Raw genomic sequence first — 72089 nt, 5'->3', positions numbered from 1 at the left:
GGGAATCCCTAACTCTACACAAAATCTCCGATCTATAAAATTCCCGGCTGCGCCTGAATCTACTAGCGCCTTATGCTGGGAACGAGGTGCAACCTGTGGGAAACAAACAGGTATGGTTAGGTGCACAACAGAGAGCTCTGGGTAAGTGGGGCGCCTACTCACCTGGAAGGACTCCCCAGTGCGTGGCCTGCCGTCTCGTCCCCTAGGAGACCCCCCCCAGCACCTAGCCGCAGTGTGTCCTTCACGGCCACAGTTGGTACAGGGGGTGGTCCCTTTCGGGCTCCTTCTCCTCTCCTCTCTAGCGCCAGCACCCCCGAGCTCCATAGGACTAGGCTCGGAGGTGCTGGAGGGTGGAATGGACGATCCCCACTCAGGACGTCCGCGGGTAGCCAGCAGGGTGTCTAGGCGAATGGCCATGTCCACCAACTGGTCAAACGTAAGGGTGGTGTCCCTGCAGGCCAACTCACGACGGACGTCCTCCCGTAGGCTGCAGCGGAAGTGGTCTATGAGGGCCCGCTCAGGTGGATGGTCGAATACAGCCCTGAAGCGATGGGAGAACTCCGCATAGGTGATCGTCGCGGGGTCTATTCTCCTCCATTCGGCGTTGGCCCACTCCAACGCCTTGCCGGTGAGACAGGAGACGAGGGCGGAAACGCTCTCGTGTTCCGAGGGCACCGGGTGTACGGTGGCGAGGTAGAGTTCAACTTGTAGGAGGAAACCTTGACACCCGGCAGCGGTACCATCATACGCCCTCGGGAGCGAGAGCCGAATCCCACTGGGTTCCGGAGCATGGACAAAGGGACTGACCGGTGCTGGTGGTAATGTGGGAGGAGGCGTGGGTGCCCAACTGGTCTCCAGGCGATGCAGGGTATTCATTACTCCCTGCAGAGCGTTGGTGATTTGGGCTATCCGCTCGTCCTGTCCGTGGACGCGCTCCTCCCAAGACTCGGTCGCTGCTGCTGCTCCTGCTGATTCCAATGGTGGTGTGTAGTTCTGTCAGAGCGGGCGTAGGTGTGGTGTAGGAATCAGATACAGGACACAGATGCTAGTCCAAAAATACTTTAGTAAAGTCCACAGAATGAACGGCTACAAACAAAGCCGGAGGCACGAGAAAAATAACGCACACAGCGTATAAATGCAAAACACGCACAACAAGTGCGGACTCTCTATCTAAAACAGAATAGAGCACAAACTGACTGGAAGCACCTGCTGACAAGGAACAACTACACACAACCACAAGACAGAAACAACGAGAACTTAAAGGACACATAATCAAGACAAAATGAGAAACAGGTGTACCAAAACAGACCAAACCAAACAAACACAGAAACAACGAACGGTGGCAGCTAGTACTCCGGGGACGACGACCGCCGAAGCCTGCCCGAACAAGGAGAAGGAGCAGCCTCGGCAGAAACCGTGACATTCTCCTCATATGTTACTGCCATATCCTCCCCACTCGTCAACACTGGATAATCCCATTCCCTTCTGACCCATCCCACAGGTGTTGCCCTTCCAATGGTGTCACAGAACCGACGCCAACATGAACTCTTTGCCTGACGGATAGTTCTCCTCACCAGGGCCTGGGCCTGCTTATACTGAATCAGATGTTTGAAGTTATGTGTCCGTTTCAGTACTCTAAATGCCCTGTTCCTACTCCTCACCATTTCCCCACATTCCTCCGTCCACCACGGGACTGCTTTCCTCCTCCTCCCTGAACTCTTAGGTATAGCCTCAGTAGCTGCCCCCACTAACGCTGTTCTCACCCAGTTATTCATACTATCCACATCCCCTCTCATATCCACCCGAGCCATCACCTGCTCACTCAGCTCCTGAAATTGATCCCATTTTGCCCTTCCAAACACCCACCTGCCTACTCCATCTACTGACACCTCATCCTCCCTCCAGCCTACTGTGCATACTATGGGGTAATGATCACTCCCTACTGTCGACTCTTCCCATACCTCCCACTCACATATTCCTGCCATCGCACTAGATACCAGAGTGAGGTCCCCTACATCTCTGTCCCTACGAACCACTACATCAAATCAAATCAAATTTTATTTGCCACATGCGCCAAATACAACAGGTGTAGACATTACAGTGAAATGCTTACTTACAAGCCCCTATCCAACAATGCCGTTTTTAAGAGAGAAAAAAAGTGTTCAGTAAAAAATAGATAAGTAAAAAATAAAATAAATAATTAAAGAGCAGCAGTAAAATAAAATAATAGTAAGGAGGCTATATACAGGGGGTACCGGTACAGAGTCAATGTGCGGGGGCACCGGTTAGTCGAGGTAATTGAGGTAATATGTACATGTGGGTAGAGTTAAAGTGAATATGCATAAATAATAAATGCAAATAGTCTGGGGAGCCATGATTAGCTGTTCATGGCTTGGGGGTAGAAGCTGTTAAGAAGCCTATATGATAAACTCCAAAGTCGGTTTGAGCAATGTTTCCTGCACACAAATAAATTCAGACTTAGCTAGCATATCCACAATGAACTGTTTGAACTCCTGCCCATTAGCCAACAGGCTTCGAGCATTCCATTGTAGTATTACCACCATAACTAAGATCCAGTAATACATGACTCCAGCCTCGGCTGATTGAGGTAATCTCAAACCTCTTCCCATGTCAACCCTGTCATACTGAGATGTCTCCCAGTCGCTTTTACTATTTGCTGAATCCTTGCTGTTCTAGACTCTACTTTATCAGTGCTATTGATAGCTCCTGCTATGAACGTCACCAGCTTTCTCTTATCTACGTATACCATATCGCTGCCCACCTGCCCCGTAATCCCCGGTCTAGATGCTCCTACACATCTCTCCCTTGAACCTGTATCTTCCTGGACCTGGACCACCCTCATTGCCTCAGCATATGACACCCTTCTCTCCACTCTCACTTGTTGCACCTCCGCTGCCTGCTTCATTGCATCACACCCACCATATGCCACATTATGAGCACCCCCACAGCTGCAGCACTTTGTTTGTACACCATCTCCACACTTCCAATACTCATGCTCCCCATCCACACCTGGCACAGCTCTTTTTCTCTTTACAGGCTGTTGCCACATGCCCAAACCTTTGCCAGTTATAACAACTTAAAGGCTTCGGTACATAAGCCCTCACATAATAACTCATACACTACCGGTCAAAAGTTTTAGAACCCCTACTCATTCAAAGGTTTTTCTTTATTTTTACTATTTTCTACATTGTAGAATAATAGTGAAGACATCAAAACTATGAAATAACACATATGGAATCATGTAGTAACCAAACAAGTGTTAAACAAATCAAAATATATTTTATATTTGAGATTCTTCAAATAGCCACCCTTTGCCTTGATGACAGCTTTGCACACTCTTGGCATTCTCTCAACCAGCTTCATGAGGTAGTCACCTGGAATGCATTTCTATTAACAGGTGTGCCTTCTTAAAAGTTAATTTGTGGAATTTCTTTCCTTCTTAATGCGTTTGAGCCAATCAGTTATGTTGTGACAAGGTAGGGGGGTATACCGAAGATAGACCTATTTGGTAAAAGACCAAGTCCATATTATGGCAAGAACAGCTCAAATAAGCAAAGAGAAACGACAGTCCATCATTACTTTAAGACATGAAGGTCAGTCAATCCGGAAAATATCAAGAACTTTGAAAGTTTCTTCAAGAGCAGTCGCAAAAACCATCAAGAGCTATGATGAAACTGGCTCTCATGAGGACCGCCACAGGAAAGGAAGACCCAGAGTTACATCTGCTGCAGAGGATAAGTTCATTAGAGTTACCAGCCTCAGAAATTGCAGCCTAAATAAATGCTTCACAGAGTTCAAGTAACAGACACATCTCAACATCAACTGTTCAGAGAAGACTGTGTGAATCAGGCCTTCACGGTCAAATTGCTGCAAAGAAACCGCTACTAAAGGACACCAATAAAAAGAAGAGACTTGCTTGGGCCAAGAAACACGAGCAATGGACATTAGACCGGTGGACATTTGTCCTTTGGTCTGGAGTCCAAATTTGAGATTTTTGGTTCCAACCGCCGTGTCTTTTTGAGACGCGGTGTGGGTGAACGGATGATCTCCGCATGTGTATTTCCCACCATAAAGCAAGGAGGAGGAGGTGTGATGGTGTGGGGGTGCTTTGCTGGTGACACTATCTGTGATTGATGTAGAATTCAAGGCACACTTAACCAGCATGGCTACCACAGCATTCTGCAGTGATACGCCATCCCATCTGATTTGGGCTTAGTGGGACTATCATTTGTTTTTCAACAGGACAATGACCCAACACACCTCCAGGCTTTGTAAGGGCTATTTTACCAAGAAGGAGAGTGATGGAGTGCTGCATCAGATGACCTGGCCTCCACAATCCCCCGACCTCAACCAAATTGAGATGGTTTGGGATGAGTCGGACGGCAGAGTGAAGGAAAAGCAGCCAACAAGTGTTCAGCATATGTGGGAACTCCTTCAAGACTGTTGGAAAAGCATTCCAGGTAAGGCTGGTTGAGAGAATGCCAAGAGTGTGCAAAGCTGTCATCAAGGCAAAGGGTGGCTATTTGAAGAATCTCAAATATAAAATATATTTTGATTTGTTTAACACTTTTTTGGTTACTACATGATTCCATATGTGTTATTTCATAGTTTTGATGTGTTCACTATTATTCTACAATGTAGAAAATAGCAAAAATAAAGAAAAACCCTTGAATGAGTAGGTGTTCTAAAACTTTTGACCGGTAGTGTACATAGACAATGTCACGGTTTCGGCCGAGGCTGCTCCTCCTCCTGGTTCGGGCAGGCATCGGCGTTCGCTGTCCCCGGAGTACTAGCTGCCACCGCTCTATGTTTCTGTGTTCCATTGCTTTTGTCTGTCTGTCACACCTGTGTTTGTTTTAGAGTTGATTACGTGTCTTATAAGTTCCATGTTGTAATCTAGGGTATTTGTGTGTTGTTGTCCGTTGCCACGTTGTTATGATACGTGTTTATTTTTCCGTGTCATTTTTCCTTGTTGAAGTGTTTTACGCGTGTGCTTAATGTTCCTCGCCTCTTCGTGTTTCGAGGTCGGGGCTTGTACACTTGCTTTGGACACTATTAAAAGTCTTGTTGGACTAACCTCTGCTTCCTGCGCTTGACTCCTCCACCACATCCACGACGGCTTTTGACAGAACAACACACCATCATGGAGTCAGCAGGATCAGCGGCGTCTCCCGAATCCCTGCTGGACCGGATCAATTTCCAGGACGCCATGATCCAGCAACTCGGGACCGCTATGGACAAGGTGTCCAACACCCTGCGCCGTTTGGTGAACTCTGAGGACCCTTACAACATCGCATCACCAACGGCCAGTCCTCCTCTCTCAGTACCGGAACCCAGTGGCATTCGGCTCTCACTCCCGAGGGCATATGACGGTTCTGCAGCCGGGTGTCAGGGATTCCTCCTGCAGGTAGAACTGTACCTTGCCACTATACACCCGGCGCCCTCGGGATACGAGAGCGTCTCCGCCCTCATCTCCTGTCTCTCCGGCAAGGCGTTGGAATGGGCCAACGCCGAATGGAGGGGAATAGACGCCGCTACCATCACCTACGCGGAGTTCTCTCGCCGCTTCAGGGCTGTTTTCGATCATCCCCCTGAGGGGAAAGCGGCGGGAGAGCGTCTATTCCACCTCCGACAGGGGAAGAGGAGCGCACAGGAGTTCTCACTGGAGTTCCGGACACTAGCGGCGGATGCGGGGTGGAATGAGAGGGCCCTCATCGACCAGTACCGATGTAGTCTACGCGAGGACGTTCGTAGGGAGCTGGCCTGCAGGGACACCAACCTGTCGTTTGACCAGTTGGTGGACGTTTCCATCCGTCTGGATACCCTGCTGGCTACCCGCGGACGTCCCGAGTGGGGGTCGTCCAGTCCACCCTCCAGCGCCCCCGAGCCGATTCCCATGGAGCTAGGGGGTGCTGGCGCTAGAGAGAGGAGGAGAGGGAACCCGAGGGGGGCCATCCACTGCACCACCTGCGGTCGTGGAGGACACACTGCGGCCAGGTGCTGGGGAGGGTCTCCTAGGAGAGGTGACAACAGGCCACGCACTGGGGAGTCATTTCAGGTGAGTAGACGCCCCACTCACCCAGAGCTCTCTGTTGGTCACATGAGTATTCCTGTGAGGTTTCCACAGGTGGCACCTCATTCCCAGCATAAGGCGCTAGTAGATTCAGGCGCAGCTGGGAACTTTATTGATCGGGCATTTTGTAGTAGGTTAAGGATTCCCCTTCGGCCGGTAGACAATCCATTTCCTGTCCACGCACTAGACAGCCGGCCGTTGAGGTCGGGCCTGATCAGGGAGGTCACAGCACCACTGACTATGACGACGCAGGGGGGTCATGAGGAGAGCATTCAGTTTTATCTGATTGACTCTCCTGCGTATCCCGTGGTGTTGGGCCTTCCCTGGTTAAGCACCCATGATCCTACTATAGCGTGGCAACAGAGGGCTCTTATGGAGTGGTCTGCTCAGTGTATAGGGAGATGTCTAGGTGTTTCCGTAGGGGCGACCTCGGTAGAGAGTCCGAACCAAGTGCCCGCACTGCGCATTCCCCCCGAGTATGAGGATTTAGCACTCGTGTTTAGCAAATCGAGGGCAGCACGGCTACCTCCTCATAGACAGGGGGACTGTGCGATAAATCTCCAAACAGGAGCGGCTCTTCCTCGGAGTCATGTGTATCCCCTGTCTCAAGAGGAGACAGCGGCTATGGAGACATACATAGCCGAGTCCTTGGCACAGGGATACATACGGTCCTCTACTTCCCCAGTCTCCTCGAGTTTCTTCTTTGTGAAGAAGAAGGACGGGGGATTGCGCCCGTGTATTGATTATCGTAGTCTCAATCAGATCACAGTTAAATACAGCTACCCACTGCCACTGATTGCGACGATGACGGAATCATTACGCGGAGCGCGATTCTTCACAAAGTTGGATCTCAGGAGCGCGTACAATCTGGTGCGCATTAGGGAGGGGGATGAATGGAAGACAGCATTTAGCACCACCTCGGGTCATTACGAGTATCTCGTCATGCCATACGGGTTAATGAATGCTCCGTCAGTCTTCCAATCCTTTGTTGACGAGATTTTCCGGGACATGCATGGGCAGGGTGTAGTAGTTTACATCGACGACATCCTGGTGTACTCTTCTACACGAGCCGAGCATGTAGCCCAGGTGCGCCGAGTATTGAGAAGACTGTTGGAGCATGACTTGTATGTCAAGGCAGAGAAATGCCTGTTCTTCCAGGAGTCCGTCTCCTTTTTGGGTTATCGGTTGTCCTCGGCTGGTGTGGAGATAGAGGTAGACCGGGTATCGGCCGTGCGTAATTGGCAAACTCCAACCACTGTAAAAGAGGTGCAGCAGTTCTTGGGTTTTGCTAATTACTACCGGAGGTTTATTCGGGGTTTTGGACAGGTTGCAGCTCCCATTACGTCCCTGCTAAAGGGGGGTCCGGTTCGTTTGCGGTGGTCGGCTGAGGCGGACAGGGCATTTATCAAGCTTAAGAACCTGTTCACCTCGGCTCCGGTGCTGGCGCATCCGGATCCCTCTTTACCATTCCAGGTTGAGGTAGACGCGTCCGAGACCGGTATTGGGGCAGTCCTGTCACAGCGGTCCGGCGCGCCACCTAAACTCCGCCCCTGTGCTTTCTACTCGAAGAAGCTCAGCTCGGCGGAGTGCAACTATGATGTTGGGGACAGGGAGTTGTTAGCCGTAGTCCAAGCCCTAAAGGTGTGGAGGCATTGGCTTGAGGGGGCTCAACACCCTTTTCTCATTCTGACTGATCACCGTAACCTGGAGTACATCCGGGCAGCTAGGAGATTGAACCCTCGTCAGGCTAGGTGGAATATGTTCCTAACCCGGTTTGTTTTTAAGATCACATACATCCCAGGGTCCCAGAATGTTAAGGCAGACGCACTGTCCCGGCGGTATGACACGGAGGAGAGGTCCAACGAGCCTACTTCCATATTGCCGGAATCTTGTTTGGTGGCTCCGGTAGTATGGGAGGTCGATACGGAAATCGAGCGGGCACTGAGTACCGACCCTACTCCCCCCGCGTGTCCTGTGGGGCGGACGTACGTTCCGCTCGAGGTCCGCGATCGTCTTATTTATTGGGCTCATACATCACCCTCCTCTGGACATCCAGGTATTGGCCGGACCGTGCACTGTCTTAGCATGAAATACTGGTGGCCAACGTTAGCTAGGGATGTGAGGGTTTATGTCTCCTCCTGCTCGGTGTGTGCCCAGTGTAAGGCGCCTAGACATTTGCCCAGGGGTAAGCTACATCCCCTGCCCGTTCCACAACGACCATGGTCCCACCTATCGGTGGATTTCGTAACTGACCTACCCCCCTCCCAGGGGAATACCACCATATTGGTCGTTGTGGATCGGTTTTCTAAGGCCTGTCGTCTCCTTCCCATGCCGGGTCTCCCTACTGCCCTACAAACCGCTGAGGCTCTCTTTACCCATGTGTTCCGGCACTATGGGGTCCCCGAGGATATTGTGTCTGACCGAGGTCCCCAGTTCACTTCCAGAGTTTGGGGAGCGTTCATGGAACGGTTGGGGGTCTCGGTAAGCCTTACCTCGGGGTACCACCCAGAGAGTAATGGGCAGGTGGAACGAGTCAACCAGGATGTGGGTAGGTTTTTGAGGTCCTATTGCCGGGACCGGCCGGAGGAGTGGTCGAGGTTCATCCCCTGGGCAGAGATGGCCCAGAACTCTCACCGCCACTCCTCCACCAACTTAACACCTTTCCAGTGTGTTTTAGGTTATCAGCCGGTCCTGGCTCCGTGGCACGAGAGCCAGATCGAGGCCCCTGCGGTGGACGAGTGGATTCGGCGCTCGGAAGAGACGTGGGACGCTGCCCATGTCCATCTGCAGCGTGCCATCCGTCACCAAAAGGCGAGCGCCGACCGTCACCGCAGTGAGGCACCGGTGTACGCACCGGGAGATCGAGTCTGGCTCTCGACTCGAAACCTGCCCCTCCGCCTGCCCTGCCGGAAGCTGGGTCGGCGGTTTGTGGGGCCCTTCAAAGTCCTGAGAAGATTGAACGAGGTGTGTTACAGATTACAACTGCCTATAGAGTATAAAAATATTAACCCCTCGTTCCATGTGTCTCTTCTCAGGCCGGTGGTAGCTGGCCCACTCCAAGAGGATGAGATAGGAGAGACCCCTCCGTCCCCTTTGGACATCGAGGGGGCCCCGGCGTACAGAGTCCGGACCATCTTGGACTCGAGACGCCGGATGAGTGGTCTCCAGTATCTCGTGGAGTGGGAGGGGTACGGTCCGGAGGAACGGTGCTGGGTGCCCAGGAGGGACATACTAGATCCATCCCTCCTGACTGAGTTTCACCATGGGCATCCCACGCGCCCGGGTCCGCGTCCTCCTGGCCGTCCCCGAGGCCGGGGTCGGCGCGCGGCTGGAGCCGCGCGTCAAGGGGGGGGTACTGTCACGGTTTCGGCCGAGGCTGCTCCTCCTCCTGGTTCGGGCAGGCTTCGGCGTTCGCCGTCCCCGGAGTACTAGCTGCCACCGCTCTATGTTTCTGTGTTCCATTGCTTTTGTCTGTCTGTCACACCTGTGTTTGTTTTAGAGTTGATTACGTGTCTTATAAGTTCCATGTTGTAATCTAGGGTATTTGTGTGTTGTTGTCCGTTGCCACGTTGTTATGATACGTGTTTATTTTTCCGTGTCATTTTTCCTTGTTGAAGTGTTTTACGCGTGTGCGTAATGTTCCTCGCCTTTTCGTGTTTCGAGGTCGGGGCTTGTACACTTGCTTTGGACACTATTAAAAGTCTTGTTGGACTAACCTCTGCTTCCTGCGCTTGACTCCTCCACCACATCCACGACGGCTTTTGACAGACAAAAACAATAAACAACTTAACATTTACATACATACATTTCCACAAACATTAATGACATCACACTTGCTCAGACCCACATATTAATTTTACATTTTAGTCATTTAGCAGACACTCTTATTCAGAGCGACTTAAATTTATATTCCCACCGTATCCACACCCAATGTTGTTTCTAATACTTGTAAGACTCTACCCCATATGACTTCAAATTGAGTTTTGTTCTTTCTGTCTGTAGCCAGATTTTTTTCAATATTTAAATTATAAAGCAATTGATTCTTCCATTCTCTTAACATTGTTGTATAATTTGACTTCCAGTATTAAAGTAGGCCTAATAGCTTCTTCAATATAAGTGACAAAAAAAGTATATTGTCCAACCCATTGGGTATCTCATCACACCCCCATATAACATGTCTTGAAATATGCAGATAGACGGGTTAAAAGTACATTTACATTGTAAAACCTCTGACAGCCAGCTTTCTAACTCTGCCCATAACTTTTGGACTTCATAGCACTCCCAGAAGGCATGAATTATTGAGTCATTGTCAGTTTTACACTTAAGACATGACTCTGCCATTGTGCTGTAGAATTTGTGAATTTTGTCTCTTGTATAATAAATTCTATACATTATTTAAAACTGGATTAAACATACAGTTGAAGTCGGAAGTTTACATACACTTAGGTTGGAGTCATTAAAACTCGTTTTTCAACCACCACAAATGTCTTGTTAACAAACTATAGTTTTGGCAAGTCGGTTAGGACATCTACTTTCTGCATGACACAAGTAATTTTTCCAACAATTGTTTACAGACAGATTATTTTACTTATAATTCAATGTATCACAATTCCAGTGGGTCAGAAGGTTACATACACTAAGTTGACTGTGCCTTTAAACAGCTTGGAAAATTCCAGAAAATGATGTCATGGCTTTAGAAGCTTCTGATAGGCTAATTAAAAAAGTATTTAACCTTTATTTAACTAGGCAAGTCAGTTAAGAACAAATTCGTATTTACAATGACGGCCTACGCCGGCCAAACCTGGACGACGCTGGGCCAACTGTGCGCCGCCCTATGGGACTCCCAATCACGGCCAGTTGTGATACGGCCTGGAATCGAACCAGGGGGTCTGTAGTGACGCCTCAAGCACTGAGATACAGTGCCTTAGACCGCTGCGCCACTCGGGAGTCAATTGGAGGTGTACCTGTGGATGTATTTCAAGGCCTACCTTCAAACTCAGTGCCTCTTTGCTTGACATCATGGGAAAATCAAAAGAAATCAGCCAAGACCTCAGAAAATAAATTATAGACCTCCACAAGTCTGGTTCATCCTTGGGAGCAATTTCCAAACACCTGAAGGTACCACGTTCATCTGTACAAACAATAGTACACAAGTATAAACACCACGCAGCCGTCATACCACTCAGGAAGGAGACGCGTTCTGTCTCCTAGAGATGAATGTACTTTGGTGCGAAAAGTGCAATTCAATCCCAGAACAACAGCAAAGGACCTTGTGAAGATGCTGGAGGAAACAGGTACAAAAGTATCTATATCCACAGTAAAACGAGTCCTATATTGACATAACCTGAAAGGCCACTCAGCAAGGAAGAAGCCACTGCTCCAAAACCGCCATAAAAAAGCCAGACTACGGTTTGCAACTGCACATGGGGACAAAGATTGTACTTTTTTGAGAAATGTCCTCTGGTCTGATTAAACAAAAATATAACTTTTTGGCCATGCTTGCAAGCCGAAGAACACCATCCCAGCCGTGAAGCAGGGGGGTGGCAGCATCATGCTGTGGGGGGTGCTTTGCTGCAGGAGGGACTGGTGCACTTTACAAAATAGATGGCATCATGAGGAAGGAATATTATGTGGATATATTGAAGCAACATCTCAGGAAGTTAAAGCTTGGTCGCAAATGGGTCTTCCAAATGGACAATGACCCCAAGCATACTTCAAAAGTTTTGGCAAAATGGCTTAAGGACAACAATGTCAAGGTATTGGAGTGGCCATCACAAAGCCCTGACCTCAATCCTATAGAAAATGTGTGGGCATAACTGAAAAAGCGTGTGCGAGCAAGGAGGCCTACAAACCTGACTCAGTTATACAAGCTCTGTCAGGAGGAATGGGCCAAAATTCACACAACTTATTGTGGGAAGCTTGTGGAAGGCTACCCGAAACGTTTGACCCAAGTTAAACAATTTAAAGGCAATGCTACCAAATACTAATTGAGTGTATGTAAACTTCTGACCCACTGGGAATGTGATGAAAGAAATAAAAGCTTAAATAAATCATTCTCTCTACTATTATTCTGACATTTAAAATAAAGTGGTGATCTAACTGACCTAAGACAGGGAATTTTGACTAGGATTAAATGTCAGGAATTGTGAAAAACTGAGTTTAAATGTATTTTGCTAAGGTGAATGTAAACTTATGACTTTAACTGTACATTTTCGTTAACTGTACTTTCATTCGTTATGTTCCAACACTACCTCCATCTTGTGCCAATATCAGTCTTGGTTCCAATAGTTTATATTTTTTTCTAAGAGATTGTCAGTTGGATAGGCTCTCTGTAAGTTAAAAAATATATATCTTACTTATCATATGAACGGAGCGGAGTGAAACTAACCTTCGATGGAATTGCATTATTTTCCAGAGAGCGCATAGAGGCCATGGCTATAATTTAACACATTTACCGATAGAAATGTGTTCATTTGCAGGTAGAGATGTGTTCAACATCCACTGAAGTAGCTAGCAAGTTTACTAGATAGCGACAGTAGCCTTGGTAACCAAACAAAGAGACTTGCTAGTTTAGCTGACCAAATGGTCAGTCCTAGCTTGCTATTATGAAAATCGAATTCAACAATGCCAATAATGTTTTCAATTTTGCTTTCAAAAGCAGCTCAACTATAGCAATTGAATTCTACCGTGCAAATATACTGTGCGTTATAGGGAAATAATGCACGCTCTAGAATGCCCTTCAAGCCAATCAGAAAGGACTATTCAACAATGCCATGGTATAATTAAGCAATAAGGCCCAAGGGGGTTTGGTATATGGCCAATATACCATGGCTAAGGGCTGTTCTTAGGCATGACGCAACACGGATACAGCCTGGATACAGCCCTTATCTGTGGTATATTGGCCATATACCACAAACCCCTGAGGTGCCTTATTGCTATTATAAACTGGTTACCAACGTAATTTGAGCAGTAAAAAGAAATGTTTTGTCATACCCGTGGTATATGGTCTGATATACTACGGCTGTCAGCCAATCAGCATTCAGGGCTTGAACCATCCAGGTTATAAATAGAGATAGATAGAGGACTCATCTGTGCAATTATAGCGTCTGTGACAGCATGGGCCGTGCTATTAAGGGCTTGCAGTTGCTTCACATATCACCTAGCAACCACACCAGGCGCAATGTTGGAAGACCAGAGTCAGAATGGTGGAAGTCCTCCAATCATCCACATGGTTGGCTGTGTTTTGCTATCACCAGAAACTTTGCCAAACCCATTATTTAATTTATCTAAGGACCCAGAAAACGGAGGCAGTGGGAGAACCTATTTAAGTAAATATATTTTGAAAATGATTGAAAAAACTAAAACAAGCATTATTAGCTAGCTAGCTACAGGAACTTAGGGTTCAGGCTAACTCAAATGAGCTTATAACGTAATGTTCACTAGCTAGCTTAACTCACTGATTAGCTAGCTAAGTAAATTAAATATCACCCGCTAGCTAACTTCATATTAGCTAACTATCTTGATGTATTTATTGTTTAAACTCTAAATGCATGTGTGGCTAGGTAGCTAGCTAGCTAGCTAACAGCCATGGAAGAGGGTGAAGGGATTAGCTAGCAGTTCCAGCTGTCAGAGAAGGGAGAGTAGGCTAGAGTAGGCTACTCTGGATAGGGCATTAATAGCCTAAATGATGACTATCCAATCTACTTATCATATTAGGAATAGTAGGCTTACATTAGTCTGCAAATACAATGATAGATGCCTGCAATCCTTTGTTATAAAGGTGCATTTCTATGGTGAAAAAATTGCTTCCCCAAAACTTAACTCACGCACCGCCTATGTAAGAGACGCATGCTATAGCTAGACTACAAGCTATCTAGCTAGTTAATGTTGGCTTAATCTTGTTGTTAACACCTGGTTAGTATAACAGCTAAACTAAACTTGAAATCGATCAGACTTACCAGTGGGTTCAGGTCTTTGACGGGCAAAAAGGTTATGTTTCTTTGCTTTTCTGACAGTTCTTGAGTCTTATCTCCCTGGTGTGTCATGATTTCCTGCCTTCTTAGAGCAGCCAAATACTGCACAGAAATTGACCATGGTTATGAATCAACTAGTTGTTGTTAACAGCACTGTTATCATGCAGCTTGGGGTAGTCACTCACTCAACTGTTGTTGTCAAAATAATTGATGTGGTGGTCTTCCAACATGGCCGCCAGGAGGCGTCAACTGGCAACCCTCTATTGAAGCTAAAACGCATATGGTACACTTCTCTATGATACACTTCCTGCTTTTACTTCCTGCTTTTACTTCCTGCTTTTACTTCCTACTTTTACTTCCTGCTTTGTTCCTATGGGTACACGCCATATAGAATGACAGAGGCCTCTAGTGGCCAAAAGGCTGTTTTAGCATGGACGTCACCATTGAGGGCTTCCACCATTTTCATGTAGTCAACTGGGTGGGACTTCCAACTTTATTGGCTGGGGTGCTGGCGCTACAGACGGCTATATCAGTCCACTAAAACAGGACTATTAAAGGCCCAGTGCACTACCCAGTGCACTACTTTTTTTCAAAAAAATTGTATTTTGTTTTTATTCAGATCTCTTTTTGCCCAGATTTTGTCAGGGGTGCTGCAGCACCCTCAGCACCCCTACTTCCCACGGCTATGTAACGTGGCCAGTGGCATTAGAGGATGAAGCCCTTCTTTTGATCCTAAAATGAAGACAATTGGCACAAAATGGTAGGAGTAGACCCTCCTGCAGCTGAGAGGCTTATGGTTGGCATATTATATAATTTAGATGATTTAGCCTACCGTTTTGGTTGGATCTTGAAATGATCCTATAAACATTATAGGCTAACTTTTAAACGAATAGCCTATCAATTTATATTCCTGTGTCTATTATCTTCCTTAGTTGTCTGTCAATGTTGTGCAATGTTATAGCTATAGTAAATGTTTATGAATCAATGATTTGCCTATAGGATTGCCTAATGGTTAAAATCCAACCGTTGGATCAAGAAATTATTGGAGGGTCGCAAACTAAACCATAATGGTGCAATGCATCGGACTTGACTGTTGATGATTGAATGTGTTAATGTTTTAAATAAATACCAATGTATTGTTTTAATGTATGTATTTATTTGTTAGGGAAAGATACAATGATTAAATGTTTTAATTGTAGGCTGTGACGGAAAATTGTATGATTGTGCTTTTCTAATAACCAATTTCTGTGTTCTATGTTTGCGCTTTTCTAATAACCAATTTCTGTGTTCATGCAAGTGTGATTGAAGGAATCCTCACGATCAGTATCTGCAATTTGGCAGTAGGCCCAGAACCTTGTTTTGAGAACAAAAGGATATAATAATAATAATAATAATTGGTCATTTAGCAGACGCTCTTATCCAGAGCGACTTACAGGAGCAATTAGGGTTAAGTGCCTTGCTCAAGGGCACATCGACAGATTTTTCACCTAGTCGGCTCGGGGATTAGAACCAGCGACCTTTCGGTTACTGGCACAACGCTCTTAACCACTAAGCTACCTGCCGCCCATATCTCAGTTTCAAGGTCTCAGCTTGGAGAGAAGAAGCCTCCTGAGCTATTGGTCTGTCACATGTGTGAACCAGTATTGGTCGGTCACATGCATGAACAAAACGTTAATGATGAATTAATTAATGATGAATAAGCTAAATCATGCCTATGTAACGTGTCTGTAAGCAGTATTTAAGAGATCTAACAGGACTGCCCCGAGAGAGCTCACTTCAGACCAGTACTATATGTAACAGTGTTGCTTCCGTCCCTCTCCTTGCCCCTTCCTGGGCTTGAACCAGGGACCCTCTGCACACATCGACAACAGTCACCCTCGAAGCACCGTTACCCGTCGCTCCACAAAAGCCGCGGCCCTTGCAGAGCAAGGGAAACAACTACTTCAATCACCGATCGAAATGCTACTAGCGCGCACCGCTAACTAGCTAGCCATTTCACACCGGTTACATATATGCATCTAAGTTTGACTGTGACCTCTCCAGCATGCTGTTAATAAACAATGATTCATTTAAAGATTGACTTCGAGTGTCCCAGTGTGTAGAATTTCCACGACAAGGCTGTCCCAAACAGATTAGGCTATTATTATCTAGCCTACTTAGCCTATCTATTATTAACTCTACTGCCTAAAACTCTTATAGGCCTAAACCATTATAATAAAATAAAATAAATTGTAACAGTTTTAGTTAAAATACCATATTTTATTTAAGGAGACTTTAACATCTCTACACTACCAGTGTTTGGGAGGGAGAAACGGGAGCGGTTAGATCAGGAAGCTTACTCGGCCTGTCTAACGCCTCCTGCCACCTCCTCCCCTGCGACGCCGGGACAACCTGGGTCGGCGGCGCCTGCGGACAGGGCGGCTGGTGGATGTTCTGAGTCTTCTGGGCATTACGATTGATAGACTATTAATTACTTTTAGACGGACAATGGGTACCTTTTATAGGTCTGGAGTGGGCGGGAATAACATCGTCATGGGATTAAATGATGCAATAATTATTAATGAAAAGTTTAATTTTGATAACTACTGTCTTCAGTGATGTCATAGTAGCATTGGCAGTATATAGCGATATATATTTTTTTATTGTTTTAAGTGGTGTTCTGTTTTTTTGGCCAACCCAATGAACCCTTATCACTCAGGGCTTTATTTAATGGTAATTGGGAATGTCAAGTCAATTAGCATGATGGATAAATAAAATACATAACACAACGGAATATAAAGTGGACAGCCTGATGTAAGAGGACCACGCACTTCTTTTGAGCCTAAAATGAAGAAAATTGCGCTAAATTGTAGGAGGAGATTCTCCCGCAGCTTAAAATGCTTAGAGTAGGCTATTATAATATAGATTTGTAGTGTCTGAAATCATGGTGACTTTTCTAGTTGATTTCAAATCCAAGTCTTTACTTGTAGGGTATTTTAGGTGGGAATCTCAATGACTATAAGAAAGGTCTGAATTCCTTCATTTTTGTTCTTCACTCCATCCTTCATTAGGCCTAATTAAGGCATGGCAGCTCTCAATGCCATCATAACTGTTTCAATTCCTTGATCCATCATTCATTAATCCCTAATTTACATAGCTACTGTGTTACAATGTTATTGTTTTGTATTTGTTGTACTTTGTTATGTGCTTTAGTATTTGCAATTCAGCTTTTAGCTGCCATGTATAGAAAATAAAAATAATAAGGAATGCACTGCAGCCACACACTGCTTCCTCCATGTCATCAAACAGAGAATGAATCAAATCAAACCGTTAAGCAAGAGAGCATTTCCCAAATATCCCAAAGGTTTTAGTGCAATTACAACTTGGATCTAGCTTGATCCAGTGATTTTAATGCTCTGAACAGTGAAAATCTTTCCAGCCCTCCTAAAGCCCTTAGCTCAGAGCAGAGAGCTAACTTTTAAATTGGCAATGTCATCCCTTCGCTCTTGGCTGTAGAATATGTTGATTTTCCAGTGTTTCTACTGTGTATACCTTCAGCTGGACTTCACAGAAATGAGAGAGAAGCAGACCATCAGGAGAGCGGAAATACCTCACTCTTTCTTTAAATATGCAATGCTTGTTTCATTATGTTTTTAAACCTGGACTGATGGCTGGGTATAGTCTGGGTTTGCCTGTCTGTTTTAGTCAGAGCCAGCTCAACCGTAGCTGTCTTGTCTGGCATTACAATGACAATAGTCCTGGCTAATGCTGAAGCAAATTGGAAGCCAGTTGTAGTGTCTGAAGGTCTATTGATTTTGCTGATGTTTGCAAATGGTGTAATAGATGAACTTTACTCTGCTTTGCTGAAGCATTTGGAAAAGCATTGCTACATAGGTTTCTTGGAATAGAGGACATTTGGAGATATGTGGGGAGGCCGGGGATTGGTCTGTCAAAAACCACCCATCTTATGTTACATAGGATAAATACCATGTTCTGAACAAAGGACGGAGAGAAACAACATATTAACAGATTGGGCCGTTGTTCTCCAGATATCTGCAGATGTCTGTAAATTGATACTGTGATCTTTGATACAATAAACCTTTATAATCAAAGTACAGTGTAAGCGGACTTCTTATCATCACAGCATAATTAGCAACATATTTTGAGACACCACACAGTCTATGCTGTGCTTTAGCTTTTATGACACATGGACATTATTTATGACACATGGACATTATTTATGACACATGGACATTACAAAAGGCCTGTTATGAATCAGGCTCCCACTGGGCACAGACATCATTTCAACTTTTAGTTTCGATGTACATTTGGTTGAGTTTTCAACTAACATGAATTAAACGTGAAATAAACTAAACATTTCACCATATCATTGGAAAAAAAGACGAAATTCCCTTATATTGATAATTTTTTGCAAATCCATTCAGTATTCCACGTTGATTCAACGTCATCACAATTTTTTTTAAATGACGCGGAAGCAATATTAATTCAACCAGTTTTTGCCCAGTGGGCTAGTTTTAATCCTTATTGATGAGTGGTCAATAGCTGTTGCAATCCTGAGAAGACAAGTCAATGGGCCTCTCAAGGTGTCTCTTGAAGGTAGATGAGCTGCTCTGAGCTGTGTGATAAAACATCCTGTCAAATGGATGATTTCAATCAGTCTATTCTCAATTTCTGTGTCTAGCACAAAACTGTTTACTTTAGATGTGTGCTGTTATGAATGCTATTTTATGGGTAATAACCTACATTTATTCTGTCTGGGCTTAGCCACTTACAACCCTGTTGATGTAGCACAGATAGAACAGGCTGAATAAAAGAGAACTTGTTAGATGTCCTCTGTAATCTCCATCTGAGATGTCTCTTTTTTAGAAGATTAAATAAAAAATGGTCACAAGTTCCCTTTACTGCAGTCCAAGACTGGAATATGAAATATAAATTCAGATTTTTGGTACACTGAGGTTCACTGTCATTTATCTCCCCATAAATGGTCCCCTTTGTGACAAAAGCTTTAAAATCCAGTCACATTTTCCCATTTCTCTCATCTGACCCAATTAAATGGGGTTACATAACTTTTCAATTGACACCTCTACAGTCCTTCATTCATGTCCTGGACATCGGTTGAAATTATACGACCTGAGGGGGTTGAATGCCCATCTCTAAAGACTGCTCCAGGATACTGTGGTGGGGTCCGTCTACAGCTGGATCAATCATTCAGTTTCAGTCTCAGGGGCCCTTGTCTGGCTCCACAGGGCTGTGTGACATCATTGCCCACCGCCCGCCCATCTCTAATGGAGGCATCGGCTGGTGAAGGGGCTCGTGAATAATTTAGGAGCTCTGGTGCACTTTATAACCTGGCCTGCAAGGCTGCCTGGGACATTCACCCTAAGTGCATTAGGATGATAGTAGTAGAGGGAAACAAGTCTTTATTGACTAATTTAATCAATAGCACCACTTCTGTTGACAAGGACTGGGGGTGCGCTGGACGGATGATCATATAGGATAAGATTAACTACAGAGCATTGGTGGCAGTGAAAGAAACACAGTTCTAGAATACTTTTCTAATTGGGGTGAATTAGTTTCCCATATTCTGTTGAATAGGCCTACCAATGAGCAGACGTTGTCTGCAAAACAAACAATAAGATAAGTTATTTGTGTTACATTTACATTACATTTTAGTCATTTAGCAGACGCTCTTAACCAGAGCGACTTACAGGAGCAATTAGGGTTAAGTGCCTTGCTCAAGGGCACATTAACGTCATTTAGCAGACGCTCTTAGCCAGAGCGACTCACAAATTGGTGCGTTCACCCTATAGCCAGTGGGATAACCACTTTACAATTTGGGGGGGGGGGGGGGGGGTTAGAAGGAATACTTTATCCTATCCCAGGTATTCCTTAAAGAGGTGGGGTTTCAAATGTCTCCGGAAGGTGGTGAGTGACTCCGCTGTCCTGGCGTCGTGAGGGAGCTTGTTCCACCATTGGGGTGCCAGAGCAGCGAACAGTTTTGACTGGGCTGAGCGGGAGCTATGCTTCCGCAGAGGAAGGGGAGCCAGCAGGCCAGAGGTGGATGAACGCAATGTCCTCGTTTGGGTGTAGGGACTGATCAGAGCCTGAAGGTACAGAGGTGCCGTTCCCCTCACTGCTCCATAGGCAAGCACCATGGTCTTGTAGCGGATGCGAGCTTCAACTGGAAGCCAGTGGAGTGTGCGGAGGAGGGGGGTGACGTGAGAGAACTTGGGAAGGTTGAACACCAGACGGGCTGCGGCATTCTGGATGAGTTGTAGGGGTTTAATGGCACAGGCAGGGAGCCCAGCCAACAGCGAGTTGCAGTAGTCCAGACGGGAGATGACAAGTGCCTGGACCAGGACCTGCGCCGCTTCCTGTGTAAGGCAGGGTCGCACTCTCCGAATGTTGTAGAGCATGAACCTGCAGGAGCGGGTCACCGCCTTGATGTTGGCGGAGAACGACAGGGTGTTGTCCAGGGTCACGCCTAGGCTCTTCGCACTCTGGGAGGAGGACACAGCGGAGTTGTCAACCGTGATGGCGAGATCATGGAACGGGCAGTCCTTCCCCGGGAGGAAGAGCAGCTCCGTCTTGCCAGGGTTCAGCTTGAGGTGGTGATCCGTCATCCATACTGATATGTCTGCCAGACATGCAGAGATGCGATTCGCCACCTGGTTATCAGAAGGGGGAAAGGAGAAGATTAGTTGTGTATCGTCAGCGTAGCAATGATAGGAGAGACCATGTGAGGATATGACAGAGCCAAGTGACTTGGTGTATAGGGAGAAAAGGAGAGGGCCCAGAACCGATCCCTGGGGGACACCAGTGGTGAGAGCACGTGGTGCGGAGACAGCTTCCCGCCACGCCACTTGGTAGGAGCGACCGGTCAGGTAGGACGCAATCCAGGAGTGAGCCGCGCCGGAGATGCCCATCTCGGAGAGGGTGGAGAGGAGGATCTGATGGTTCACAGTATCAAAGGCAGCAGACAGGTCTAGAAGGACAAGAGCAGAGGAGAGAGAGTTAGCTTTAGCAGTGCGGAGAGTCTCCGTGACACAGAGAAGAGCAGTCTCAGTTGAATGACCAGTCCTGAAACCTGATTGGTTTGGATCAAGAAGGTCATTCTGAGAGAGATAGCAAGAGAGTTGGCTAAAGACGGCACGCTCAATAGTTTTGGAAAGAAAAGAAAGAAGGGATACTGGTCTGTAGTTGTTGACATCAGTGGGGTCGAGTGTTGGTTTTTTGAGAAGGGGAGCAACTCTCGCTCTCTTGAAGACGGAAGGGACATGGCCAGCGGTCAAGGATGAGTTGATCAGCGAGGTGAGGTAGGGGAGAAGGTCACCGGAGATGGTCTGGAGAAGGGAGGAGGGGATGGGGTCAAGCGGGCAGGTTGTTGGGCGGCCTGCAGTCACAAGTCGCAGGATTTTATCTGGAGAGAGAGGGGAGAAAGAAGTCAAAGCATAGGGTAGGGCAGTGTGAGCAGGACCAGCAGTGTTATTAGACTTAACAAACGAGGATCGGATGTCGTCAACCTTCTTTTCAAAGTGGTTGACGAAGTCATCCACAGAGAGAGAGGAGGGGGGGGGGGGGGGGGGGGAGGATTCAGGAGGGAGGAAAATGTGGCAAAGAGCTTCCTAGGGTTAGAGGCAGATGCTTGGAATTTAGAGTGGTAGAAGGTGGCCTTAGCAGCAGAAACAGATGAAGAAAATGTAGAGAGGAGGGAGTGAAAAGATGCCAGGTCGGTAGGGAGTTTAGTTTTCTTCCATTTCCGCTCCGCTGCCCGGAGCTCTGTTCTGTGAGCTCGCAGTGAGTCATCAAGCCACGGAGCTGGAGGGGAGGACCGAGCCGGCCGGGAGGATAGGGGACACAGCGAGTCAAAGGATGCAGAAAGGGAGGAGAGGAGGGTTGAGGAGGCAGAATCAGGAGATTGGAGGGAGAAGGATTGAGCAGAGGGAAGAGATGATAGGATGGAAGAGCAGAGAGTAGTGGGAGAGAGAGAGCGAAGGTTGCGGCGGCGCATTACCATCTGTGTAGGGGCAGAGTGAGTAGTGTGGGAGGAGAGCGAGAGAGAAAAGGAAACAAAGTAGTGGTCGGAGACTTGGAGGGGAGTTGCAGTGAGATTAGTAGAGGAGCAGCATCTAGTGAAGATGAGGTCAAGCGTATTGCCTGCCTTGTGAGTAGGGGGGGACGGTGAGAGGGTGAGGTCAAAAGAGGAGAGGAGTGGAAAGAAGGAGGCAGAGAGAAATGAGTCAAACGTGGACATAGGGAGGTTGAAATCCCCCAAAACTGTGAGGGGTGAGCCATCCTCAGGAAAGGAACTTATCAAGGCGTCAAGCTCGTTGATGAACTCTCCAAGGGAACCTGGAGGGCGATAGATGACAAGGATATTAAGCTTAAATGGGCTAGTGACTGTGACAGCATGGAATTCAAATGAGGAGATAGACAGATGGGTTAGGGGAAAAATTGAGAATGTCCACTTGGGAGAGATGAGGATTCCTGTACCACCACCCCTCTGACCAGATGCTCTCGGGGTATGCAAGAACACATGGTCAGACGAGGAGAGAGCAGTAGGAGTAGCCGTGTTTTCAGTGGTGATCCATGTTTCCGTCAGCGCCAGGAAGTCGAGGGACTGGAGGTTGGCATAGGCTGGGATGAAGTCAGCTTTGTTGGCAGCAGAACGGCAGTTCCAGAGGCTGCCTGCGACCTGGAACTCCAGGTGAGGGGTGCGTGCAGGGACCACCAGGTTAGAGAGGCAGCAGCCGCGCGGTGTGGTGCGTTGTTTGTGTAGCCAGTGTTGATTCAGACTGAGTCATTTACCATTAATTTCCTGGTCTGAGTGAAGAGCCATCTGTGACAATATCCACACACAACATCCTCATGGCAAGGAGATTATTTATTCCAACAAGGTAACCCCTAGAGTTGATTTCCGCGGCCCAGTGGACATCTAATTAGCATAATAATAAAAAATCCCCATAAAAATCTGTCAGTTTAAGCTAGAGATATCTGGGTTTTTTCATTGGATGCGTCTCAATCAACCACACTTCTGCATCTGCGGTGAAAGGTGACAGAGCTAGAGTGGTGTTTGTCTCACAAAATCAAGTAAAAATCCTGCTCCTCCTTATATCTCTCAGATATAGGACAGACACTTCAGAACAAACCTCCTTTAGAATTTTTTGGGGAACTATCTGTTGTTCCATGTAGTGAATCTGTTATTCAATGCGTTTGTATGGGCTAATAGCAATTAAAGCCAAATTAAAGTTTTCATCATTTTATTTAAATATTTATTTTTTTATACTTCACAGGGTCTTAAAATTCTCAATAAAATAGCTAAATGATCCTTGGTATGAACTTGTTAAAACAATTCCATGTAGCTTAGTAGAACCCCCCCTCCCCTGGCTTAGACAGGGCTTAGACTGTAGAGGGTTAAGGCTTAGATTCAATCAGATCAAGCCTTAACTAGCGATAGCAGACACTTGCATAGCGGATGTTTTGGCAGTGTGGGAGGTGGTGTAGGAGGTGGAACTGCCTTCAAACCGGTGAGCAGCTGCTCTTGCAATCATTGTCACAAAGCCAAACCCGACCCACTGGCCCCACTCCTATTAGAAGTTCAGAGCGAGAAAGTGTAGGCTATATAGAAATAATTACGCTCAAATTGAAAAAAACTTTAAATGAAATAATGAGGATTTATATCATCCTAATCGAGGTGCAGATTACAAGTTTTAATGTCACATGCACAAGTACAGTGTTATGCCTTTCTTGCAAGCTCTAACCCCAATAATGCAGTAATCAATAACAATGTAATGCTAAAAATAACAATGTAGAACAAAAACACACAAGATATCAAAATAAGAAAAACACAATAAAGTAAGTAAGTATACTATGGCCAGGGTCAGTTCCAGTACCATATTTACAATGTGCAGGGATACTGGATCGATAGAGGTAGATATGCATAGGGGTAAGGTGACTAGGCATCAGGATATACACTATATACAAAAGTATGTGGACACCCCTTCAAATTATTGGATTTGGCTATTTCAGCAACACCCGTTGCTGACAGGTTTATAAAATCGAGCACACAGCCATGCAATCTCCATAGACAAACATTAGCATTTTTCAACGTGGCACCGTCATAGGATGCCACCTTTCCAACAAGTTAGTTCGTCAAATGTCTGCCCTGCTAGAACTGCCCCGCTCAACTGTAAGTGATGTTATTGTGAAGTGGAAACGTCTAGGAGCAACAACGGCTCAGCTGCGAAGTGGTAGGCCACACAAGCTCACAGAACGGGACCACCTAGTGCTGAAGCGCGTAGCGTGTAAAAATCGTCTGTCCTCGGTTGCAACACTCACTACAGAGTTCCAAACTGCCTATGGAAGCAACATAAGCACAATAACTGTTCTTTGGGAGCTTCATGAAATGGGTTTCCATGGCCGAGCAGCCGCACACAAGCCTAAGATCACCATGTGCAATGCCAAGCGTCGGCTGGAGTGGTGTAAAGCTCGCCGCCATTGGACTCTGGAGCAGTGGAAACGCGTTCTCTGGAGTGATGAATCATGCTTCACCATCTGGCAGTCCGACGGACAAATCTGGGTTTGGCGGATGCCAGGAGAACACTATCTGCCCGAATGCATAGTGCCAACTGTAAAGTTTGGTGGAGGAGGAATAATGATCTGGGGCTGTTTTCCATGGTTCGGGCTACGCCCCTTGACTCCAGTGAAGGGAAACCTTAACGCTAGAGCATACAATGACATTCCAGACGATTCTGTGCTTCCAACTTGTGGCAACAGTTTGGGGAAGGCCCTTTCCTGTTTCAGCATGACAATACCCCCGTGCACAAAGCGAGGTCCATACAGAAATGGTTTGTCGAAATCGGTGTGGAAGAACTGGCCTGCACAGAGCCCTGACCTCAACCCAATCAAACACCTTTGGAATGAATTGGAATGCTGACTGCAAGCCAGGCCTAATCGCCCAACATCAGTGTCCGACCTCACTATTGCTCTTGTGGCTGAATGATAGCAAGTCCCCGCAGCAAAGTTCCAACATCTAGTGGAAAGAGTTCCCAGAAGAGTGGAGGCTGTTATAGCAGCAAAGGAGGGACCAACTCCATATTAATGCCCATGATTTTGGAATGAGATGTTCGACGAGCAGGTGTCCACATACTTTTGGTAATGTAGTGTGTGATAAACAGAGTAGCAGCAGCGTATATGATGATTGTATGTGAGTGGGTGTGTGTGTGAAGAGTCAGTATAAATGTATATGCATATTATGTGTGTGTGAGCAAATGATAGTTAGTGTTTGTGTGCGTGTTGGAGGATCAGTGTGTGTAGTGTGTAGGGCCCTGTGAGTGTGCATAGCTATTTTGTTAGCTATTTAGTTAGCTATTTAGCAATCGTATGGCATGGGGATAGAAGCTGTTCAGGAGCCTGTTGGTGTCAGACTTGATGCACCTGTACCGCTTGCCATACAGAAGCAGAGAGAACAGTCTATGGTATGGGTGGTTGGAGTCTTTAACAATTTTCCAGGTCTTCTTTTCACACCGCCTGATATAGAGGTCCTGGATGGCAGGGAGCTTGGCCCCAGTGATGTACTGGGCTGTCAGCACCACCCTCTGTAGCGCCATGCGATTGAGGGCGGTGTTATTTCCATACCAAGCAGTGATGCAGCCAGTCAAGATGCTCTCAATGGTACAGCTGTAGAACCTTTGAGGATTTGATTACCCTTGCCAAACCTTTTCATTCTCCTGAGGGGGAAGAGGCGCTGTCTTCACGACTGTATGCGCGTGTGTGGACCATTTTAAGTTCTTAGTGATTTGGACACTGAGGAACTTGAAGCTCTTGACCTGCTCCACTGCAGCCCCGTCGATGTGGATGGGCGCTCCCCCCCCCCCTCCTCGTTTCCTGTAGTCCACGATCAGCTCCTTGGTCTTACTGACGTTGATGGAGAGGTTGTTGTCCCAGCCCAACACTGCCAGGTCACTGACCTCCTCCCTGTAGGCTGTCTCATCGTTGCCGGTGATCAGGCCTACCAGCATCGTGTCATCAGCAAACTTGATGATTGTGTTGGAGTCGTGCGTGGCCATGCAGTCATGGGTGAACAGGGAATACAGGAGGGAACTAAACACACACCCCTGTGGGGCCCCCGTGTTGAAGATCAGTGTGGTGTAGGTGATGTTGCCTATCCTCACCACCTGGGGTCGGGTCGGGTCGGCCGGTCAGAAAGTCCAGGATCCAGTTGCAAAGGGAGGAGTGAAAATAATTTAGACAAATACACTGAAACGGTGACTGAGTTTATCAGGAAGTGTATAGGTGATGTTGTGCCAACTGTGACTATTACAGTTTTTCTCCATTGGTTTGGCTCATTTCTTGAAACAGAAATTACATTCTCAAAACTACATGGACAAACCTCCAAACCACTTGGCAATTGTTCACAACAGAATTGAATTTCTCATTCATTTCATCAAATTGCAAATGTCTAAGTACATGTCTCAATGTCTCAGTACATCTTTGCAAATGATTAAGTACAGGTAGCCTACATTTAGCACAATTTCCAAGTGAATAGATCTTGTTGATCTAAACTGATTGTTGATTCTCAGTCTAATGGTTGTTCGCTCCAAAACGTGTCAGCGTCATTTCATTGTATAAGTCATCACATGCACAATAGTCTGTTCAATTGTCAAAATTAGTCAAGAACATAATACCATGAATACCATATATGAATCCCTTGGAACATTTGATAAATTTATTACAGCAATTGACAGTCAGGTGAAACTAGAACTTGACTAACGAAGGAGGAGTTTCACACATCTCAGATGACCAATCAAACAGTATGTTTAGTTACCTGACAGGTGCTGTCCATGACTGTGAATGCTGCCAAACATGTATGTAAAGAGCTTGACCATGCAGGACCAGTACAATTTCTGAACATGGAGGCACCTGGCCAAGTAAATGAACAAGGGCAACTGCCTGCTCGAGGAAGAGGAAGAAGAAGAGGAGGAGGAGGAGTAAGGATGCGTGGTGGTGGAATAGGGGGAAGAGGCCGAGGAGCACGAAGACACCATGCTGTCCCGGATGAAATTCGGGCCACAATTATAGACCATGTCATCAACCATGGCCTCACAATGGCGGAGGCAGGTCGCCGAGTGCAGCCTAATGTGCCTCGCTCAACAGTCTCCTCCATCATCCAAACCTTTCGCAGGGAAAACAGGTATGTAGTCAGTCAATGATGGAATTATATGTTGTATAGGACAGGACACTGTGCATAGAGCAAGAAATATATTTATTTACATATTTACCTATTCATTTAGTGTGTGTGTGTGATAGGCCTACAGTAATATCTTACCTCAATGGGATGTTATGATACTAAAAATGACAAGAAAAACATTGGAGAAAATAAACTATGGAATAGTTTATTTTCTACAGTATTGATGATACAGTTTACAGTAGTATTCCAGTCACTGTGCAGTGATGCATTAGAATTGTGGTAAAGTTACTGTAAGTAAAACAACAATACAATTACATAGGTAACTCATTCTGTAAGGAATACATAAGGTATACATTACGAATGGAGTGTTGTCCTTTGACTTCTATATCTAGGATTGGACGACAACCTTGCACAGGTGGCAGAGGAAAACTTCTCAATGAACAACAAGAACAAGAGATCTGTAACATGGTGATGGCAAATAATGCCATCACATTGAGACAGATCCGCGCTGCAATCCTACAAGACAATGCCATATTCCAAAATGTCAACTCTATAAGCATCTCCACAATAGACCGGATATTGAAGAAGCATCAGATGACAATGAAGCAAATTTACAGGGTACCATTTGAGAGGAACTCTGATAGAGTGAAAGAGCTGCAGTACCAGTATGTACATGTAAGTCAGTTACTGGTTGTCCATCATTATAACATTTTTACAATTAAGCAGTGGTTCCCAAACTTTTTTGGCTTCAGTACCCACTTTACCTGATTTGTGTATCCAGGTAATCCAGGTATGGAAGTATTTGATTTATCTGACTTCAACATTTCGCCTAAAAACTGCAGCTTACTGTATGATGCAATTATCATTATAATCCTTATTTTGAAGAATATAACATACAATAAGAAAAGGGGTCAAAGAGCTGCAATTAGTGCCTCCCATGTAAATCTATCTAATACTGTGGGTTTTACTGTAACATTTCAGTAAGTCTAGTCATTGATGATTTCCCCCCTCCCCTTTCTGTCAAATACCCCCTGTAGTACCTCTGCATAGGGGTACATGTACCCCAGGTTTGGAACCACTGGAGTAGTGGCCAGTAGTATATTGAACTTGTGGAGAACATAGAACATTCCTATGTAATTGTCTGTAACTGTAGTGTATGACTCTTTTGTATGACTGATTTGATGTTTTCTTTTTTTACGCTATTGTAGAGAATAATGGCATTGGAAGGAAACGAGACCCATCACATCCTCGTGTTTGTGGATGAAGCTGGCTTCAACCTGGCCAAGGGCCGAAGACGTGGCCGTAATATTATTGGCCACCGGGCCATGGTGGATGTCCCAGGCCAGCGAGGGGGCAATATAACTATGTGTGCTGCCATATCGGAGAATGGTGTGGCCACTCACATCCCCAGTCTTGGCCCATACAATACACAGAAGCTCCTCATCTTCTTGGACCGCCTTCATGTTGATTTGATCCCTGAAAATGAGAGCGGTCTCGTAGGGCCTCACCTACCACAATATGTCATTGTATGGGACAATGTGAATTTCCACCGTGGCCCGCTCATCAGGGCCTGGTTCACTACTCATCCAAGGATGGTCATGGTGTTCCTACCACCTTACTCTCCTTTCCTCAATCCTATTGAGGAGTATTTCTCCGCTTGGAGGTGGAGAGTGTATGAGCATCGGGCTCAAGATCAGAGGTCCCTGCTCCATGCAATGGACGCTGCGTGTGAGGATATTACAGGAGATCAGTGTAGGGGATGGTTGCGACATGCACGCCGTTTCTTCCCTCGTTGCATCGCAAGGGAGAATATACGCTGTGATGTGGACGAGAATCTGTGGCCAGACAGACAGCAGCGTGTGGATGGCCAGGAGGGTGAGGACAGCGACCAGTGAAGAACTGTTAGTTGTGAAACTCCAGCTTTATTTACAGCACTGTAGGCTGCATATAATTTTCATTGTTTTTTGTTTGTGTGTTTATATTACAGTATATTATGCTGTATACATTTTCTTTTTACTCTGATGTATGGAAGTTACTTTATGTGTGTGAATGATAATGGTTACAATTTCCTTGGCAGTATGAGTGCAATGTGTGATGTCAAACCTTGGAGGCTACTCTTACCCTAAAATCCTATTTATTTTTTTCAGTTTTATACACAATTGTATTCTGTTAGCTAGACAAAAAACAGTACAGTAACCATTGTCAATGAAGGACTGGGCTAAGACTGAAAGGTGGACATGAGGGATATTTCAATGGTCCTCTGCCATAGTGACAAAACATCTAAACATTTTGACTTGCAGTGCTTACACAATGCCAAAGGGACGAAGCATTTTGGGGGCACTGACTGTTTAAATGAGAAGGAAATTTAGTTTTGACACATGCGTGAACTGTTTTGGGAGAGGTATGAGCTTTTGCAGGTGAACCATGGTGTTGTGCCGAACCATCCACGTTATTTTGGCTAAAGCACCAAGAGTGTTGAGAACGTCCGGTCTGTTTCAAGAAATGAGCCAAAGCAATTGAGAAGGATCTTTGCCATTTTCGTGGCACTGACTCCTTATATGGGAAAGGAATTTAGTTTTGAAGCATGAGTGAACAGTTTTAGGAGAGATATGAGCTTTTGCAAGTGAGCTATAGTGTTGTGCTGAACTGTAAGACTGTTTTGCCAAATGATCTTAGAGTTTTGAGAATGTAATTTCTGTTTCAAGAAATGAGCCAAACCAATGGAGAAAAACTGTAAAACCTACCCTAACCAGAAATCGTGGATAGATGGCAGCATTCGCGCAAAACTGAAAGTGCGAACCACCGCATTTAAGCATGGCAAGGTGACTGGGAACATGGAAGAATACAAACAGTGTAGCTACTCACTCCGCAAGGCAATTAAACTGGCAAAACATCAGTATAGAGACAAAGTGGAGTCGCAATTCAACTGCTCAGACACGAGACGTATGTGGCAGGGTCTACAGACAATCACGGATTACAAAAGGAAAACCAGCCACGTTGCCGACACAGACGTCTCGCTTCCAGACAAACGAAACACCTTCTTCGCCCGCTTTGAGGATAACACAGTGCCACCAACTAGGCCCACTACCAAGGACTGTGGCCTCTCCTTCTCCGTGGCCGACATGAGTAAGACATTTAAGCATGTTAATCCCCGCAAGGCTGCTGGCCCAGACGGCATCCCTAGCTGCGTCCTCAGAGCATGCGCAGATACTGAACTAAATGACTATCGCCCCGTAGCACTCACCTCTGTCATCATGAAGTGCTTTGAGAGACTAGTCAAGGATCATATCACGTCTACCTTACCTGTCACCCTAGACCCACTTCAATTTGCTTAACGCCCCAATAGATCCACAGACGATGCAATCGCCATCACACTGCACACTGCCCTATCCCATCTGGACAAGAGGAATACCTATGTAAGAATGCTGTTCATTGACTATAGCTCAGCATTCAACACCATAGTGCCCTCCAAGCTCATCATTAAGCTCAAGGCCCTGGGTCTGAACCCCGCCCTGTGTAACTGGGTCCTGGACTTCCTGACGGGCCGCCCCCAGGGCAACTGCACCACCCGCAACCGCAGGGCTTTCCAGAGGGTGGTGCGGTCTGCCGAACGCATTACCGGGGGCAAACTACCCGCCCTCCAAGACACCTACAACACCCGATGTCACAGGAAGGCCAAAAAGATCATCAAGGACATCAACCACCCGAGCCACTGCCTGTTCACCCTGCTATCATCCAGAAGGCGAGGTCAGTACAGGGGCATCAAAGCTGGGACCGAGAGAATGAAAAACAGCTTCTATCTCAAGGCCATCAGACTGTTAAATAGCCATCACTAGCACATTAGAGGCTGCTGCTGCCTATTGAAATCACTGGTCACTTTAAGAAATGGAACACTAGTCACTTTAATAATGTTTACATATCTTGCACTACTCATCTCATATGTATATACTGTATTCTATTCTATAATATTCTACTGTATCTTAGTCCATGCCGCTCTGTCATTGCTTGTCCATATATGTATATATTCTTAAATTCCATTCCTTACTAGATTTGTGTGTATTGGGTATATGTTGTGAAATTGTTAGATATTACTTGTTAGATATTACTGCACTGTCGGAGCTAGAAGCACAAGCATTTCGCTGCACCCGCAATAACATCTGCTAAACACGTGTATGTGACAAATAAAATTTGATTTGATCAGTGCTAGCAAAGCAGTCCTGTAGCATAATCTCTGATTTTGTCAAGGGTACTTCCTGTTTGAGCTTGTGCTTGTAAACAGGAAGCAGGAGTATGGAGTCATGATCTGATTTGCCGAATAGCAGACGAGAGAGAGCCTTGGATGCTTGCTTGTGAGTAGAATAACAGTGGTCTAAGACTTTATTGCCCCTAGTGGCGAGGGATATGTGTTGATGGAGGTTGGGCATCACATTCCTTAATGACGCAGAATACAAATCGGTGGCAACCAGAAAAGCATCCTCTGGATGTACGTTTTTCTGCTTGGTTATAGCCTCGTACAGTTCATTAAGTGCCAGCCTGTTCTTGTCCTGAGGTGGAATGTATACAACAGTCACTATAACAGCTGAAAACTCCCTTGGGAGGTAAAAGGGTCGGCATTTGACCATCAAGTATTCCAAGACTCCACTGTCCTGTCGGCAAGGTGAATGGAGAATCTATCGAGTTGAATAGCCATGGGGGGTATCTTGTCCGAGAGCCATGTTTCAGAAAAGCAGAGAATATTGCAGTTTCGAGAGTCCCGTTGGTAGCAAATCCCCAATCAGAGGTCAAATCCCCAATCAGAGGTCATCCATCTTACATTGGCCAGTAGAATGGAAGGAAGAGGTGGCCGGTTCTCCCTTCAACTTAATCTCGCCAGGATCCACCTCTTGCCTCTGTAACGTCGGCCTTTCCTCTTGGATAGCCCGAAAGTTGGTTGGAATTACAGAAAGAGCCATGGGCAGATGAGTCGAAGTTGAAGACGGAATTGAGGTAAGTAACTGCTTGTTGTTGGTTGTAAGAAGTGATAGCGGATACATTTCGAGAAAATAAAGTAAAGATAAACAACAAAAGAATGGCAAAATAGCTAAGTTGGGTCAGAGCAAAACGGCAGCCATTCAGTACAGCGCCATCTTTTTAACATTAAAAAAATTTTTTTTTTTACATCTCACATTCCAGTGTTCGAACTTGTAAACAAGGCTGCATGGGATTTCTGTCAATGTGACTATTTGCAGCCAATGGCAATGTCCGCTTTAGGTATAATGTCAGGAGCCACTTATGGATTTGTAAGGTCTAACGCAGTTCCACCATCTACACCGCCAAAACAACCACCTTGCAGATGTCGGCTGAAGCAGATCTGATTGAATAGAGCCCTTACTAGACTACCTCTATAATATCCACTGCAAACTCAGAGTCATTGAGAGAATTGTTTATTAGTGGGACGTATTTGGATAGAAGCTCAAGGTCATTTCTAAGAGAATGATGTAGAATGTAGAAAATCTGAAGAGCTTAATCATATTGATAGTAATGGATTGTCTCTTGTAGGGAATTGCCTACTGTTTTTGTAAGGTGAAAGTAAAAGAAAAATGAGGCTCCCTCCCATTCCAATTTATGGATGTGCTTACTCAGCAGTGTGCGTCCACACATTGTTTTGGTGAGCACTGCGATAACACACTGCTCTTACAGTTAGGTCATCCCAGCTGATGCTAGTAAACTTTCACTGAAAAATAATTTTACATGGACATATTAATCAATTTAATTGTCCAACATGTTAGGTAAGGAAATGGGTAACGGATAGGCATGTGTTGTCTCATTCGGGTCAATTGAAACACAATCAAAGTCATGATTGAATTATGATGATGGATGGACAGCTGTTCTCTAAAGAATGCATTCTGGTTGGTAGAAAGGTTACCACACTCATAGGAACAGTGTCCAGGTGCAATGGCCTTCTCTGGGAATCTACTGCCATCACACTCACAACAACAAAGGAGACGTCCAAGTGACCCCAGAGGTAGATTTACAATGTGTCAGCAGATTCCCCCCTCCTCCCTACACGCCACTGGATTTATAACATGACTGGAGACATTTTGGCTTGGCTGACTGACTTACCAAGGTCAAATTACAGCATCTTGCAGCCTGCTCTAGCCACATGATGAAAGAGTAATCATACAGAATCTTAACGTCACTCTGTAATATCTACCCATAGACTTCCGGCTACATCTGGGGACTTTTACACTATGGTTTCAATGTTGGGTAGAATTGAAATCCTACGAAGTCAGAGCCAATAGCTCCTTCGCATTGTGGTGTACGTGTCAAAGTCAGTCTGGAATATAACCAGTCTGATATTAAAAAGTTGTGTATAGGGATTGGGGTGGAAATATGGTTTTGGGAATCAAGAGTGGATCTATCTTAAGCATAGATTACAGTACAGGACATGGTGGTGATAGACTGATAGTATAGAATGATATGCTTTGGAAATCTGCCATTTTCTGTCAGATTCTGCACTTCATTCCTGGTTCAAGGACAGTTTGCAGAAAAACTCCAGCTGGTATTGTTGTCATGAAGTGATCATAAGCATAAGAAATGCACACACAATAGCTACACTCCTAGAAAAGGTGCTATTTAGAACGTAAAAGGGTTATTTGGCTGTCCCCATAGGAGAACCCTTTGAATAACCCTTTTTGGTTCCAGGTAGAACCATTTTGGGTTCCTTGTAGAACCCTTTCCACAGAGGGTTCTACATGAAACCCAAAAGGGTTTTACCTGACACCAAAAAGTGTTCTACCTGGAACCATAAAATGGTTCTCCTATGGGGACAGCCGAAAAACCCTTTTGGAACCCTTTTTTCTGAGAGTGTATAGTCCCTGTTGATAAAAATATTTTTGAATCCTATGTTTTACATTAAATGTTTCACACTGAAAAAGCCAGTGGTTCCAAGAATGAAGGGGGGAACATTTTGGTTTTAAAAGCTCTAAATAAAAGAAGACTTATGGGCAATCTTGGTGTCATTTTTTCACATATCGTAAAATCAAAACATAAACAAAGTACATAGGCATTAATCCCTCAAAATGTGACAATTACTTAGTAAGGGTATGATTCAACTCATGATACTAATGGACTAAAATGTTACCTTGCAAAACAAGCACTAGCACAACAACACAGTGTCAATATATCACATTTATATGGATAGAAATGCAAAAAAAGGGTATTACAATTGATCTGATTTGACTGATCAATTATAAAGCTAACTATCATCAACGTCATGCAATCATAGCAGCTTTGTCATTTTGACAAGGTAATTAGTATACAAATACTATGTTACCAGTGTATCTTGTGTATGGTTAAAAAGTCAGATGATTTGGGAAGTTCTCAGTTCTTAGAGCAAAGGCATGCCAAAAAACATTACTGAGTGGGTTTGGTTTAGTCAGAAAATGTGCAGTATATGGATTCATGTTGTACAGTCTATTCAACAAATGTGAGGGTATGGGCCAGTATAAAAATAAAAATGTATTCACTAACTGTAAGTCGCTCTGGATAAGAGCGTCTGCTAAATGACTAAAATGTAAATGTAAATGTATGAACTTGGTTGGGTAAAGAAGATGAAAGAGCTGTTGCCGTTCAATTCTTACACAGAGAGGTTACGTCATTTAGCAAATGCTCTTACCCAGAGCAACTTGCAGTAGTGAGTGCATAAAGGTTTCATACTGGTCCCCCATGGGAATCAAACCCACAACCCTAGCGTTGCAAACACCATGCTCTACCAACTAAGCCACACTGGACCCATGTGTTCTGCTCAGTAAATTGGAATGAACCAGTGAGTGATTACTTTTCACACCTGGTTGAAACAGACCAGTGTTCAGGCCACAATAGGAGCCTTTCTTTCCTTCATGTGCCATTGCGCAGCAAAGGTTGATAAAGTTCAGGAAGCACACCAATTTTTATTTGAAAATCTATAAATTGTGAAAATGAATGCCCCTGTGTTTATTTGTGCTTTACTTTCAGGCCCAGAGACTTGAGTCTGGTTGCCAGTTGCAGACCTATTAGCACCCCACAGAAACCCTAACATAACAGCTGTGGCATTGTGTTTGTTTGACTTTGTCATTATTGAATTGAGACATGCAGGCACAGTGGATGTGAATTGAGAATGTGTATTGACTCATTTTGAAGGGTGCACTTGTTAGGTCCTGACCATCTCGGATAATGTTTAGACTGAGAAACACTTCTAAACTTTTGACTCTGGTCTTGGACAATTCAACTTCGGGTGAGTTATGTATCTCAGAAATTTGAAAGGTGTTTCTGAGGCCAAGTTTTACATTCTTTCTGGACCTCAATGCTGACTCTTGAATTCATTTATTGAGGAGGGCTTGAATAAACACAGAATATGGCATGAGCTTTTGTGCCTTAGTGTTGATTGAATATGTTTGAATAAGGATTATCCCAAAGTTGCCTTTAAGCTGTCATCAGAGAGTGTGCAATTTGATATAATTCTGGGGCGTTTAAAGTGTTAACTTCACGAATCTTAAATCCTATTTTGACATATGGTATATGGTTGTTATTCAATATTCAAACAATAGCACACAGGGTAAAAAAAAAAGTGAAAGGCCAAAAATCCAGTGTTCCAGGCTGCTTCAACCGTATGGTTTCAAGCTCCACAGGAGGAATCTGTCTAGTAAACTGATCTGGCTGGCCAGTCATGACCTCAGCCTTCAAGCATGAGTTCTCAGCATGGGTCTGGGTTTAAAAGCACAGCTTTCCAGTGTAACTGAGACAAATGATCATCTGTCCCTATGGAGAGCAGCAGAAGGTAGAGCTGAAAAGATTAACCTATAGATGCTTTTAAGTAACAGCCCCTGTGCCTATGACAGCAGGTTGGCTAAAGAAAATAAGCTGAGGACCTATTAGTCTTCTGAAGGGGATCATTTGATTTTCTTTCTTTTTTCTCCACTTTGCATTTATCGTGTTCTTAAAGCAATTTACTAAAGCAATGTTCTTTTTAAAATTCTGCAACAGATTCATATTTCTGTGAGTGCTGCAATGTGAACTGTACATACAACAAACTACAGTAAACCAAGTTTCAATGCCAAATAACAAAAAACATATTACTCATTTGGTGACAGCTTAATCACAGTATGTTGCCAAGCTGTTGTCCAACAAACGGTTTGAGAGCAATCAGCAGATCTATGAATGATGGCCTATGATCATAATGACGGATACAGAGAGGGACCTCTGTGGCATGACAGGTGGCCGTGAACAGCATTAGCTCTCTGAGAATCCTCTTGGGGGTATCATGGAACAACGTCCCCTTGGCCCTCAGCTGTGGATGGGCTAAAGTGATAACTTCTGCCTCGTCCATTAGCTTGATGTGATCAATTGTAATTGACGCTGCTTGCTCCAGGTTGCGTCCTCTGCATCTTCCTGTTCTTTTAATGGGATCCTCATATTCCTCGAGAATAGTGAAATCTTATTCTACAGCTTTGCCCGCAATGGAGCCCCCGAGAAAAAATATTCACTAGAGCAAATAGCAGTGCCTGAAATAAAACAAGGTGACTGTTCCTAAAGCAGAATGTGGGGTCAAAGGGTTGGCTAACTGGAAGCGTAGGAAATATGTTATTTTGAAGGTTGAACTACAAAATGAATGGAATTGCAGAGGATACAGATCAATGGAAAGAAAGATCTACATCCTCTAGGAATAAAGATTTATGAACAGTTATGTCTATGGGTGGCAGGTAGTCTAGTGGTTAGTGTTGGGCCAGTAAGCGAAAGATTGGTTTGAATACCCGAGCAGACATGGTGAATCTGCCGATGTACCTTAGAGCAAGGCACTTAACCCTAATTTGCACCAGGGGTGCTGTTCTATGGCTAACCCTGTAAAACACATATGGGATTACCAGGTCATTGTTACCATGGGTTCAGATCCCAACCATGACAAAATTGGAAGGGTCTGGGTTACAAAAGCAGAGGACTTTAAATGAAAGAGATGGACCCATGTTAACGTTAGTTGAACACAGTCTGATGGGGAGCCAGGAGGAGGCCGGCCAACAGCAGAATGGATCGGACCCGAATGTCTGTGCAGAAGATGCTCCTTACAGACTGCATTGAGAGGCCTTGAAAAGGAGCAACTCTGAGCATCTGGGTCAGCCCAACCAAGTTGTAAAAAAAAAAAAAAAAAAAAGCCTTGCAGCTGGAGTGTCTTAAATGCATGTGAACACCATTAATTCTCAGAATTTCCACTCCAAACCAGTCAGAATGTCACAACTCAAGCAGTGGAATGCCTATCAGAATGTGCTCTTTGGACTATGTACAAGTGATAGTGAGAAAATGGCAAATTGTGAATGTGCAAAAACCAATAAAGGAAACTAGCTGCACTTCACATGTGCCAGAATAGTGTAAACATGAAATTGCCAAGACCGTAACTAGAGCTCTAGCTTCCTCTAGTGGACAATAAGAATCCCTTCAAGACAATATTCATGAAACACATAAAAGCAGGATAAAAGTGTATAAAATGTTTATTGGCATTATTTGAATATACAGTCTTGATCATATACACAAGTTATATTGATGGAAACTACTTTAGGTCAAAGCGTTTAATTACCAGAAAGTCCAACACCCAGGTGCAGGAACAAAAGCTGTACGCTTCCCAACAATAACATTTCTCCCACAATCGTTAAGACTTTTCTAAAAAAAAAAAAATTATAAAAAAATTAAGAAAATAACATAAGTTAGATACATTCTGTACAGTACAAGCAGCACATAGTGCCAGCAGGCATCTCATAGGGTGAGTTGCTTTGCAAGGTCCTTGATCAGCGAAGACTTGAGCTGTGAAATTGTGGCAATTCTCATCTGCTTCTGACTAGAGTACTTGTTCTTAACCGTCTGGAACAAAAACAAGTTAAAATTAGGGTGACAGGCCATTTTGTAGAATCATTTGAAGTCTAATCATAGGGTGCATGTAAAGTCATAAACAAAGTAAATGGCATTCACAAATCAGGAGGCAGTACTTTGTATGATACTCACCATATGCTTAGTTTGTCCCTCGTTCACCTTCAGAACATTTTTAGCGATGTGCTGCATGGCAGGGACCAGGCTGTCTTCTGTGTAGTTCATGTAATGTTGTAGTGTGGCGCTCTGGGGTGAAGATACAAATACAGCAAGTCAAAAGATTAAGCGATAGCAGTAGTGACCTGGGTATACTACAAAATGGCCTCCTTTAAATGATCAGATAAGCTTACACAAAATGGTGGATGCCAGTCAGAAAAATGAAGAGAATTGCACGACAAACTGATGACATCTTACCCATTCACCACAGTTGAAGACCTTCAGGGTGAGGGCAAAGGCTGCACTGGCCACTTGGGAGGGAGGGAAGTGCACCATCTCATAGTCCACCATGGTGAGCTCCACAAAGTACTTTGCCAGGGTGTGGTGCTCAGCAGTCACCTGGAGGGATTTTAAAATAGCCAGTAATTGGTGTGAATATAGGCCAGAGCTGTCCAACCCTCTTCCAGAGAGCTACCGTTCTGTAGGTTTTTGCGCCAAGGCTAATCTAGTGCATCAGATGCTAAGAATTACCTGGTTGATAAACTAAAGCAAGTTACAACTGGGGTCAGAGCAAAAACCTACAGGAAGGTAGCTCTTTGGGAACAGGGTTGGAGAGCCCTGACATAAGCAATACAGAGGGAGGCGTGTCAGTGTTGAAGGGGTTGCATACCTCACCAATCTTTGAGGCTCTTCTGAGGAACTGGAGGGGGAGAGGGCGGCCGAAGCTGAACTTCAGCACCCTTAGGATCTTCATCTCCATGTCCCTGATCTGTGCAGTGGTATAGGCCCGGTCGGTAACAAAGGCAAAGTCTGCGATCTCCGGAGGGTACATCTCCTCGTATTTGGAAGCGATGAACATGGCAGTCACACCAACCAGCTGGAGCTGCTTTTTGGGCACTGGGTTATCCTGTTGGATGAGATGTCAGTCAATTGGGACCTTTCACACTATATAGTAATGGGGGCACATTACTTGTGGTTCTGTCCCTGAACCATTTCCTTGCTCTGCCGATTTGTAATGCCTGGATTGGCAAAAAAAAAAGCCTACTAATGGGTTAAGTGACATGTCTGCTACATTCCCACCACACTTCTAATAGTTTCACATCAGGATGCTAGGATATAGTGGGTCAAGGGAAAGCTGCCACTGGCTTATTACCTGAAGGAAGCGATCAATGATTCCCACAGTCATGTACATGGTCTCCTGCAGCAGGCGGAACTTGATTTGGACCTGGACAAGCCAATCAATGAGGATGGCACGCATGTTGCCTGTAATTTCCTGTCCCTCCAGATATTTGGGTTTGACAGCCTGATCAATCTGTGAGGGGAAATATGTAAGCAACAGGCACATGCAGTTATAAAATGCATTTGCTGGACATAGTTACTCAGTTTAGAAACATGTTAAGACACCAACCTCAAGTTTCTGGAGATATTTGTAGATGTCCTTCACATATTCACTGCAGAGCATGGGGTTGTCGTAGTCATCAGCATCTACATCCTTGATATTAAGCAGGACATCTGAGAAGGCCTGGCACAGATCATTGGGAGCACAGCCAGAGGTCTCCATTGGTGTGGGAGACACTGGCTCAGGCAAAACCTGTCAGATAAACACCAACGTTTGTATTCAATATGGGTGTGGTGGTGAACCAGGTCCAATCGTGAATGGAGAGTTGAGCAGATTGAAGGCAAACAAAAAGAACAAGCAGCCAAATTATTGCCCCATCACCCCAGAAGTCTCACCTGAACAGGGGCAAAAACAACTATTTTTGGTTGTTGGACCTCAGGGGCTTTCTCAGCCCGTGTGCTGGCCTTCCTCTCAACCACCTTTGTGGGTTCTGCCTTAGCATCCTGTAGAATAATTTAACCGCAGTATTTTAGTACAAGAAACAGGGTAAATAGATAGTAAACAATAAATTGATAAGTTATTTTTAGTTTGCCGAATCTCACCTTTTTCAGAGTCTGTCTGGGGACTCCAACATTTCCGATTTCGCCGAGCGCAGCTCGTTGTCTCAATGTAGGCTTGGTTCCCAGAACAGCCTTGCCCGGCAGAGTAGTTTGGTTCTCTGAGGAAGCCAGGCGATTCTACAGCAATAAAAGGAAACCATAGAGCTAGATTGATTTTCAAACATTCAAATAAAAAGGGATATCGAATTCTGAATGACTATTGTACGCAAGAATTTCACGAGAAGGCTGAAGGATACATTTTTGCAGATGCACGAGGCGATTCTGTCATCGCCATTTGGGCTCTAAAAAAAAAATCTAAACTAAAGCATAGAAGAAAAATATGCAAATGCCACCACTATATTCAAACAAAGAGAAATTCTGGAGAAAAAAAAAAAAAAAAAAACCTTACCCTTGTCATACGGAGAGCCATTTCGAAAGATGAGTTGCTTTGCTGAAGACAGAACACACTGAAACACCACACAATACCACAGGCTGAATGACCGTGGTTTAAATCCAGGCTTACTCGAATCTCATTCGCTGCGTTCCCAAATTCGTTGCCATCTGATTGGATGATACGCAGCCGCTTAGAATGCGTTCCTAGGACGACCAGTAATCACATGATAGGATTCAGGTTTTTTTTATTAAGACTTCCGCCTCCTTATAAATAAGAAAAAAAGTTTGGGTCCAGTTCAAAACAAAGGCAATTTATTGTACTTATTTAGGGTTCACCAACTTTTTGTTTTATAGAAGTTTTCTACTATATAGATACAATATAATAGTATTATGAATTCTGTGTCTGCAAAGATCATAGGAGCACCATCTGCTGCTAATTTCCCCAAAGATTCTTAAAAACCTTTGCTTTTGGCTCTGCTTTTCTTTGATAACTCCACCATCACAGTTACATTTTATGTAATAAAGTGTACACTTGTACTGTACTGTTATTTTACTATTCATGGTCTTCTTATTACTGCATTTGTGCTAGTCATGTAGGAAACAGGACATTATGACCATACAACACACATTTATTATATTGTGTTAACCTCTGATCCCATAAATGTGCTGTGGAGGCACATCAGGCTCTGCAGTAGCCTAATATCTATAGCATATTTACTCTTCTAAAGAAAATGGAGGAAGAATAATATAATAAGACAGTGGTTGTGGTCCAGATATGATAAAAGTTATTTATTCCATTTTTATTTCACATGAACCGCACACATGAATGCAAAAAAGAAATACAATTAATTCAAAAATCCGATTTGGTACACAGAGTAAGTTACATGATACATGTTCCATCTTTCAGATAATTCAAGGACTCCATTTGTTGTGTCATTGCCAGAACATCATGGAATCCAGTACTGAGGCCAGACATGTGCTGGAAATAGGCCTCCTTCTCCACCTGGACAGATAGATTATTCACCCCGGCATCTTTCAGAATAGCAGTCACCTATAAAGGACAACAAGAAAATGGTTTGAAATGTATTATTCATGAAAAACACAATTAACTTAACCCCAAAGAATATTTGTTTCCACTCGCCTGCTGTATGATCCTCTGCTCCACAACGTCTGACATCAGCTGCAGGTGAATCGTTCCTGCGATGACACTGGCTGAGTGTCTCCAAAAGTGAGGGTCGCGGTAAGACAGCACACCTTCTACTTTCTCAATCTGAAAGAACACAAAAAGACCCAAAATGATTATTCATTGTTTGGTATGGTCTGCTCTTCAAACACTATCAATCAACTGAACACAAATCAAATGTATTTAATTACAACCTTTCAATTTAATTTACTATGTTAGTAGAGGTTTTGCTATCCAACCTTTTCCAGGGCGATGTTGAGGTCCTTCTCATGTTCAGGAGGCGTCCTCAGGAGGAGGACCTCGGCAGCATCTGTCAGCAGGGGGATGACACTGAGGAAGATGAGGGTGGAGATGAAGAGGGAACAGATGGGGTCAGCGATCAACCAGCCAAACTGACGAATGAGGATTGTGGAGATGATCACACCAACGCTGCCCAGGGTGTCAGCCAGCACGTGCAGAAAGACACCTGGGAAAAAATAAGCATTTATAGCCATGATTAAACACTGTGACTGTGGTCCATCATACAGTTGAAAACAACAAAGAGCAAATGAGCATCTCATTTGGACGTACATTCATAACACCTCTCTTCAGCTCAGCTCTATAAGGAATTATGAACAGTTATAATGTGGATCACTTTTTGATTCAAGAGCATTTATCTGAAGAAAAAATGTCCACTCACCTCTCATATTGGCATTCATGCCCCCACCATGGGAGTGGCCATGGCTGCTTCCATGACTGTGTCCATGACTGCTCTGCCCATGGCCGTTTCCACCGTGCCCATGTCCCCCATGAGAGTGCCCGTGCTCGCTGTGCCCATGACCGTGGGAGTGGCCATGGTCATGTGATGAACAACTGCTTTTAGCGGCACCGTGGGAGTGTGCGTGGCTGAAGGCACAGATCCCCACCAGGTTGACGAGGAGCCCTCCAACTGACACAGGCTGGGGAAAACACAGGAGAGTGGCTTTGGAATACTCATGGGAGATATGCAGGGCAGTGATGCTGTGTTATCAGGGTTATCAGACAAACATAACAAATATTTGTTTAAACTCTTTTGGACAATCTACATAGTATTAGGTAGAGAAACTTGAATATGTTTGATACAAATGTTAACATGATGAACATAAACAGGCATTATGAGAAGCTGTAGACATGGTTTACTTACTGTCAACATGTCTGTGTTAATGTTGGGAGGGTCTACGAGTCGTGTGACCGACTCCACAAAGACAAAGAAAGCTATGACCATGAGGAACAAGCCATTGATGAATCCAGAGAGAATTTCAACCCTGCCGTACCTGCAATATGAAACAGACCATTGATCAATCACATTCTAATTTCTCAACTTGACAATAATTGCTCCAGATAAGAATGAAGACGTCCAATGCCTCTTAGAGCAGTATCTCTATTAGACTGAGCTTACCCATAAGAGAATATCCTGGTTGCTTTCCAGCGTGTCATGAGGGCTGCGAAGAGGCCCAGCACCAGAGCAGAGCAGTCAAACAGCATGTGGAAGCCATCAGAGATCAGGCCCAGGCTGTTGGTCCACACACCGTAGAAGAGCTCCACAAACGTGAAAGCCTATAACATGGAAAACAAGAAGTAACAAGCAATTTAGTCAACTAATCTTACATTTTCAGCCACCACAAAAAGCTCAGTAGATAAGACATGGTACTGAAATTCTCAAGTCTAGATCACCCAGTCCCCATCATCTGATATTCAGTCCTGTGTATTCTCATACCCGAGGTTCTGCTTACCAGATTGAGACAGAGGAAGTAGAAGATCTGTCTGGAATCATACTCCTCCAGGATCTGTTTGAGGGAGTCTTTGATGAAGCGGGGCAGAGACTGGGACGTGTGCTGCAGGGCGTCCCCCATGAAGTTATACAGAGGGGTTCCCTCGGGGGAATACCCCACCAAGGTCCCCTTCTGACCTTTCTTCGATGGTGACGACAAGATGCTGTCCGCTGAAAACAGTAAAAGAGAGGGGGATTTACAGTATATGACATGCTCAATGAATGCCACCTGAATGTTAGACTACTTAATGTCACACTCCTTACTCTGAGGAAAACTATCTAGCCACCGTAAAGTCAGTCATTACTACTGGCGGTACTCTCACTCACCCATGATGAAGAAGACTGCACTGACCAGCACCCCTCCAGAGAGCACGTGCTCCGTCTCTGTGCTCTCTTGCTGGGGGGGCTTGCTCATGGTCCGGAGCTGTTCCGTCAGCGGGTGGGTCCAGAAGTTGGCCAGCAGCAGCCCGCTGAGGAAGAGAAAGATGGAGCCGTAGCGGGCACACCTGGGAGCCTCCATCTTGGTGATGCAGATGGACTCTACATAGAACTCCAGGATCATCACAGAGAAGATGATCATCCCAAACGGCAGGATAAGAGCCGACCACGACTCCACCTTGCTCTGGTGATTTAGAATCACAGTTTAGGGACTTTGTACTCTTTTTTTTTTTTTTTAGGGGGTAGATCAGCTTTAATATTGCAGATAGATTGTAACTTCCATCAATGTAATTGTCTGCATCACTTCCAATCCCCCATATGTTTTTTCTCTTTTCTCTCTCTCGCATATATTATATATATATATATATATATATACATATCCTTTAAAAATATATATATTTTCCTTTATTACTTTCCAACCCCACCATCCCCTCCCTAATTGGAGTAAACTAGTGAACAACAATGCTTAGGCCTCTACTTCATGCTTATACATACTATATACATTTTATGGACACAGTCACTAATTATATTTTGTTTGTTTTTACTCCTGAACTTCCTCCGATCATTTTCATGATGTCCATCTGGTATGCTTCTATATGCCATATCTTTATAACTGTGCTCTTTCACAAAAGCTCACAATATATAATCTGTATACTTATTATGGACACAGCATGTCTTACACTAGTTAACTTGTTGTTATTAGTTGTTGTTATTAGTCCCATCCTTCAGCTCCATTCAACACCTCCCATCTATCTGTTAACACCATCCATATTGGATTTCTATTTGCCATATATTTTTCAACTGTACTGTGATGTTTTACAAAAGTTCTGAACCTTTCTATTCTCATTGTTGTTTCTTTGTACTCTTTATGCAGTAACAAATGGCCAATTGTTTGGGCTCTTAACCTTACTGATACAAAATATTTGATACAATAAAAATTGGATAAACTTGCATTAAAGATGCCTTAGAACTGTGCTTTCCCATATTCTCCATCTCTTACCTCTGTGGTGGCTGAGAGCACTATGACCCAGGGCAGCAGGACTATGGAGGAGACCAGGTTATCCAGGGCGTAGAGGCGTTTGGCTCCCCCGATCTCCACAGACAACTTCCTGGAAGCTGTGTGGAAGCCAATCTTCAGGCAGAGAGACACCACCAGCAACACAACCCCACCCTGAGAGAGAGAGAGCATCAGTGGCTTAACATTTCTCAAAGTGTGGAGAAAGGAGAGAAGATAGAGTTGAGGCACAGGGAAGATTACATCCACTAGACAAGCAAATACTGTACTTGTGATGTGATTGATTTACGTACCTTGTGATCTGCTACCCCCAAGAATGCAATAGCAGTGTAGAGAGCATGAGTGAGGGCACTGTCATGGTGTCCTTCAGCTAGAAGAGCAGATGATTAAGGGAAAAACTATAGAGGTTTGACATTATGATCATCCATTCATGATCATCTATTCTATCATGTATTTCAGAAAGGATACGATGTTCCGCCATCTTTGCCATGAGGTCATCATTGTCGAAGAGGAGGAGACAGATGACAGCGATAATGAAGAGAGCGGCACCTCTGGTCTACAACACAAACAGACATGCTGTCATTCACAACATCCACAGGGGTTTGGAAGACATTGAAATGATGATTGATAAGACTGTTTAGAAAGAACATAAAAAAACGCCTGAACATGTGTGCATACCTTGGAGGGGCCACCTCCTGAGCTTGTGAATAAAACACTGAGGAGTGCAATGACCACCACATCACTGTGCTCAAACAGTAACAACGTCCTGAGCAAGAAGGAAAAAATGTGTTATTATCAAGGAGTGTGTGAGGTAGTACAAGTAATGACATCAAGAAACCAAACCCTCCATTCAGCCAGACGGTCACACTGATGACATGACATCTTACCTTAAAGGTCCACAGAGAGTGAGACCAAAGAAACCCAGGAGGGAAATGATGCAGCTGATGACCGCATGTTTCAGGAGCTTGATCCACTGCAATAAAGATGGGTGAGGGTCACAATTACTATGGGTGAGGGTCACATGATTACTCCTGGAGTGCACATGCTGTCTATGACACATTATTTGTGTCTCCGAGACCTGAAAGCAGGGTAAACACGTACCTGTCTCTTTGAAATTGCTTTCCCAGAAGAGAATGGTTTTTGGAAGAAAACCAAAATCACTGCACACCTACACAGGAAGAAGAGACAGATGTATTTTCCATACATAACAGAATAAACTAATATTTTAATCGGAGGAGAAAAGGGTAACCAGGAGCTACTCACCCCAATTTTAGTATGAAGATGAACTGAACAATGTGGACAACTTTGAGGAGGTCATATGATTCAAAGATCCCAAGTGCCTTCAACACCTTGGACACAAGCAGTAACACTATGTACCTGGTCAGCCTGAAAGAGAGAATAACAAGTTAAATACAATCTCACAACAGGATCTTGCCCACCTAGCTAGCTTGCGAAGACTAGTGATGACAAGCAGTGACATAAACACAGCCATGATGTAAACAATAGCCTCACTTCTACTGTAGGCTAGCATTGAACAGAACATACAAGCAAAGACTCTGAATTCATCAACTAATCTGGTACAATGGGTCACAGGCTATATAGTTAGTCAGCTAAGACAGCAGCTGACCTAGCTGAGGAACGCTCAACTCTGTTCTCTCTTAAGCATTCCTCAGCTACAGCTAACCTGAGCATTCCTCAGCTACAGCTAACCTGAGCATTCCTCAGCTACAGCTAACCTGAGCATTCCTCAGCTACAGCTAACCTGAGCTTTCCTCAGCTACAGCTAACCTAAGCGTTCCTCAGCTACAGCTAACCTAAGCGTTCCTCAGCTACAGCTAACCTAAGCGTTCCTCAGCTACAGCTAACCTAAGCGTTCCTCAGCTACAGCTAACCTAAGCGTTCCTCAGCTACAGCTAACCTAAGCGTTCCTCAGCTACAGCTAACCTAAGCGTTCCTCAGCTACAGCTAACCTAAGCGTTCCTCAGCTACAGCTAACCTGAGCTTTCCTCAGCTACAGCTAACCTAAGCGTTCCTCAGCTACAGCTAACCTAAGCGTTCCTCAGCTACAGCTAACCTTAGCGTTCCTCAGCTACAGCTAACCTAAGCGTTCCTCAGCTACAGCTAACCTAAGCGTTCCTCAGCTACAGCTAACCTAAGCGTTCCTCAGCTACAGCTAACCTAAGCGTTCCTCAGCTACAGCTAACCTAAGCGTTCCTCAGCTACAGCTAACCTAAGCGTTCCTCAGCTACAGCTAACCTAAGCGTTCCTCAGCTACAGCTAACCTAAGCGTTCCTCAGCTACAGCTAACCTAAGCGTTCCTCAGCTACAGCTAACCTAAGCGTTCCTCGGCTACAGCTAACCTTAGCTGCCTAACCACAACAATTTAACGTTACTAGAAAACTAGAGGGCTTACCTGGCATTCGGTACTTCAACCCTGCCCAGCTGTCCACTGGAAAGTACATTGCTGCTGTATTTGTCATCCATTTTTATAGCTAGGCTGAAACTCAACAAATGTAATGATCCATGCGACCAGACTGGTGGTTGCTAGCTAACGTTAGCCTTGTAAAGTTGTGTCAAAGAGATTAACGTTACTAGCTGTAACGTTAGCTAGCCGGCTAGCTTATCATAGAATTCAACAAGACATCGTAGCTAGCTAGTTAGCAAGAACTCCCTCTTACAATACAGACACAGACCATGTCCGCGCAAAGATCCGGCACAATTAAGAATATGGTATCATAAACTATTTGTAAAATTGCTTCCAAAGGAAAGAACAGCATCCCAGATGATCGAGGCCACACTTCCGGATACGATAAACATTACCACGTCACAAATCCACGAGCCTAATGCCGCGTTCAAAACAACTGGGAACTCGGAAAAATACGAGGTCAAATCATGACCTCAGTGATCTTCAGGTCGGAAAGTCGGAGCTCTAGACAGAGGCCCGAGTTCCGGAGTAGGAATTCCGAATTGGATGACCGTTCAAAACTATTTTTCTCAGTCGGAGCTCGTTTTATTTTCGAGTTCCCTGTTGTTATGAACGCACTGAGGTCGGAACGGAAGTCGGAGATTTCCGAGTTCCCAGGTCCGAGTTCCCATCATTTCTGCGCAGTAGTACAATGTGCAGCCAAAGTGAAATTATAGCCTTTCCCAAAACAGTTTTCTATTTAGACTTTGGATTACGTATTTTATACTACTGTAGGATACCTAAAAAAAGAGACATTGATTACTGCTGTTACAAATAGTTGTATTAATACCAGTGGTGTAAAGTACTTAAGTAGAAATACTTGAAAGTACTACTTAAGTAGTTTTTTGGGGTATCTGTACTTTACTTTACAATTTATATATATATTTTTTACAACTTTTACTTTTACTTCACTACATTCCTAAAGAAGATTATGTACTTTATACTCCATACATTTTCCCTGACACCCAAAAGTATTTTTTACATTTTAGTCATTTAGCAGACACTCTTATCCAGAGCGACTTACAGTTAGTGAATGCATACATTTTTTCCTACCCCCTGTGGGAATCGAACCCACAACCCTGGCATTACAAACGGCATGCTCTATCAACTGAGCTACATCCCTGCCGGACATTCCCTCCCCTACCCTGGACGACGCTGGGCCAATTGCGCGCCGCCCCATGGGTCTCCCGGTCGCGCCGGCTACGACAGAGCCTGGATTCGAACCAGGATCTCTAGTGGCACAGCTAGCACTGCGCTGCAGTGCCTTAGACCACTGCGCCACTCGGGAGTACTCCTTACATTTTGAATGGTCTAATTCACACAATTATCAAGAGAACATCCCTGGTCATCCCTACTGCCTCTGATCTGACAGACTCACTAAACACATGCTTCCTTTGTAAATTATTTCTGAGTGTTGGAGCATGCCCCTGGCTATCTGTAAATTAAAAAACGAGAAAATGATGCCGTGTGGTTTGCTTAATATAAGGAATTCAAAATGATTTATACTTTTACTTTTACTTTTGATACTAAAGTATATTTGAGCAAGTACATTTACACTTTGATACTTAAGTATATTTAAAACCAAATACTTTTAGACATTTACTCAAGTAGTATTTTACTGGGTGACTTTCACTTTTACTTGAGTCATTTTCTATTAAGGTATCTTTACTTTTACTCAAGTATGACAATTGGGTACTTTTTCCACCACTGATTAATACATAATTTCAATATACTTATTTAGTAAAAGCGGGATTTTCTCATAATATCCCTTTGTGTCCTCCTGTTTGACAAAGGAAACAGGGTAATAAGTTAATGTCAACATAATTTAATAAAAAATCTATCTCCAACTTTCTCCTAATTCTCACTCAGTGTTGTGTTGTGCAACTCACCAGGGTGTCCTCCTATAGGGTTATTTTGTACATGGTCTCATACTCTTCCATCACCTTCTTCTGGTCCACCACCGAGTGGCTCATCAGCACCCTGATCAGAGTTTCATCACACGTACCGTAGTCCCCGTGCCCAAGAACACTTAGGTAACCTTCCTAAATGACTACCAACCCGTAGCACTCACGTCTGTAGCCATGAAGTGCTTTGAAAGGCTGGTCATAGCACACATCAACAACATTATCCCAGAAACCCTAGACCCACCTAATTTGCATACCGCCTCAACATATCCACAGATTATGCAATCTCTATTGCGCTCCACACTGTCCTTTCACACCTGGACAATAGGAACACATATGTGAGAACGCTATTCATTGACTACAGCTCAGCGTTCAACACCATAGTGCCCTCAAAGCTCATCACTAACTAAGCACCCTGGGACTAAACACCTCCCTCTGCAACTGGATCCTGGACTTCCTGATGGGCCGCCCCCAGGTGGTAAGGGTAGGTAACAACACATCCATCCACCACGCTGATCCTCAACACGGGGGCCCCTCAGGGGTGCGTGCTCAGTCCCCTCCTGTACTCCCTGTTCACTCATGACTGCATGGCCAGGCACGACTCCAACGCCATCATTAAGTTTGCAGATGACACAACAGTGGTAGGCCTGATCACCGACAACGACGAGACAGCGCCTATAGGGAGGAGGTCAGAGACCTAGCTGTGTGGTGCCAGGACAACAACCTCTCCCTCAACGTGATCAAGACAAAGGAGATGATTGTGGACTACAGGAAAAAGAAGAGGACCGAGCACGCCCCCATTCTCATCGACGAGGCTGTAGTGGAGCAGGTTGAGAGCTTCAAGTTCCTTGGTGTCCAGATCACCAACAAACTAACATGGTCCAAGCACACCAAGACAGTCATGAAGAGGGCACGACAAAACCTATTCCCCCTAAGGAGACTGTAAAGATTTGGCATGGGTCCTCAGATCCTCAGACGGTTCTACAGCTGCACCATTGAGAGCATCCTGACTGGTTGCATCACTGCCTGGTATGACAACTGCTCGGCCTCCGACCGCAAGGCGGAGGGTAGTGCGTACGGCCCAGTACATCACTGGGGCCAAGCTTCCTGCCATAACTCTACATGTACATATTACCTCAATTACCTCGACTTACTGGTGCCTCCGCACATTGACTCGGTACCGGTACCCCCTGTATATAGCCTCGCTATTGTTATATATACTGCTGCTCTTTAATTATTTTTTTGGTATTATTTTTTAAAACTGCATTGTTGGTTAAGGGCTTGTAAGTAAGCATTTCACTGTGTAGTCCCATGTAGCTCAGGAACACATATGTGAGAACGCTATTCATTGACTACAGCTCAGCATTCAACACCATAGTGCCCTCAAAGCTCATCACTAAGCTAAGCACCCTGGGACTAAAGAATACAGTTCACTTTCATAGCAGCCACATAAAAACAGTGTGATCACTTTGTTGTGTATATAATTCCTTCTCGCAACTCTCTATGTGCTCTCCTTTCACCTTTTCTCTTCGCATGTGGACTTCAGTGCACAACACATCAGCTGTCTGTGACCAGGCAAAAAAAGCTTTCCAAGCCAAACCTTCTTATCATGACCGCTATAACTGCTACACACAGCTTACATCGTTGTCACGTCATAGTCAACATAGCTACTAGAACTAACGCTTTAGTAAACCCACTAGCTACAATCATGCAGTACAGTGTACAGTCAGAAAGCAGTTGAGCAGTTACACTGTACACCGGTGGGCCTCCGGAAGTTGTCATAATTATTGTGTAAGTCTATGGAAGGGGGTGAAAACCATGAGCCTCTGAGGTTTTGTATTGAAGTCAGTGTACCCAGAGGAGGACAGAAACTAGCTGTCCTCCGGCTACACCATGGTGCTAACCTAGAGAGTGCTGCTGAGGCTACTGTAGACCTTCATTGCAAAACAGTGTGTTTTAATAATTTAATGGTGACTATATATTTAGTATAGTTCTATCTAAAAAGGATACCTTTTTTAATGTTTCACTATTTTTATTTTTATACAATTCACTGAGGAGGATGGTCCTCCCCTTCCTCCTCTGAGGAGCCTCCACTGACGCACGCACACACGCACGCGCACACACAAGCACACGCGCACACACACACACACACACACACACACACACACACACACACACACACACACACACACACACACACACACACACACACACACACACACACACACACACACACACACACACACACACACACACACACACACACACACACACACACACACACACCACTAAATTACCTTCATTGCCAGATGGAGCTTTTCGGCAAAGAAAGCAGACTTGCAGCAGACACACTTCACTACAGTATCAAAGACATACAGATCAGTTGAATATAAATCACAGAAATAAAGTACAATATGTCAATCATGATAGTGGAGATGACCTTACCAATGTCTATGAGGCAGTCCTCAATGTCCCCCTTCAGCTCCAGGTCGAATACTTGTGAAAATAGTACCAAATATATATTTTTTTAACTGTATTGTTGTTTACCTTTGTAGCTTGTCTGAGCTGGTGGGCATCAAATTGGTCAGGGGTCATCAGCAGGGCCAAAACCACATCCTTCAGATCTGACCTCAGAGCTGACTTCAGGTCATCAGTCAGAGCCTGAAACAAGATGGAGGGGAGGGGGTTATTAAGGTGGTAACAGTTTGGGGAGGTGTGTAAGGGGCAGTTAGGAGTGTTGATTGGCTGAGGGGACAATGTTGTGACTCATATGCCCAGTAGACTGCTCATAGACTCTTTTGATTTGTTGTCTCTGCCCATTGCTCCTCTTCACCAGAACTGTCATAATCACATCCTCATCCAATCCTGTAGATGTAATATTGATCAATAATAAAAACACAACACAGATTGAGTGAATAGAAGCACATTGGGCAAACACGGGTTGAATCAACATTGTTTCCACATAATTTCAACAACAAACAAATTATGTGATGATGAATCAACATGAACGTGTAATTTTTTGTGGTTGATTTCACGTTTGTTGACAACTCAACCTAATGTAAATCAAAACTAGATGATGAACTGATGTCTGTGCCCAGTGGGAGTGGGGCTTGGCAGTTGGAGTATTCTGATACATGGTGTTCTTACCTTTGGCTTCAATGGCTTTCTCAAGAGCTGCTGCATCACCACTAGCACTGAAGTGTGGACATGGGGCTACTGTTCCATAATATACAGGCTTTGGTTTACCAAACATTCGTGAGGTGACTTCCATCTTTCCAGCTGTTATGTCTGTTTCGATCTCTACAGCTGATGCGACTGTTTCCAACTCTACAGCTGATGTGAAGGTTTCCATCTCTGCAGCTGTTGCGACGGTTTCAATCTCTACTGTTGCAACTGTTTCCATCTTTACAGCTCTGAAATGAGTTATATCTGTGAAAAGTATTCCTGTAAGAACAGTGTAACAAGTGTTGTAATTACTGATTGTTACACTGTACTTATCGCAGTCAACTTAACCCTATCACTAGTCCTCACCCTAACCCTAAGTACAGGGTAATAACAGTATAATTACAGTGTACTAACTGGAATACATACACAGTAATAGGGGCACTGTAATGTAAAGCATACCAACAATTTCATCAACAGAATTATAATTAAAGCTGCAATATGTATCTTTCTGGGCGACCTGACCAAATTCACATAGAAATATGAGTTATAGATCTGTTATTCTCAATGAAAGCAAGTCTAAGAAGTGGCAGATCTGTTCTATGTGCGCTATTTCTATGCTTCCCGTTCTTAAGTTTCGATTCCCCGTCTTTTACCTTCGGTTTTGTACACCAAGATTCAAACAGCTGAAACTACAATATTTTGGGTTATGGAAAATATATTTCATAGATGGTACAATGATTATCTACACTATACTTGCTTGTTTTGTCACATAAACTGAAATTTAGAATTTTAGCAACCAGGAAATGGCGGAGCGATTTCTGCATAGTGCACCTTTAAGGAGAATAAGCACAAGTGCATCAGTAATTCTTATACGTTCCTTATGGTCTGAATGTAAGAAAACCTCACCTGTTCACCTGAAGAGATTGTCCTGAGCCGCAGTTGTCTTGATCGTGTTGTTCACTACTTAACAACACACCTTGCAGTGTCTCCACCCATTCACTTCTCAAACCCCTCAGAGCCTGACAACATTTTATCCCTCAAGTGAACCTTGTTTAAACACCACAGATTTAGCATACCAGTGCCTCTGTTAAATATTACAGTAAGAAGCAGAAATGCTGCAAATTATAGTGCTTATAAGTGGTTATGTTGTGGGTTTGATAGCAGTGATGTCTGATGTTCTCCTCCAACACAATAAAACAGTGATGAGCATTTCACGACATACCATGAAGACGTGTTGTGTTAACAAAATGTTATGTCAAAGTCAGATTCATTGAGTGAAAGACAAAGCCAATAGGCATGTACAGGCATGTTCCAAATGTGTTTTTCCAAACCGTTTCAAACACGAGGCAAACTCAATAAAGACACAATAGCAGTTGAATAATTGTATATCTCTTTATACACTGAGTGTACAAAACATTAAGAACACCTTCCTAACACAGGGATGCTGGCCCAGGTTGTCTGTCAATGCTTGTTGTCTCCAATGCTTCCCACAGTTGTGTCAAGTTGGCTGGATGTCCTTTGGGTGGTGGACCATTCTTGATACACACAGGAAACTGTTAAGAGTGAAAAACCCAGCAGCGTTGCAGTTCTTGACACAAACCGGTGCGCCTGGCACCTACTACCATACCCCATTCAAAGGCACTTAAATCTTTTGTCTTGCCTATTCAACCTCTGAATGGCACACATACACAATCCATGTCTCAATTGGCTCAAGTCTTAAAAATCCTTATTTAACCTGTCTCCTCCACTTCATCTACACTGATTGAAGTGGATTGAACAAGTTACACCAATAAGGGATCATAGCTTTCACCTGGATTCACCTGGTCAGTCTATGTCATGGAAAGAGCAAGTGTCCTTTTCCCCCTCAGGAGACTGAAAAGATTTGGCGTGGGTCCCCAGATCCTCAAAAAGTTCTACAGCTGCACCATCGAGAGCATCCTGACTGGTTGCATCACCGCCTGGTATGGCAACTGCTCGGCATCTGACCGTAAGGCGCTACAGAGGGTTGTGCGTACGGCCCAGTACATCATTGGGGCCAAGCTTCCTGCCATCCAGGACCTAAATACTAGGTGGTGTCAGAGAAAAGCCCAAAAAATTGTCAAAGACTCCAGTCACCCAAGTCATAGACTGTTCTCTCTGCTACCGCATGGCAAGCGATACAGGCGCGCCAAGTCTCGGACCAAAAGGCTCCTTAAAAGCTTCTACCTCCAAGCCATAAGACCGCTGAACAATTAATCAAATGGCCACCCGGACTATTTATATTGCCCCCCCCCCCCCCATTTGTTTTTACACTGCTGCTACCCACTGTCTATTATCTATGTATAGTCACTTTACCCCTACCTACATGTACAAATTACCTCAACAAACCTGTACCCCCGCACATTGACCCTGTATATAACCTCGTTATTGTTATTTTATTGTGTTACCTTTTATTTTTTTTTACTTTAGTTTATTTGATAAATATTTTCTTAACTCTTTCTTGAACTGCATTGTTGGTTAAGGGTTTGTAAGTAAGCATTTCACGGTAAGGTCTACACCTGTTGTATTCGGCGCATGTGACAAATAAAGTTTGATTTGATTTGTCCTTTATATTTTGTACACTCAGTTTACAGTCCCCAACCTACTCCAACCTACTTATTAGGCAATTAGTAGCTAAAATCCAACACTTTCTTGTACAATTCAATACATTTGCAAATTCTTTAGTTAAACATTTGTTAGATTTCTAAAAAATCTTGACTCTTCTTTTTCTTCTGGGAGCTAGGGTCTTGGAGGTGGCTGTCCTCTCCCCCGTCCTCGCCCTGGTCCCCCTCCTGGCCCCTGCTGACCATTTCCAGGCAGAGGTCCAGGCCCCCGGGGACCCGGTGGGCGGGTCACTGCGCCTCGAGTGTTGGGATTTGGTGATGACAGGGACACGTCTTTCTGCAGGTTCACGTCCTTGCCTGCAGTTCCTGGCCTCACCTTTGTAGACTTTCCACCTTGGTCTGCTTTATTGTCTGGTCAGGGAAGACATAGGGGGAGTGCATTGTCTCAAAGTCTAAACAAGTACAACCATCTCTTTGCTCATGCAACCTGGACTCAGGGGTAGATGTAACATAGTAAATCCGGGACACTCCAATTAGTATGATATCTTATGTTTGCATGGTATGTATTCATTTGTTTTTGCCTTAAGTAACCTTCTGTTTTATGTAACATTCCAAATGTAACATATCATACTAATTTGAGTGTCCCGGAGTTACGTTTACTATGTTACGTCTAGTCTATGAGACCAGGCTGGCTCATGATATCATTGATTTCAGACAAATTTAACATCAGGTCAAACAAGATCACCTGTGTTCCACTATTGGAGCTAAGGTTTCATACACATTTGAAGTGAAGGTATGATGCTCACCTGCACCTGTCTCTGGTGGGGGAGCTGGGGGCAAGAGAGAGCGGTTGGGGAGCAGGTCCTCCAGGTCCTTCATGACCTGGTCTGTGCTTTCAGTGTTGTTCCTCCTGTTCTTCTCCTCATCTCTGGCCTAAAGATAGAGAGAGAATGTGTGTGTGTGTGTGTGTGTGTGTGTGTGAGAGAGTGAGTGAGTGAGTGAGTGAGTGAGTGAGTGAGTGAGTGAGTGAGTGAGTGAGTGAGTGAGTGAGTGAGTGAGTGAGTGAGTGAGTGAGTGAGTGAGTGAGTGAGTGAGTGAGTGAGTGTGTGTGTGTGTGTGTGTGTGTGTGTGTGTGTGTGTGTGTGTGTGTGTGTGTGTGTGTGTGTGTGTGTGTGTGTGTGTGTGTGTGTGTGTGTGTGTGTGTGAGTGAGTGAGTGAGTGAGTGAGTGAGTGAGTGAGTGAGTGAGTGAGTGAGTGAGTGAGTGAGTGAGTGAGTGAGTGAGTGAGTGAGTGAGTGAGTGAGTGAGTGAGTGAGTGAGTGAGTGAGTGAGTGAGTGAGTGAGTGAGTGATAGATAGATAGATAGATAGATAGATAGATAGATAGATAGATAGATAGATAGATAGATAGATAGATAGATAGATAGATAGATAGATAGATAGATAGATAGATAGATAGATAGATAGATAGATAGATAGATAGATAGATAGATAGATACATGTAGATAGATAGATGACAGCGAGCGAGAGCAAGTGAGTATTATTTAAATAATTAAGACCTATAAATTAACCACATACAATTTTTACCTGAGACTGAATTAATTTGAAAAACACTCAGACTCACCATCTGCATCTTCTTCTTCAGCTCTGCGTTAGCATGTTGATACGCCTCAGACACCGAGTTCAGATAGTAGATAGCCAGTCTGTGGGGAAGTACATACAGTGGGCTCCAATATTACCGGCACCCCTGACTGGCAATGCACAAATAATACTTTAATAAATATAAACAATATAATTATAGAGATAAACTCAAAATACCAACATGTGAGAAATACTGTACTATATTAATGTTCCAAAAGGACCCACCAAAATCATTTATTGATTTAATTAAAAATCAATGTCCACCAAATCAAGGTTTCACAATTAATGGCACCCTTAAAGATTATTGTAAATAACATCTACCAAAATTAAACCAGGAATTAAATTCCACTTATTTAAGTTGATCTAAGTCTTAAGGAACCATATTGAGCCATTACATCACTTCCTGTTTCACTAGGGTATAAAAATGAGGTAACACGCATGCAATATCCCTTTGTCATCCAACACCATGAAGAAAACAAAAGCACTGGCAGTTCAAAAGAGACAGATGGTTGTAGACCTTCATAAATCTGGTAATGGCTACAAGAAGATCCACAAACGATTGAATTTACCACTGAGCACTGTCAGGGCAATTATAAAAAAAAGAAAAAAGATATGGAACAGTTGAAAACCTCACAGGTAGAGGACGCAAATGCATTTTGCCCCCCAGGATAGGGAGGAGGATGGTGAGAGAAGCAACAAAATCCCCAAGAATCACTGTGAAAGAATTGCAGGCCTTGGTGGCATCTTGGGGTCACCAGGTTTCAAAAAGCACCATCAGATGCCACCCCCACAACCACAGGCTCTTTGGAAGGGTTGCCAGAAGAAAGCCCTTTCTGACTCCAAGACACAGATTGCAAGCGCTTGGAGTTTGCCAAACGTCATTTAAATTATGACTGGAAGAAGGTGCTCTGGTCAGATGAGACCAAAATTGAACGTTTTGGTCAGATACAGCATCGGCATGTTTGGCGTCGAAACAGAGATGCATACAAGGAGAGGCACCTCATACCCACGGTGAAATATGGTGGTGGGTTAGTGATGTTTTGGGGCTGTTTTAATTCCAGAGGTCCAGGGGCACTGGTTAAGATTGATGGCATAATGAATTCCACCAAGTATCAGGGAATTTTGGCTGACAATCTGGTTGCCTCTGCCAGAAGGCTGGGACTTGGCCATAGCTGGACTTTCCAACAAGACAATGACCCAAAACATACCTCAAGATCCACACAGAAATGGTTCTGTGACAACAAAATCAATGTTCTGCCATGGCCATCTCAGTCGCCGGACCTCAATCCAATCGAAAATCTGTGGACTGAGTTGAAGAGGGCAGTTGATAAGCGCAAACCCAAGAATGTGAAGGATCTTGAAAGGATCTGCATAGAGGAATGGTCCAAAATCCCTCCAAATGTGTTCCTTAACCTCGTCAAACATTACAGGAAAAGACTCCATGCTGTTAACCTTGCCAGAGGTGGTTACACTAAGTACTAAATGAGGAGTGCCAATAATTATGAAACGTTGATTTTGGTGACATTTATTTGGTATTAAATAATTGTATGATTTTGGTTGGTTCCATTGAAAATTATTTCTCACGTTGGTATTTTGAGTTTATCTCTATAATTATATTGTTTATAATTTTTAAAGTATTGTTTGTGCATTGCCAGTCAGGGGTGCCAGTAATTTTGGAGCCCACTGTATTAAGAGCTTTAGCATCCATCTGTTTACACAGATATACACTGTAGACATGCAGTATCCTAATATACAGTCGTGGTCAAAAGTTTTGAGAATGACACAAATACTAATTTTCACAAAGTCTGCTGCCTCAGTTTTGATGATGGTAATTTGCATATACTCCAGAATGTCATGAAGAGTGATCAGATGAATTGCAGTTAATTGCAAAGTCCCTCTTTGCCATGAAAATGAACTTAATCCCCAAAAAACATTTCCACTGCATTTCAGCCCTGCCACAAAAGCACCAGCTGCCATCATGTCAGTGATTCTCTCGTTAACACAGGTGAGAGTGTTGACGAGGACAAGGCTGGAGATCACTCTGTCATGCTGATTGAGTTAGAATAACAGACTGGAAGCTTTAAAAGGAGGGTGGTGCTTGAAATCATTGTTCTTCCTCTGTTAACCATGGTTACCTGCAAGGAAACACGTGCCGTCATCATTGCTTTGCACAAAAAGGGTTCACAGGCAAGGATATTGCTGCTAGTAAGATTGCACCTAAATCAACCATTTATCGGATCATCAAGAGGAGAGAGGTTCAATTGTTGTGAAGAAGGCGTCAGGGCGCCCAAGAAAGTCCAGCAAGCGCCAGGACCGTCTCCTAAAGTTGATTCAGCTGCGTGATCGGGGCACCACCAGTGCAGAGCTTGCTCAGGAATGGCAACAGGCAAGTGTGAGTGCATCTGCACGCACAGTGAGGTGAAGAATTTTGGAGGATGGCCTGGTGTCAAGAAGGGCAGCAAAGAAGCCACTTATCTCCAGGAAAAACATCAGGGACAGACTGATATTCTGCAAAAGGTACAGGGATTGGACTGCTGAGGACTGGGGTAAAGTCATTTTCTCTGATGAATCCCCTTTCCGATTGTTTGGGGCATCCGGAAAACACCTTGTCCGGAGAAGACAAGGAGAGCGCTACCATCAGTCCTGTGTCATGCCAACAGTAAAGCATCCTGAGACCATTCATGTGTGGGGTTGCTTCTCAGCCAAGGGAGTGGGCTCACTCACAATTTTGCCTAAGAACACAGCCATGAATAAAGAATGGTACCAACACATCCTCCGAGAGCAACTTCTCCCAACCATCCAAGAACAGTTTGGTGATGACCAATGCCTTTTCCAGCTTGATGGAGCACCTTGCCATAAGGCAAAAGTGATAACTAAGTGGCTCGGGGAACAAAACATTGACATTTTGGGTCCATGGCCAGGAAACTCCCCAGACCTTAATCCCATTGAGAACTTGTGGTCGATCCTCAAGAGGCGGGTGGACAAACAAAAACCCACAAATTCTGACAAACTCCAAGCATTGATTATGCAAGAATGGGCTGCCATCAGTCAGGATGTGGCCCAGAAGTTAATTAAAAGTTAAAGTCCCCTGTAGCTCAGTTGGTAGAGCATGGCGCTTGCAACGCCAGGGTTGTGGGTTCGTTTCCCATAGGGGGTCAGTATGAAAATGTATGCACTCACTAACTGTAAGTCGCTCTGGATAAGAGTGTCTGCTAAATGACTAAAATGTAATGCCAGGGCGGATTGCAGAGGTCTTGAAAAAGAAGGGTCACTCTTTGCATAAACTTAATGTAATTGTCAATAAAAGCCTTTGACACTTATGGAATGCTTGTAATTATACTTCAGTATACCATAGTAACATCTGACAAAAATATCTCACAACCCTGAAGCAGCGAACTTTGTGAAGACCAAAACTTTTGACCACGACTGTACAGTACCAGTCAAAAGTTTGAACACACCTACTCATTCCAGGGTTTTTCTTTATTTGTACTATTTTCTACATTGTAGAATAACAGTGAAGACATCAAAACTATGAAATAGCACATATGGAATCATGTAGTAACCAACATTCTGTTAAACAAATCAAAATGTATTTTATATTTGAGATTGTTCAAAGTAGCCACCCTTTGCCTTGATGACAGCTTTGCACACTCTTGGCATTATCTCAACCAGCTTCATGAGGTAGCCACCTGGAATGCATTTCAATTAACAGGTGTGCCTTGTTAAAAGTTAATTTGTGGAATTTCTTTCCTTCTTAATGCGTTTGAGTCAATCAGTTGTGTTGTGACAAGGTAGGGGTGGTATACAGAAGATAGCCCTATTTGGTAAAAGACCAAGTCCATATTATGGCAAGAACAGCTCAAATAAGCAAAGAGAAACAACAGTCCATCATTACTTTAAGACATGAAGGTCAGTCAATACAGAACATTTCAAGAACTTTTAAAGTTTATTCAAGAGCAGTCGCAAAAAACATGAAGTGCTATGATGAAACTGGCTCTCATGAGGACCGCCACAGGAAAGGAAGACCCAGAGTTACCTATGCTGCAGAGTATACGTTCATTAGAGTTCCCAGCCTCAGAAATTGCAGCCCAAATAAATGCTTCACAGAGTTCAAGTAACAGACACATCTGAACATCAACTGTTCAGAGGAGACTGTGTGAATCAGGCCTTCATGGTTGAATTGCTGCAAAGAAACCACTACTAAAGGACACTAATAAGAAGAAGAGACTTGCTTGGGCCAAGAAACACGAGCAATGGACATTAGACCGGTGGACATCTGTCCTTTGGTCTGATGAGTCCAAATTTGAGATTTTTGGTTCCAACCGCTGTGTCTTTGTGAGACGCAGAGTAGGTGAACGGATGATCTCCGCATGTGTGGTTCCCACCATGAAGCATGGAGGAGGAGGTGTGATGGTGTGGGGGTGCTTTGCTGGTGACACTGTCTGTGATTTATTTAGAATTCAAGGCACACTTAACCAGCATGGCTACCACAGCATTCTGCAGCGATACGCCATCCCATCTGGTTTGCGCTTAGTGGGACTATCATTTGTTTTTCAACAGGACAAGGACCCAACACACCTCCAGGCTGTGTAAGGGCTATTTGACCAAGAAGGAGAGTGATAGAGTGCTGCATCAGATGACATGGCCTCCACAATCACCCGACCTCAACCCAATTGAGATGGACCGTAGAGTGAAGGAAAAGCAGCCAACAAGTGCTCAGCATATGTGGGAACTCCTTCAAGAATGTTGGAAAAGCATTCCTCATGAAGCTGGTTGAGAGAATGCCAAGAGTGTGCAAAGCTGTCATCAAGGCAAAGGGTAGCTACTTTGAAGAATCTAAAATCTAAAATATATTTTGATTTGTTTAACACTTTTTTGCTTACTACATGATTCCATATGTGTTATTTCGTGGTTTTGATGTCTTCACTATTATTATACAATGTAGAAAATAGTAAAAATAAAGAAAACCTTTGACTGGTACTGTATATATATAAATGTGTGTGTGTGTGTGTGTGTGTGACTGTATGTGTAGTTATATACTTCTACTCACACCATCAGTAGCACAGCTGGTATGATGAGGCCAGGGTTGGCTGCATAGCCCATCAGTGTTCCCAGAAAGGCAGGCAGGTCCAGGTCTATCGTCTCCATGATGACATCAAACATCTTGGCCTTCCCACTGTGGAGATCAAAGATTGTGTGAGACTGTATTTGTGATTTTGTTTTTTGTGAGTATGTAGCTACAGGTATGTGTCCTTACATATTGTATATTGTTTGTCTGTGTTTATGTATAGAGGTGTGAGTGCATTTGCAGGGGTGTGTCCTACAGAACAGTAAACATGCCTGTGTGTATGTGCTACCTGAATGGCCCACAGTCAAAGGAGGGTGGCAAGGTCATGATGGTGTAGACCACAGGCAGTAGACTGAGGAAGAGGATGAGGAGGAGGAGGCCCATGTAGAAGTTGTTGGATTTGGAGGCTTTGAAGACCCTCTCATGGGGCACGTTAGTGGCCATTACGGCCCAGCACTGGTAATACATGGAGGAGAGGAGACGCAGGACGTTTATCCCTACCAACCCTGGAGCATAGAACGCACCCATCCTGAAACACGCACACACACACGCACACACACAGGGTCAGTGAAGGGAATATGGAATATACTGTATGAGTTCTATAGTTTTGCAACCAGAATATAAATATCTCTTACCAGATCATTCCTTGGTTGAAGACCAGACCAAGAACGTTGCCACTGATGTCAAATTCTCCATATGATGGCTACAGAGGGAGATAAAATCCATATCACAAACAGTGGTTCAAACTTCTGCCTGGCAACAAAAATGTAGACCACTAGAATATCCCCACCAATAGACAAAATAAGACATTTGTAACAATGACAAGTGGAGCACGTACATATGTGGCTTCGAGGTCCCAGCACCAGCAGTAGTTGAGGAACCTGACAATGACAGCCCGCGCAAAGTCACCAATCAGGATGGTCAGGTAGGTCACCTGGATGTCTGACACGGTCAGCTTCACAAACTCCTGTCACATGATGAACATCACACACAGGGCTTTACAAAGGTACAGTACATACAACAGAAACAATGACCATATCACACCAGAGATGAGGATATCAGTAAGGTTCCGTTACTATGCCGACGGCGGTCTCCCAGCATGGCCCCCTGATGACATCAGAGGGGTCCATGGGGGGCGGGGTGACGTCCGTGTCATTGTTGTGGAGGGTGAAGTTAGCGTAGTATTCCTTCAGGGCCCAGATGGACGCATTCCTAATGGACACCTCCTCATCAAGCTGAGTGGAAGGAAGGAAGCCATTGAATCACAGGTCATCCATTTCAACGCACTACCCATTCATCCCAATGAAAATGCATCTCTCTGAGGAACATCATTCCTAAGAGTATGAAATCAATCCCTCACTACAGGATGCACTGTGTTGTTTACATAATATGTAACTCCACCATCCCAGTATGAAACCTTATCCTTCTCTTTGACGCTTTCATATTATCCCAAAAATGATCCTGTAATCCCGCTCTCAATGTAGATTTAAGATTAACAAGAAAGTGCTAATGTCTGGTAGTGGCCTGAAGTAGTGTGAGGCAGCCTTACAGTACCTTGTTGTTGACCTCATCAAACAGGGCAAACAGGAAAGTGTAGAGGTTTCCCAAAAAGAGGGCAAAGATGCGCCCCAGCTGCCATTTGAGGGCGATCCGGGGGTGGTACTCCTCCAGCTCCGCGATGGTCTCAAACAGGGGAGGACACACCAGGCCCAACAGGGACATGATGAGCTCCAACTACACAGTGGGACCATGGGAGGAATCATACCATCTCTCCACTACACCACCACTTTACACAACACCGTATGATCAAACATAGTTCAGTGATATAATAGAGAGGGACGTTTGTTTAGTTATTAATGAATGAGATAAAGAAGGCTACACTATTATGAGATAATATTACCATCATTTATTCCAAATAGAAACTGATTCCATTGGTTTCAAAGGATGTACTTAGCATCAACACCATTCTCCAAGCATTACCTCGTTTTTCTCGTACCAGCTCAGGTCGTTCCTGTTGGCAAACTCCTGGGACCTCTTCACCACGAAGAAGATGAGGTAGCCACTTCCTCCCAGGCAGCAGATGATCATGAAGTTGGCCAGCACACGCAGGAACCTCCTCAGGTGGATGTTCTCATCCTTTTGGTTCTCCTGCTCATCCACGATGGACTCCTGCACTCAGACAGACAGACAGACAGAAAGACAGTTAGCTTATGGGCCACTAACATGTTTCAGAAGTGATGTGTAGTTGGTGGGAAATAACATGTCATTATATTGGATTGAATACAGTAAAGAATACTCAGAAGAGCATAATTCAAAAGATCAGACGTTGTGATGAAGTTGTGAAAATAGTACACGGGTCTCCATGGTTACCTTGAAGCTGGTGGTGATGGAAGCGTACTTGTTGTCAGCCGTCTCGGCATTGCCGATGAGGTAATCCCAGCTGGTGAACATCTTCCAGGCAAAGGTGAACTCCCCGTCATCTCCGTCCCCTCCCCCCACATCAGCATTCTTAGCCATTCTATCAAAACATATAGGAATGACAGTGGGGAAAGGCCGTTATCCATTTTCAGATCAAACACCATGAAAAACTAAATTATTTATATCTATTTGTTTATTTGGATCCCCATGAGCTTTTGCAGAAAAAAAAGGGTTTTCTAATGATCAATTAGCCTTTTAAAATGATAAACTTGGATTAGCAAACACAACGTGCCATTGGAACACAGGACTGATGGTTGCTGATAATGGACCTCTGTACGCTTATGTAGATATTGCATAGAAAATCAGCCGTTTCCAGCTACAATAGCCATTTACAACATTAACAATGTCTACACTGTATTTCTGATCAATTTGATGTTATTTTAATGGAGAATTTTTTTTTTGCTTTTCTTTTGAAAACAAGGACATTTCTAAGTGACCCCAAACTTTTGAACGGTAGTGTATGTGTGACATCTGATCATATTTTATAGGTGGGGGATTGGGTGGTGACTCACGTTCGTATCACCACCATCAGGCTGTAGCCAAAAGTCCCCACTCCTACCATGAGGTAAGACAGCGGGAGGCGGAACTTCAACAGCCCAATGGTCCTCTGGTTGTTGTAGTAACCATAGAAGAGGACTGAGTATTTGCAATACCCCTGAGAGAGAAAGAAGTGATCACAAGTGATGAACTGTGCTCTTATAGTGTACCGATAAACTGTGTCTTCTGATCTTCACAGGTGTCTCCAGACCCATGCTGATAATTTAAGTAGCACAATATGAAATATCATCACATTATATGAGCCTGAAATCTTTGATATGGTAATATTTGATAGGCTTTCATGCAGAGTAAATAGAGCGTAGCCTATTTCGACTGCATTGTTTAACCCACGTTGAAGTCCATGAGGACAGAGTAGTCTTGAGCAGTAGGCTGCTCAGCTCTGGGCACTGTCTTTCTGGGAATGGATCCATACGGAAGTCCCATCAGAACCTGGAGCCATAACACATTTCAATAATTATTGATAGACTACTAGAGTATACATTAGAGTTGTATCTATGTGTTAAAACTCTTTGTGAGGCGGTTTTACCTCTGGGATCACAACCAGTCCGAAGGTTAAGCCAAAGAGGACCATGTTCATGCCATACATCCAGCGCAGGAAGATGAAGTAGGAAGCAACAGAGGACCCAAAGTGACCTGAGGGGAGAGAAGTGACATATAGGGTTTCTTCACTAGGTGGTAGTGCTCAGCTGTCATTCAACTGGCCTTTGTCAATCAGCTCAGTATATTACTGTATCTTGTGTTGTGACCTGTGTTCTGGAATATTTTCAGTATATTGCTGTTTCTAAAGTGTGGAGTAGCAGGTAACTCACTTTCAACCTCTTTTATCTTTCGTTCCCATGGTATGCAAGTCGTTTTGAAATTTTCAAAATCTCTTTGGAATTTGATCCATTTCTGGTGAAAAAGAAAGACAATCAATATTATATCCTCATATTTTGACATCCACAAAAAGCTAAGTGGCAGGAAAGCATACATTGTGCTCATGGTTCCATACCTTCATCATCATGACTTTATAGGCATAAAACTTCCTGCCTTTTCCTTTTCCCAGAGCCCCTTCAAATTTATCTACAAATTCTTGGCATTCTCTGAGAACAAATCATGAGGTTAACAACAGAACAGCTACAGTCAAGCTCAAATAAATGGATAAAATTAACTAAAATATGAAATATATTCTGACAGGTGGTGTAGTAAATACTTTAAAATGGGGTAAAAAAAACACAGCTATGATCAATGAATACAGCAAATTATTATCTGAAAGTGTCTCAACTTCATCCTGACAGCATATGTCATTTGTCCAGTAGCCTATGCAAGTGCAATCAGTCAACACGTTCATTACTTCAGATATACCAGCCTCCTCTTCATTCGCCAGGGCTTGTTCCTCATAATAGCTATGACCTTCTTCTTCTCCTCCACCTCCTCCTTCAGTCGTTCCATCTCTCCCTCCGACATGGACTCCTCCTCTGAGTCTGCGTTAGAGTCTGTGTCTGAGCTGTGAGATAGATAGAGGAAGGGAGACAAGAGGGGAACAGAGAGAGCGGAAGACAGATCGTTAGGAGAGAGCGATCGAAGGGAAAGAGAGGTCAGTGATTGAGAGAGACAGAGAGTTAGAAAGGATGTCCTTCTATTTCTCTTGATGCAAGGGTAGCAAATATTGTTTAATACAGTTAAATAACGTATTTGGCCCATTATTTAGATTCCTGTGCTGTTTAGTACTACGCTTGGGCCCTGATTTCCACCAAGATACCTGCTCTCTTTCTTCTTTTTCTTCTTCTTGTCCTTCTCGTCTTCCTTCTCCTTTCCTTTGCCCTTCCCCTTGGCGTCTCCTTTCTTCTTATTATCTTTGGTCTCCTCTTCTTTCCCCTTCTTTCCTGCGGCTCCCTTCTTGTTTCTTTTGTTCCCCTTCTCCTCCTCACTGTCCTCCTCACTGTCCTGGGCCTTTCCTCCTTTCTTTTTGTTTGCTGCTCCTCCTCGTCTCCTCTTGGGGGCGTCATCCTCACTTTCATCGTCGATGTCACGTGACTTGGAAGCTTTCTTCTTATTGGCTCCTCTGCGGGTTCTGGGGGCCTCCTCTTCCTCCTCGTCCTCATCATCTTCATCGGCTGGCTTTTTGCCCCTGCCGCGGGCTCCTCCTCTGCCAGCTGCCGGTCTTCTGTTCCCTCTCCTTCGACTGGTGTCATCTGTATACAGTGAGGGAAAAAAGTATTTGATCCCCTGTTGATTTTGTACGTTTGCCCACTGACAAAGACATGATCAGTCCATAATTTTAATGGTAGGTTTATTTGAACAGTGAGAGACAGAATAACAACAAAAAAATCCAGAAAAACGCATGTCAAAAATGTTATAAATTGATTTGCATTTTAATTAGGGAAATAAGTATTTGACCCCTCTGCAAAACATGACTTAGTACTTGATGGCAAAACCCTTGTTGGCAATCACAGAGGTCAGACGTTTCTTGTAGTTGGCCACCAGGTTTGCACACATCTCAGGAGGAATTTTGTTCCACTCCTCTTTGCAGATCTTCTCCAAGTCATTAAGGTTTTGAGGCTGACGTTTGGCAACTCGAACCTTCAGTTCCCTCCACAGATTTTCTATGGGATTAAGGTCTGGATCCTGGCTAGGCCACTCCAGGACCTTAATGTGCTTCTTCTTGAGCCACTCCTTTGTTGCCATGCTGGAATACCCATCCACGACCCATTTTCAATGCACTGGCTGAGGGAAGGAGGTTCTCACCCATGATTTGACAGTACATGGCCCCGTCCATCGTCCCTCTGATGCGATGAAGTTGTCCTGTCCCCTTAGCAGAAAAACACCCCCAAAGCATAATGTTTCCACCTCCATGTTTGACGGTGGGGATGGTGTTCTTGGGGTCATAGGCAGCATTCCTCCTCCTCCAAACAAGGCGGGTTGAGTTGATGCCAAAGAGCTCGATTTTGGTCTCATCTGACCACAACACTTTCACCCAGTTCTCCTCTGAATCATTCAGATGTTCATTGGCAAACTTCAGACGGGCCTGTATATGTGCTTTCTTGAGCAGGGGGACCTTTGCTGGCGCTGCAGGATTTCAGTGCTTCACGCCGTAGTGTGTTACCAATTGTTTTCTTGGTGACTATGGTCCCAGCTGCCTTGAGATCATTGACAAGATCCTCCCGTGTAGTTCTGGGCTGATTCCTCACCGTTCTCATGATCATTGCAACACCACAAGGTGAGATCTTGCATGGAGCCCCAGGCCGAGGGAGATTGACAGTACTTTTGTGTTTCTTCCATTTGCGAATAATCGCACCAACTGTTGTCACCTTCTCACCAAGCTGCTTGGCGATGGTCTTGTAGCCCATTCCAGCCTTGTGTAGGTCTACAATCTTGTCCCTAACATCCTTGGAGAGCTCTTTGGTCTTGGCCATGGTGGAAAGTTTGGAATCTGATTGATTGATTGCTTCTGTGGACAGGTGTCTTTTATACAGGTAACAAGCTGAGATTAGGAGCACTCCCTTTAAGAGTGTGCTCTTAATCTCAGCTCATTACCTGTATAAAAGACACCTGGGAGCCAGAAATCTTTCTGATTGAGAGGGGGTCAAATACTTATTTCCCTCATTAAAATGCAAATCAATTTAGAAATTTTTTGAAATGCGTTTTTCTGGATTTTGTTGTTGTTATTCTGTCTCTCACTGTTCAAATAAACCTACCATTAAAATTATAGACTGACCATTTCTTTGTCAGTGGGCAAACGTATAAAATCAGCAGGGGATCAAATACTTTTTTCCCTCACTGTAGATACACACACACACACAAATGTATGCGCGAGAACACACATACACACACACAACAGCTCAACACATGCAAAGATATACACGTTTTAGTACAATGTAAAAAAAACACACTAATACAGTTAGAGCTGAAGCTTTTTAAATATCAGGTCAATTCTAACAACCAGTGTCTGTAGTTGTCTGCCTTATTCACAGAGAAAGACACAACTATCTCTGTGTTATACTTACCCTCACTGTCACTCACATCCCCATCGATTTCGATTCCAACTGAATGAACGCAAACAAATAAATGTCCACTACTCATTCAAACATCTCTAAAATGGCCCAGCATGAATCTATAAAGGAATTTTGCATTTGCATCTCATATTAGTCTTTATATCACCTCAAAGCCAGAGCATAAAAACATTTACAACTGAGATTCTGAATCTCAACTCACCATCCTCAATCTTCGCCGCCACATCACTCTTCCTAGGCATGGTGGTTGGCGTGAGGTATTCTCTGAAGGTACTGGGACTTTAACTCTCTCTTCTTCCCTGACTGTGCTCTGTAACTCTGGACTGAATGCACCTACCCCTGCTCAGGTACTCAGAGCCAGAGCTCAACCGGGACCTGTACCTCGCTCCAGTAACTAACTCCCCATCACTATGACAACTACAGCATGTGACCTGCCTCCATAGGTGTTATAACCGAGACAAATTAGTTTGTCTCGGTTATAACACTGCAGACATCAAGGAGTGTATAACTTAATCACAGCAACAACAACAAAAACGTTCCAGCATGATCTGGTGGAGGTTTTCTTAAATAAAACCCAGAGAGAACCTGAGGAACCATTTCAGTGGACAGCATCTGTGTCAGACAGAAGATTTAGGGAGTGGACCTTCTCTATGGTCCATATAGCAGCAGAAGGACCAGGACATTTAAACAGTTAGAGACACTCTCACTCGTCTGGACATCAGACACCATGACAACACACAGACCAAGACGGACAGCCTTAAAGATTTAATGAAGGTTTAGGTTTCCTTTTCAAGACCCATTAGGCAAACCTCAAACACATTATACACATCTTACATATTAAATGTGTATTGATACACAAACTACAGAATATTGGAGGACTATTGCCCACAATGACGGAGTGAGAATATACAGCGGTATGTGTAGTAACATATACAGTACACACACAAAGATACAGAGTACACACCTCTGAGCCTGTCTGCCCCCATTAAATAATGGAGAGGAGCTCATCTTCCACAGCCAAAACTACACCATTACACGCTCATCAGCCCTGTCAAGTAGAAAACACACACACAAGCACACATGCATAAAACATTGCATCTATCACCAGTATAATTTTAAAAAACTTGCAATCATAATATTACAATCTCATTTTTCCAACCAATAATATTCCAGAAATTATTCCACCTTCAATTATAAAAGTAAAACCCCCAGATCATCATCAACAGCTTTCATGCAAACGTAGTCATCATTCCATTTTTGAAACTTCCGTGTTTCAAAATTACTCAGATCATTTGAAATCAATATTTAATGCATTTGTCCATGAATTGTGCATGAGTATTTAATGTTAATGCATCTAGTCTGGAGGATACAGTAATATCACTTTAAGGGGAAGTTTCCCCATTTTTTGTTGTGTTACAGAGAAAATTGTTTTTCACATTTTGCTGAGTCATCACTTGCCATTGACTATAATGCCATATGCAAATATGTCTAAAGCATATTAGAAAACACTCTAAAACACTCCACACCAACTCATATTAGGCCTAAATCAGAATCCCATTCTGAATGATGTCTCTGCACTATTTATATTTATTTTGTGTTCCACTGTGCCATAAACTCATGTTTGAATTATGCTGTTTACAACTACAACAACAACTACAAAAATAATATGCAAATATGGATTTATGGGACAGTGGAACATTTTAAAAAACAAAATTGTGCAGAAACATCATTCAGAATGGCATTCTGATGTAATAGGAGCTGGTTTGGAGTGTTTTCTAACATACTTTAGACACATTTTCATAATGCATTGTAATTAGCAAGTGATGACCAATTTTCTTTGTAATGAAACAAAATATAAAAATATGGTTTTGGGGATCAACTGCAATCTCAAAAACAGTGAAAATAAGTCTATATGTAAAATTGTCAGACAGGACAGGAGGAATGTATAGTCTGTGCAGAAATAAACACTACAATCATGTAAAGCAACTCAGTCAATGGATATCACAAGTTCTTGAAAAGACAAAACAAATACACGGTTTGTATGCCCGTTTTGCAGGGGAATATAGCTCCATGTTACCTTGATTTGTGCACAAATCAGCAAGGAACCTAGATCTGATAAGGTGGCGACGAAAACAAATGATCCATCAGAGCAGTCTCCAGCCTGTCACCTACTGGACAAGAGGGATATTAGCGTTGGTCTTGTGACAATCTCCCGTGGGCACCCAGTTGACCAAATGACACAAGATTTTACTTCTGGGTTAATGGAGATTAGTTTTGTGAATAAAGTGGTGTTTTGTTTGAGCATAATCCAGAACATTTAGAATTGCTTTGCAATCCTAAAAAATAATGGCTCATGCTTTGAAGTGTGAGGAAATTCTATTTGTGTAAAATAAAAAGTACCTCCCTGTATTTCATGCCTCCCTGTACGGCCTGTTATTCTTAGCCTTGTCATAACTGTGTCACATGACAAGGACAAACAGTGTTTCTCACCACTTAATGATATATTGTAATAGTGTACAATTGATTGATATTACTGATCAACCAATACAACTTACTTAGGAACGGACAAGCAGGTATATTAGCAGGTAGAATAGCCAATAGACAAATAAACCTATTATGTGACTTGTAACGTAGGTACAAATGTTTATGCTCTGTCAGCAGTGATGTAAAGTACTTAAGTAAAAATATTTAAGTAGTGTTTTGGGGTATCTGTACTTTACTTGAGTATTTATATTTTGACAACTTTTACTTTACTACATTCCTAAAGAAAAGTATGTACTTTTTATTCCATACATTTTCCCTGACACCCAAAAGTACTCGTTACATTTTGAGGACAGGAAAATTGTCTAATTCACACACTTATCAAGAGAACATCTCTGGTCATCCCTACTGTCTCTGATCTGGCGGACTCACTAAGCACATGCTTCGTTTGTAAATGATGTCTGAGTGTTGGAGCATGCCCCTGGCTATCCGTAAATAAAAAAACTAGAAAATGATGCCGTCTGGTTTGCTTTATATAAGGAATTTTAAACAATTTATACTTTCACTTTTACTTTTGATACTTAAGTATATTTTAGCAATTACATTTACTTTTGATACTTAAGTATATTTGAAACCAAATACTTTTAGACTTTCACTCAAGTTGTATTTTACTGGGTGACATTTTCCATTAAGGTATCTTTACTTTTACGCAAGTATG

General features: G+C 44.0%; 4 protein-coding genes across 4 annotated transcripts; all 4 read right to left on the bottom strand.

Annotated features, from left to right (window-relative positions):
* Positions 1 to 37738: 37738 nt before the first annotated feature.
* On the bottom strand, positions 37739 to 40700 carry ccnb1 (cyclin B1). The gene is made up of 9 exons (XM_084140648.1): positions 40632 to 40700; positions 40226 to 40360; positions 40019 to 40126; positions 39693 to 39875; positions 39438 to 39596; positions 38955 to 39191; positions 38543 to 38683; positions 38264 to 38374; positions 37739 to 38122 (listed from the first exon to the last, which is right to left on the bottom strand). The coding sequence occupies exons 1-9, from the start codon at positions 40650 to 40652 to the stop codon at positions 38018 to 38020; spliced, it is 1200 nt and encodes a 399-aa protein (XP_083996774.1). The 5' UTR covers positions 40653 to 40700; the 3' UTR covers positions 37739 to 38017.
* Positions 40701 to 41389: 689 nt separating this feature from the next.
* Positions 41390 to 48079, bottom strand: slc30a5 (solute carrier family 30 member 5). Its single transcript, XM_084140735.1, has 16 exons — positions 47454 to 48079; positions 46304 to 46426; positions 46142 to 46208; positions 45928 to 46013; positions 45719 to 45806; positions 45509 to 45596; positions 45334 to 45410; positions 45026 to 45196; positions 43915 to 44209; positions 43550 to 43758; positions 43216 to 43373; positions 42961 to 43090; positions 42478 to 42736; positions 42038 to 42264; positions 41757 to 41885; positions 41390 to 41666 (listed from the first exon to the last, which is right to left on the bottom strand). Exons 1-16 carry the CDS (start codon positions 47522 to 47524, stop codon positions 41496 to 41498), a joined length of 2349 nt encoding a protein of 782 aa, XP_083996861.1. The 5' UTR covers positions 47525 to 48079; the 3' UTR covers positions 41390 to 41495.
* Positions 48080 to 49405: 1326 nt separating this feature from the next.
* LOC311099434 (annexin A1-like) lies at positions 49406 to 52679 on the bottom strand (the record flags this gene model as incomplete). The annotated part of the gene is made up of 6 exons (XM_084140121.1): positions 49406 to 49532; positions 51698 to 51764; positions 51854 to 51890; positions 51956 to 52069; positions 52179 to 52273; positions 52556 to 52679. 6 exons carry the CDS (start codon positions 52677 to 52679, stop codon positions 49406 to 49408), a joined length of 564 nt encoding a protein of 187 aa, XP_083996247.1.
* Positions 52680 to 55330: 2651 nt separating this feature from the next.
* Positions 55331 to 69132, bottom strand: tmc2a (transmembrane channel-like 2a; the record flags this gene model as incomplete). The annotated part of the gene is made up of 20 exons (XM_084140120.1): positions 55331 to 55554; positions 55962 to 56088; positions 56778 to 56856; positions 61845 to 61970; positions 62152 to 62391; positions 62498 to 62565; positions 62701 to 62829; positions 62939 to 63097; positions 63417 to 63596; positions 63843 to 64031; positions 64233 to 64380; positions 64853 to 64995; positions 65229 to 65327; positions 65425 to 65531; positions 65708 to 65789; positions 65890 to 65980; positions 66232 to 66384; positions 66640 to 67072; positions 68885 to 68923; positions 69093 to 69132. The coding sequence occupies 20 exons, from the start codon at positions 69130 to 69132 to the stop codon at positions 55331 to 55333; spliced, it is 2856 nt and encodes a 951-aa protein (XP_083996246.1).
* Between the last annotated feature and the right edge of the window lie 2957 nt (positions 69133 to 72089).

The sequence above is a fragment of the Coregonus lavaretus genome (genome assembly GCF_964263955.1).
Source record: "Coregonus lavaretus genome assembly, chromosome: 24".
NCBI lineage: Eukaryota > Metazoa > Chordata > Actinopteri > Salmoniformes > Salmonidae > Coregonus > Coregonus lavaretus.
This window is presented reverse-complemented; position numbering and strand designations above follow the sequence as displayed.

Bases quoted from the DNA above. Each gene is read 5' to 3' on its own strand.
- slc30a5 (XM_084140735.1), bottom strand. From the start codon at position 47,524: ATGGATGACAAATACAGCAGCAATGTACTTTCCAGTGGACAGCTGGGC. The intron at 44,210-45,025 runs GTAAGAGATGGA...CTAAATCACCAG, and splicing joins TGCTCTCAGCCACCACAGAG to AGCAAGGTGGAGTCGTGGTC. The intron at 43,759-43,914 runs GTGAGTGAGAGT...TACTGTTTTCAG, and splicing joins TGCAGTCTTCTTCATCATGG to CGGACAGCATCTTGTCGTCA.
- ccnb1 (XM_084140648.1), bottom strand. From the start codon at position 40,652: ATGGCTCTCCGTATGACAAGG. The intron at 40,361-40,631 runs GTAAGGTTTTTT...TTATTGCTGTAG, and splicing joins TGGCTCTCCGTATGACAAGG to AATCGCCTGGCTTCCTCAGA. The intron at 39,876-40,018 runs GTGAGACTTCTG...TTTATCTGACAG, and splicing joins TTGTTTTTGCCCCTGTTCAG to GTTTTGCCTGAGCCAGTGTC.